Source organism: Amblyraja radiata, chromosome 34 (genome assembly GCF_010909765.2).
Source record: "Amblyraja radiata isolate CabotCenter1 chromosome 34, sAmbRad1.1.pri, whole genome shotgun sequence".
Taxonomy (NCBI): Eukaryota; Metazoa; Chordata; class Chondrichthyes; order Rajiformes; family Rajidae; genus Amblyraja; species Amblyraja radiata.
Genome location: NC_045989.1, coordinates 20,952,773 through 21,024,861, shown reverse-complemented (window position 1 = coordinate 21,024,861; position 72,089 = coordinate 20,952,773). Strand labels below are relative to the sequence as shown.

Here is a 72,089-nt window from a genome sequence, read left to right as displayed (position 1 = left end):
GAACAAACTCAAGCTCAGTGTTTAATAGCCTAATGGTTGCTGGGACGTGGCTGTTCTTGAACCAGGAGTTTGCGGTTGACAGGATCCAGTTACCTTCTTCCTGACCAAAGTTGCAAGATGTGAGTGGAGCCAGGATAGACTCAACTACAAAGGTAGACAAAAATGCTGGAGAAACTCAGCGGGTGCAGCAGCATCTATGGAGCGAAGGTGATAGGCAACGTTTATCTAAATATCCTATTTAGATAAAAGGCTTTGTGCATTCTCCCTATCTATTCCCCTCATGATTTTAATCCACAAGCTGTACTGCCTCAGTTGGTCAGTGTTATGCCTCTGCAGTGTCTGAATGCTATTGTGCCTGCTAACATTGCCTGCTAACTTTGATTGTCAGTACACTGCACTGCGGTCCAGAATTACACACTCCCCCAACTTTCCCCTGACCAAACCACACTTGCGATTTGTCTCTATCTATAATTTGTCGAATATTTATTTTTCTTTCACCTGCATATCAATGCCGCTGAAACCTGGGCTCATGATTCCCCCACATCCCCCCCCCCCCCCGAAGTTCAATCAAGGCCCATTCTTCTGCTGTCCGAATAAAACATCGAATTAAGCCGAGCAACTTTCACCTTTCACCCTGCTCGAAGTAAGCTGGGGAACTCTGACCTTTCACCTCAACTCTCTAAACCAACACACAGATAAAATAAAAATCAATAGAGTGAATCGATGCGAAAATATTTTTAGCTTCTAACTGGACGATAGGCTTTGACAAGGCCAAAGAGGCTCGGGGAAGAGGCATGCAAGATTAAAAATGGGAGAAAAGAGGTATTTTTCTTAAAGGCCACAGTTTCCACAGAAATCATATCTCAGCGTACGGTAAGGCAAGGGTACACGTGACTGACAATCTCTGCTTCGTGGCTACATCTGCACTGATCACACACCAGAAATTAAATTTTCAATTCAGATGTTGGGGAAGGACTAAAAAAATCCCAGTAAAAATCTACCCGGTAACACAAAGGAGGGATTTCAGTCCAATAAATTCGACAAATTAATAATGGATACCACAAAAATTAAGAGGGTATTCAGAAACCAACGTTACTTCTGCAAATTAATGTGAAGGAGCTAAAGAATGACTGAAAAATGATGCGCCGGCTAAAATGCTTCATATCAAATCTCTTTGCAGATGGAAATCATTTTTCAGTCAGAAAGTTCATCTCATCTCGCTTTTTTTGTAATTAACATTGGGGAAGGGCTCAATTTATTTTCGTCTCCAAGCTGTGTTGTCGTGAGTTGAAGGAATTGGCAGATGCCAGGGGGGGGGGGAGGGGGGAGGGGTGAAGGAGGCAGAGGTGAGGGTTGGCTCTGCCAAGCCCAGGGCAAGACCATGCGGCAACAGATCCAAGGAGTGGGACCTCGTCGCTAGCAAGGTGCAGCCTTGCCTAAGATTTATTAGGAAAAGCCACGGATTCAAAGCCTTCGTTAGGCCAGTGGCCACAGATCTCATCTCAAGGTGTTAGTCACCTCTGACCTTTGAGCAGACTGCAAATCTACTGTCCATCCATCTTAAAGCGGCCCTGACATTCTCTACCCATTTTACAGCCAACGAACATTTCCTATTGATTTATTGATTGCTGTCTGACTCTGGAAGGAGCTCCGAGCAGACTATATATGCTCTTGCAGTCTCCCCGCATAGATTTTTTCTCTCTCCCTTCTCTTTCATCCCAGCCGCGTTAGCAGTCTGTGGTGAGTCAGGAATTAGCCCAAACGAGGGGCCCAATTTGCTGGGAGTGAATATAACTGACCGCCAGACTCCTGATGGAAAATCATCCTCGCCGCTCCTGTTTCCTCTTAAATGCTCCCTGCCCCTCTGCTCGTCCGCAGACAGAACATAAAGCCGTTCATTTAATGAGCAAAGAAACCAAAGGATGTCCTGAATCTTTAAAGGGGGCGTAATTCTCCTTTCGATGAAATGAAACCTTTAATTTTTTTTTTAAAGACCTCGAGGGTTTAAAATTAATCTTGTGCCTTCCTCAGTAAGAAAGGGCGGAGAATGTTCTCTGCGTTAAGACAACAGCCCTGACCCCTGATAATTGGTAGACGAGACACTGCAGCTGAATGCTGTGCTGACCACTAGTCTGTTCGTCCAATGAAAGGAAAAAATGTTGCCGTGGAAATTATGATTTCAGCGTTATATTTAACTCAGGACCAGGTTTAATGCCATCAGGCTGAAGCCATCCCAGGTGTTTTTTGAAGTCAGTACTGTACAACTCCCTGACAATGTAGAAGTTTAATTTAATGCAACCCACCTCAGGTTTACCAATACTGCAAACATTACTGGCAAAACGCAATCCGTGTTTTACAATGAAAGTGGCTTCTGTAAAATGTGGGTGCTGTTTGAAAGGGCATCATTTTCAATGAATTCTGAAAGTGTCACACTGGGTATTGATCCATCAAGCCCGCTGGCCCACGTGACCAGGGCAAGCAAAGAGTTCTCCCTCTGATCCAATTTTCAGAGCTTGGAGACACCTTCACTCTCAGGCAAATGGCGTCAGTGAACAGAACAGACTTTGCCCTGCTGCCTGCTTGTCTGAGAATTAAACGACGTTAACGTCCTTTGTACAGTGAGATGCCTTTATTACAAAGAAATTTTGAGCAATTTGCTGTCATTTTCAACACAGGTTTTATGATTTTCTTTCTGCAAGGATTTGATACTGACCCCGGCGTTTTGTTCACCTTGCTTGGTATCTGCAGTTTAGTTAGCGTTTGTTTTATTCAGCCAGGACTCTTGAGATTACAAATTCCTTTTTGATTTTCCTCAGGTAGTAATGACTTCAAGGTTTTGACAGTGATGCAGTTTAGATAGTAATATGTAGTCATTAGTCTGCATCATCTGTCACCTTTGGGTGATAATTAGAAGAGGAAGGTCAATAACAATAGTGCATAACAGTAGTTTACCGAGATTTAAACAAGCTCTAATATTGTACATCTATTGATGACTCTGCTTGTGCCTCGGGCTAATGGCTTTCAACTTTTTTTCTTTGTGTAACGTTTTCCACTATTAATTCACGTTCCTATAAACATGAACATTGGCAGAAGATTTTATGATTTGCCCATTTTCCTAATGAAAAGATCAGTGTGTCTAGAAAGATTTGATGGCACCACAGCTCTCTGGCATTTTATTAAGAGGCTCTTAGCTGTTAAAGGACTGCAATGAGTTCCGTTTCTTCAATGTGAAAGTATCTCTTGAAACCGAACTGTGGCCTGTGTAAACAACCTAGGATTAATGTCATCTTATCTATTCATTCCGACTGAACATATTCAAAACTTCTTGCAATGCAGCACTGAAATTCAGGTGTAAGCCTCCATATTTGTGTTTCTTCTTCAGAGTTACAGCCACAACCATCAAAACGTAATTATTTAAACAGTCGTTCATATTGCCTCTTATTCCAGAACTCTTTCACCAATAATTTCCCATTTTAAGAGATGGTCATAAAGTCAGTCCTGTTTTGTAGGCAAAATGTTGTCAGTGCACAGGATTAATAAACATATATGTTACTTGACCAGAATATGATATAATGATGTGTAACTTAAAAAAAGTGCCAGTAGGCGTACATCACAAAGAAAATACTAATTTAGTTTAGTTTAGAGATACAGCGTAGAAACAGGCCCTTCAGCCCACCGAGTCCACACCGACCAGCAACCTCCGTACACTAGCACTATCCTACACACTAGAGGCAATCTACGATCTTACCAAAGCCAATTAACCTACAAACCTGTACGTCTTTGGAATGTGGGTGGAAACCAGGGCACCCGGAGAAAACCCACGCAGGTCACAGGGAGAACGTATAAACTCCATACAGACAGCACCCGGAGTCAGGATTGAACCCTGGTCTCTGGCGCTGTAAGGCAGCAACTCTACCACTGTGCCACTGTGCTAATTAAAGTAATATAGTGAATCCTCCCATCTAATTTGCACATTTTCTTTCTGCTGGTGAATTAATAAATCCTCTATCTGGTGAGTACAACATAAATCCTGTTGGTTTTGTGTTAAAAAGTCTGAATTTTAACTTTAAATGCAAATTTAAATGATTATTTAAACTTTACATTATTTTATCTGAATATTTTCCTTTTTTCCGTAAAGAGGGTGATATCGTCAAATGTGTTTAATTGTCATGTGAAGTGAAAACAGAATACGACATTTTGATTACGACTTGTAGCTGCATAACAGGCCAGTAAACACCATACATCATATATAACATAATAAACAAAAAATTAAATCAATTAAAAAAAACACTATATGAAACAAACTAATAATATTCAGTTCCCAGCAGCTGTAAGATTCAAATCCCAAAGTTCAATATGTAAGACATGTTCACACCTTTATTTGTCATTCATGACCCTCGAACTTTACTGACTTTGCCTTGCACAAAACGTTATTCCCTTATCATATATCTACACACTGTGGATGGCTCGATTGTAATCATGTATTGTCTTTCCGCTGACTGGTTAGCACGCGACAAAAGCTTTTCACTGTACCGAGGTACACGTGACAATAAACTAAACTGAAACTGAAACTGTTAGTCTTGATGGGGAATAAATGCACAGGATCAAGATGGCTGCCTCAAATGACCAGCTCCAGGTTTCTGTGTCTCGTTAGCTGTCCACAAAGATGCTGCTGAGATGGTGGCAGCTGGACAGAGGCAGCGGCCAAGGTCACTTAGATTGCATGACCCTTCAGGGCCAGGCTTCTGAAACCTGAACCCTTCTACAAATTAGAGGTCAAGCATTTCTGGACATTAGTTTACCTTTCAAAGCTCTGAAGCTTCCCAAGCAGTTCAGAGGATATTTTAGCCTGAATGCAGATAGAAATCGCCGACCTAATTTTGACAGTAACAAGAAAATTATTGAGAACAGTACACCAAAAGGGTTGGAAGTACAGTACATATTTCTGGATCCGGTACTTCACTTAATAGATCTCTGACCTGCACATCTAAGAAAATGGCTCACAGCAGTAATACAATATGAACTACAATAGACTATTATTATTATTAATATTGCACTGTTATCGTTTGGTTTTTTTTTCCTGAGTTTTTGTTATATTATTTATTATGTTTACATATTCTGTTGTGCTGCAGCAAGTAAGAATGTCATTGTTCTATCTGGGACATTTGACAATAAAACACTCTTGTCTCTTGACTCCTGACTTAATGATAATTCTTGGCTGCAGTTTGTGGAAGTTTAATTTTTATTGTCCCCAGCAAAGAAATCGAGAGTCATCACCAGGGGAGGCTTTGCAAAGCAATGAACCGTGGAGTTTTGCATCTTTGCCTGCGCAAGGTTAGTGTGGTGCACAAAAGAATAAAAATGAAGCATTTGCTTGAAAATGAAATTGGGTAATGGGAATCAATCGATTCAAAAATATGGATGCGTATCAATAATAATCGGGAGAGGGAGAAATGATCCTGATGCTGGTATATTTTTAGCTGCGGTTTTGGTCACTCATTCACCGGGAAGTCTTTGCAAATGAATCTGCTGCTCCTTTTCCAGCGTTTCGTGAACATTGCACTTACAAAGCACGAGATGAATCAATACAAATCGCATGTAGGCTTGGATAACAATTCCGCGCGTTTCTTTTAATGAGCATAGAATCTCGACATGCTGAATCTCGGCAATCGCCTTCAGTAGTGAACAAAGTAAGGGGGAAGAAATAATCTTTCATTTTTGTGCGTTCTGCTTTAGATATAACATCACTGCTCTGACTTTTTTTTAAATTTGTGGTTGCTTTTTGATTGATAATTATGTGCTGAAGTATCTTTAAAATGTTTCTCTGTAGTCAATTAAATAGCATTGTGAATGTAATATGTTGATCATTTTGCTGGCAGTGATTAAAGAATCTGCCCTCACTTCCCGATGTGGCAGAGGGGTTATGAATCCTACAGGGTTAAATGCAAAACTATTTATCTGGAGCTCGGCGTTTTATGAATTGATTAGTTGCCATACAGTTTGCATGTGAGGAAACTGAAGTTAGGAACAGTGAGTGTAAGGTGCATTATGTCTTGTCAGCTGCAATTTAGGTCTGATGTGTCGGGCTATTGTGCGGGAATTGTATTGATAGGAATTTTAGTTAATGGTGAAAAAGAGGCTCTTCACACATATCTCCAGTCGGTGATAGATATCGAAGTTGCCTTGCTGCTGGACCAATTAGTCGGGAAAGTAGGTGGGGGTGGATATTAATGCAGGGAGCATCCACACCTGATTACGCTAATGAAATGTCCATTGATTCCCACAGATTAATGTGGAGAGCAGCCGTTGTGGAGTGGCTAAAACTCTTCTCAGGCTGCTGCTGACGAGAGAGGCCAAGAAAAGGTGTGGATGAAATTGATAAGACTGGCTGCAGTGTCAAGGAGGTGGAGAGGAGTCCCACAGTGGTCATGGCAGTGTGCCGACTCTTTCTGTGGCACATTTTGCTGCACTAAGATCTCAAGGCAGGTTTGGCTGCCGACTAGTTTAACACAATATGAAGAGAGAATGCATAGGAAGGAACTGCGGATGCAGGCACGACAATGCTGGGGTAACTCAGCGTCTATGGAGAGAAGGATGGGTTGTCCACTTTAAACCAGCATCTGCAGTTCTTTCTTGCACAAGGAACTGTGGATGCTGGTTTAAACTGAAGATACCTCGGCAAAAGAGAGGATGATGGTGGGAAAAGTGATTTTATCATTTAGTGATGCTTTGGTCAGCAAAGTCACCAACCTAATGTTTGTGATGCAATTAGTAAGAAATGTAGTATCTCAATATCTAGCAAGGAATGCAGATGCTGGTTTACACTGAAGATAGACTCAAAATGCTTGAGTAACTCAGTGGGACAGGCAGCATCTCTGGAGAGAAGGAATGGGCGACGTTTCCGGTCTGTAGAAGGGTCTCGACCCGAAACGTCACCCATTCCTTCTCTCCAGAGATGCTGCCTGTCCCGCTGAGTTACTCCAGCATTTTGTGTCTATGTCAATATATATATTGCTACATACATTGTAACTAATTAACACTCAGATTCCTTCTTTCTTACTACGCTGCAGTATGTAATTAAACATTCCAAGGCAAGACCCTTTAGGATGTAGAGAAGAAAACTGAACATAGATAAAATCATCTGAGCCAAAACTGTAGTAGTCCACAAATATAAGATGCCAGACAGATGGAATAGGATGGTTCTATCCACCTGTGTAGTCACAGAGTGACCTCAGTCTTGGTACTTCACACAGTTACACTTGGTGACATCAATCAGGTTGATATTGAATGCTGCCAAACCTTTTACTTCTAACCGATTAATGCGAGGAAAGTTTTGTTCTGTTCAGTGCAGTTTAGTTTAGAGATACAGGACGGAAACAGGTCCGTGTGGAACAGTGATCCCCGTAGCATTATCCTACACACCAGGGACATTGTACTAAGACCATTAACCTTCAAACTTGTACGTCTTTGGAGTGTGGGAGGAAACCGGAGATCCATGGGAAAATCCGGGGAGAACATACAAACTCCGTAACTGACAGCACCCGTAGTCAGGATCGAACCCGGATCTCTAGCGCTGCAAGGCTGCAACTCTACCGCTGCACCACCATGCCACCCAAAGATTGTGCAATAACATCTGTGGATGAAGATGTATTTCAATCAAACATTCCCCGAGGAAGGCTGAAGGGATGATGTAATCTAAACGATAGGTGTATATTATTTAATGACTGTGTGGAGAATGGGTCAAATGGGCTTAAAGGATGAATCTTCATTCTATGCCTTCTCAAGTTACTTAAAACATTAGCCTTGAAGCAATGTAGTTGGATCCTGGGAATGAGTAATTACTAGGTTTGTCTGAAACACTTCTCTGCTCTTCTTACCAAGTCTATGTTGACGTGTATATTTCAGATGAATCAGTCTGAAGCAATGGGAAACCAAACATCATGTGAAGTCTCATTCGTACAATTCAGGAGTGAGCATCCCCACCAACAACTTTCATTTAGGGTGCACAGTGGTACAACTTATAGAGATGCTACCTCACAGCACCAGAGACTCCGGTTCGATCCTGACCTCGGGTGCTGTCTGTGTGGAGTTTGCACGTTCTCCAAGTGACCATGTGGGTTTCCTCCGGGTGCTCTGGTTTTTTCTCATATCCCAAAGACTTTTGTAGGTTTGTAGGTTAATTGCCCCCCTGTAAATTGCCCCAAGTGTGTAGGGAGTGGATGAGAAAGTGGGATAACATGGAACTAAGGTGATCGATGGTCAGCATGGACTTGGTAGGCTGAAGGGCCTGTTTCCATGCTGTATCTTTCATTCATTCAATCAATCAATCACTTTATATAGCAGCCGTTACACTGCAGGCATGTCACAGGAGGCTTAATGAAAAGCATGTTGGGCCATGTAAAACGTCAGAGATGATGACTAAGGTTTTAGTCAATGAGGTAGGTTTTTAGAAGACTCTCTGTAGAAATAGGCACAAAGGACAGATGGGTTCAGGGAAGGAATTCTAAAATACAAGGCCATGATTGCTCAAAGCCCGGTTGCCAAAGGTGAATCCATTTAATTTCAGATATACAGATTTATGGATCGGACAGGTTTGGAGGGATATGGGCCAAACACAGGCAGGTGCGAATTAGTGTAGCTGGGACATGTTGGCCGGTGTGGGCAAGTTGGGCCGAAGAGCCTGTTTCTATCACTCTATGACACCATGTGCACAAGGATATAGTGAGAAGCTTGCTCTATATGCTGTAACTCAATGACTCTATATTGAAGAGGCCAGATTTGCAAATCAGGGGTGTTGTAAATAACCATGTTATAGCCATGTGATGAGATTGCATGAGATTGGAAAGGATAAGGCCATAGAAGTATTTAGGTTTAGGTTTATTAGTGTCACGTATACCGAGGTACTTTGTTGTGCACGCTATCCAAACAGATTAGATAATTTTATACATAAATACAATAAAGTCAACTCAATAGATAGAGCAAATTGTATTGTATTGTATTGTATTCAAATTTATTGTCATTGTCTCAGTTAGAGACAACAAAATGAATTTCCCTTACAGGCAGTATCATAAAAATAAAAATAAATAAATAATAATAAATAATAAAACATATTAAAAATAAAATAGAATTTAAAAAAAAGCACAAACACTGAAAGTCCACGACACAACATAACACAGTGGCACCAAGGTGAGGAAGGCACCATAGTCCAGCCAGCCTCCCCTCCGTTCTTCCCAGATGTTCACTCGTGGTCGAGGCCTTCCTCGCACCCGCAGTCGCCGCCCCGGGTGGCCCGATGTTCAGGCCCTCACGCCGGGCTGGTGGAACGCCGACGCCGAACCCCGACGGTGAACATCCTCCTCCTCAGCGGCCCGGACCTCCTGATCAGCCGCCTCCCACAGCCGGAGTCCGCAGCTCCCGAGTCCGCAGCTCCCGAGTCCGCAGCTCCCAAGTCCGCAGCGGCCGAGCCGGGCGGAGTCGCAGGACCCCGCGCTGTCCATCAGCGCTGCCCGCGTTGGGAGCCCGCAAACCGCAGCTCCATGATGTCGGTGCCGCAGGTCCAGCACTTCGGGCTCCAGACGGCGATCCCCGGTAAGGCATCGCCAGCCCCGCGATGTTACAGCGCTGTCCCGCCGCTGCTGAGCAGGAAAGGCCGCGCCAATCCAGGTAGGCCGCTGGGGGGGGGGGGCGAGGACGCGACTCGAATAATAGTCGCGTCCTCACCAGGAAGCGGCTGAAGAACGGTATCCCCCGCACCGTACCCTCTTCCCCCACATAAAAACACACAAAAAACACAAAAAAACACACTTTTACATAACTAAATAAACATAAAAACAAAAAGATACCGGGCTGTAGGTGGAGGCTGCTGGCACCAGCGCCACCGGACAAGCAAAGGGGGAGATACAGAGTGCAGAATATAGTTCTCAACATTGTAGCGCATCAGTTCCATGGACAAAGTCCAATGTCCAAGAGTAGAGGTACATTACAGGACAGCACCCTAGATTCTGGAAAGACTATTCAGAAGCCTGATAACAGAGGGGAAGAAGCTACTGGTGAGCACTATCAAACTTCTGTCCCTTCTGCCGGACGGGAGCAGGAACAGGGAGCAGAAGGAATGATTGGGGTGAGACAATTCTTTGATGATGTTGGCTGCTTTTCCGAAGCAGTGTGAAGTGTATATGGAGTCAACTGTGGGAAGCCTGGACTGTGTGATGGACTGGCCTCCATTTACAACTGTCTGTAATTCCTTGGGGTCTCGGGCAGAGCTGTTCCCAAACCAAGCTGTGAAGCAACCTGGCAGGATGCTTTCTATGGTGCATCTCTAGAAGTTTGTAAGAGTTGTTGGAATCACGCCAAATGTCCTCAGTCTCCTGAGGAAGTGGAGGCGCGCTGTGCGTTCTTGGCTGTTGCACCCAAGTAGTTGGTCCATGACATCATTGATAATATTAACATCAAGGAACTTGATACTCTCAACCATTTGTACTTCGGCACCATTGATGCTGAATGGGGCATGTACTCCATCATGCTTCCCGAAGTCGATAACTAGTACCTTCATCTCGTTAGCACTGTGCAATTATTATCCTGACACCATTATTTTTACAATTTTTAAAAATTTAGGTGCAGGCACAGTTGCGCAGCAGTAGAGTTGCTGCCTTACCGTGACCTTTGCACTTCTGCCAGCCGCGGCTCAGAGGCTCACCATGCTTGCCGATTGCTGGAAGGTTGCCGGTTTTCGTCAGAATCTCTGCCGTAGTCCGAAAAGACTGCGGCATTGTTGAAGGTGACAAGTTGTGGAGGGGAAGAAATTAATCCAAGGCCGCTGATGCTCCCTCAGGAGATTGTCAAGAACCTTTGCCAAAAACCAGGAAAAACATAAAGTGCTGGAGTAACTCAGCGGGTCAGGCAGCAACCCTGGAGAGCATGGATGTCTGGAGAAGGGTCTCCGCCCGAAACGCCACCTATCCATGTTCTCCAGGGATGCTGCCTTCTCTCTATAGATACTTTACGGTGACATGTACCTAGGTACGGTGAAGTTCTTTTTGATTTTGCATACAACCGGGTAAAACCACACAGCAGACCTCACCCAGACAGTACACAAAGAGTCTGGTTCTTTGCCTGGTTCTGACAAAGTTACAAAAGTTCATCGAACGGTCTTATCTTCCCACAGCGGCGAACCAGGCATGCTGCCACATGTAGCAGAATACCCCGGTGTCATGAGTATAATTCTTGCCTTTAATATATAGCAGGTTTTATTTCTTAAAGAAGTGCCCCCTCTCGTTGTTTTAACTGTAGAGCCGAATCAAGGATTTACAACCACAAACCGTCTGAAGGGAAAAGATGGCCCTTTACTTGACCTTGGGATATGCCTTGTTATAGCAATTAAACCTCGTGACCTGAGGGCAGGGCCCTACCTAAGGTAGAGTGGCCCATTTTAAGTGAAGTAGAAAACGTCATTGTCCTTTTAAAGCGGTATACCCTCTGACTCGAGCCACACCACAGGAGATTGTTTAAGCATTCTATACGTGAAACAATGTGAGGATGATGGTGAACTATGTTGACGTTAATTGGAGCAACTTGGTTTAAAATTAACCTCGTTGTACACAAGCATGTGCATGTTTGCCCATACTCTACACTGTGTAGCCTTCTCTAATAGTCCGAAGTTGATTTAAAATGATTAGGATCAATACGAGGGCAATTACATGTTTCATATTTATTGTATTTCAAATTAAAAATAGAATTTATGTTTAAAATAAGAATCCATATTTTAAAAAGTCAATCTTAATGTACAAAAGGAGACAATTTTTATTACATTGTGGCAAATTTTAAAGGGTAGCATTAAGTGGCATGAACAACCCAGGAATAAAATGGCTTCCACCTCAACCATCTCAATGTAATATCTCTGCACTAACTGTTGTTCCATTTGTCCTTTGTCAGTCCGCTGTGGACGGCTTGATCGTATTGATGCACCATCTTTGTTTTTGACCGGATAACACGCAAATAAAAGCTTTTCACTGTACCTCGGTACACGAGACAATAAACTAAACTAAACTAATCATTGTATTCTAAATCTCAACGTTAGTGATGACTTCCCAGCTTCTGAATGTTTGCGACGGCCTCTGCCTCATTTGACCCGCACGGGGTACATAAGGAATTGCCACCAGGAAAACCAGTGAGGTTGTAATTATACAATGTGATCGAGGGGGGGGTTGTGTTTTTAATTTGATCATTTTTGTATTGTGACGGAAATGTACGGCATTTTGCAGCAACTTCGACAAATAACACCACATCTCATCGGAGTCGCATGTCCTTCATGCTCTGCCTCTCCATGTGTAATTATGAAGTGCCATTAGCTGCAGGCTGCATCCTTTTAGCAGAGCAGACTATTGCAGATGGCGAGTTTTGTCCCTGCCATTTCCTGCTCTAGCTCTGTGTTGACCATATTGACCAGAGGCTGCCCTTGGTTTAGAATTTGTCATTGATTTTTCCCTGGGTTGTGACAGGACCATAGATCCACGGCAAACGAAGAAATGCTTTCTCTGCTATGAAATGCCTTTAATTTAGGCTGGAGTAAATCAAAGTCCATCTCGAACATCTCACAGCTCATGGAACAGCGAAGGGTGACGGACGTCAGCCCAAGATCACTTGTGGAAACAACAATGAACATTTTATTCTGCTGCACAATAAACAATTTCCAGTGGATGCAAACAAAAAAAATAATCATTTTCCCCTTTCAACAAATTCGAGCCACAATCGAGGTCCCGTCCCCACCACTCCCCACACCCCCACCTCCACTCAATTAGCCTTTCTGTTTAATTGTAATGGAAGTTCTTTGGTAGTTCTTGTCAAGACAAGAGATTCTCAAGAGTCACAAACATAAAAGAGAATAGCAAAGCTAGCGTTCCTACAACACTAACATCTTTAGGAAGAAATGATAGTTTCAAAGACACTACAGGCAGTAGATTGTCATGTTTAAATTGAGACTTTGAGCCACTAATAATAATTAACTACTTTCTTAGTAAAGAAAAATCTTAAATGCCTATTTACTTGATAGTCCCCTTGGGTGTCTTTGTTTTTGAAAGGGGGGGAATCTTAGCTGCAAAATAAGCAGGCGATTCCAATCGATAGTGGCAGAGGAGGGTATTGATTACTTCAACTGCATTCTCTATTTATTAACCCCTTCGCTTCTGCAGCCGACGTATCATTACAGGTTGAAACTTCCCTGCAGACTAGACGGGGGGTTGTCCGTTTGAGCTGATGGCTTCAAAGGTAGCCTCGGTGCTTCTGCACAATGCAACCTGAACCGTTTATTTTCGCAAACATTATAGATCCAGATAAAATTGCTTGGTGGAATATGTCCACAAAAATTACAGGGTTCTGTAATAGCTTTGGCTGACATTGTGTGAAGTCTGGGAGGCAGCCATGTTGAACAGCCAGGCAAAGCCAGTGCAGGCAAATAACAAAACAAACTGCTACAGCCATCAAAATTCATTTTTAAACTGATGCCTGCCATCATTTACTCTTCTTTCAAATCAATGATTTATTTTAAAAATTATAATTGCACAAAACGCTCGGTCTGGTCAGAGTATTTTGTACAGCACAGCTCCTTGCTTTATTATTTCGTTTCTGCCTTACAGATATATCTCATAACACAATTTCAGTATTGATTTCTAAGATCCTTTAAGTCTAATAAAATTATGGTTAAATTTGATTCTTATTGATAAATCTCCAATATATCACCAAATAAAAAGATAGGGCTTGAAACCCTGTTAACTATTATGATTTTTTAATGATGTTTTAGCACTATTTTACATCTGCTACGGTCCTCGCTCTCTAATGTTGAAACTGCGTATAATTAGTGCTTACACATAAATTCATTTCTTAACTCAGGACTCTTTTTTTTGCCTGAAATAGAAAATCCTACTAACACCGAGAAAGTCTCCAATTACATTTGCCAATCATAAATCTTCACTTTGCCATCCTAGTTTGAAATAACATTCAAGATTACAGCAACTGGGTTTCATAATTGGAGCCGTTTGCCACATTTCTTTATCTTTATTATCTGTGTTATCGAAGGGTTGCTGCAGAATTTCAGATCACACCCAGAAGTAAATCTGCGGCTTTGATTATGGTTTTTAATTTTTTTGATCTCCAGTGTTTCGAGAACTCTGTGATTTTTGTGTGTCCATTCTCGGACACGCTACCTCAGCAAAACTTACAATCAGCGTATCAGCGATGAATTGAAATAGATTTTCAAAACAAGAAAAAAAAAAAGGGAACATATGCTTTTCTTTTGTCACTATAGAATGCTAAAGCAACCTAATATAAATGAGATCAGACACACTTGAGACATGACTATCCTCCCTATAACATTTTGTTAAATAAATAAATTCACCAGCAATTTTATTTAAAAAAAATAATTTGAATCAAATCATTTGATGGAGCAGAATTTTTAGCATAAATCTATTTAAACATCACTTTCTCTTTTTAGGATGCATCCTCGGAAACTAATGCTCCAAAAAGATATTCCAAAATATGGTAAACTTGCTTAAGAATTGACAAAGCCTGTGGACAATATTAAATTTACAACATACAAAAAAATACCTTGATCCGACCTATTGGGAACAGAAAGGGCACTTCCATTTTAAAGTCTGTGATTTGGCAATCCATTTCAAAAGGTAGGCGAATGTATTTTAAAGGCGGAAAAAAGTACATTTCATAACACCAGCTCTTATTATGTCACAATAACATGCCATTAAAACTGAATTTGCACCAGCACACTCATTGGCAAATGTCCCATCTGGTAACATTTCCACGTTCTCAAAGAAGGAAATCAATACTGATAATCTGTGTAGGCCTCACAGGATGTATGTTTTTCATCACAGGTTAGCCAAGATTTCTCTCTCTATCTTTGCTCTGACTGAGATTTTATGTCCTGTTTACCCACATTTAAACTCGCCCTCAAATACCGCAGAGAGATTTAAAAACTCTATCATTGCTTAATGTTAGAAATGCAATCTGTGCTGAATTGCAGGCCCTCCCCAGTCTGAAACAAAAACGTTATGCAATAGGCAAGAATCAAGCACATACAATATAACAACACAATATAATATTAAGAATACAACACACACAGAATTCTTCATAGGATTTGCGTTTATGGTTAATTTTGGAAGAACGTGAGCAAAATAAAAGTGAGATCTCGTAAAAATTCTTAGGAAATAGTAACATTTTAAAAAATTTCAATGGTTGTTGAAATATACTTGTGAGTACAATTGTTTATTGAAAACAGTGCAGAAAATAGAATATTGAAGATATTTAGTGTTGAAACGTAGCAGAGATTTTAAAGTGCCATCTTGTCCTTGAGAAAGCTTAAAGGAAGACTGCACTACCAATATTATTCACTGGGGCAGACAAGATATGTAGGAAGGAACTGCAGATGCTGGTTTACACCAAAGTTAGACACAAAATGCTGGAGTCCCTCAGCGGCTCAGGCAGCATCTCTGGAGAAAAGGAATAGGCGATGTTTCGGGTCGAGACCCTTCTTCAGACTGAGTCAGAGGAGTGGGGAGCTTTCTGTCCTGGGCCTCCTCCAATGTCAGAATGAGGCCACACGAACAAGCATTGGTAATGTTGATGTTGGTCATTCTTGATTGCCATGGTTGTCGAGGATTATGGGGAGAAGGCAGGAGAATGGGGTTGAGAGGGAAAGATAGGCCAGCCATGATTGAATGGCGGAGTAGACTTGATGGGCCAAATGGTCTCATTCTGCTCCTGTATCTTATGAACTTATGAGATGAGCAATGGGGAGAAGGCAGGAGAATGGGGTTGAGAGGGGAAAGTAGGTCAGCCATGATTGAATGGCGGAGTAGACTCGATGGGCCGATTGGCCTAATTCAGCTCATATGAGCTTATGAATTTATGAACACAGTCACACTAAACTCCTGTGTTTCATTTTTCTCTCCAGTCTTATGTTAAGATAGTAATTTCACAGCAATGCCCCTCAGTTTCATATCATACCAAAGAAGGCTTGCGTGCTATATTTTTGTAAACCTTATTGTCATGGGGGCATGGAAGTAAAGTAACGAATGCCAGCTTTATCGATTTTTAAAGAGAAGTTTTGGGAACTGGATTTCATTGGCACATATTCTATTGTACGAAGCAGGTTTGTGCATGGTGGGCTTTCTGTCCTCCACCACTGATCTGGGTTGGAAACAAATTAGTTTTATATGGTGAGCAATGTGAGTGAAAGTGTAATCTGCAGAGTTCAACATTGTTACAGAGGATACGATACGATGCGATAGAACTTTATTTATCCCAGGATGTCATAAAAACACAAAATACATACAATTAAAGTGACGAGTGGAAAGGCTTGGGGGGGGGGGGGGGGGGGGGGTGCAAAGATTGGGGAGGGGGGTGGGGATAGGAGTCAGTCTCAGTCTACCCCATGACAGAAGGGGGAGAAGTCATTCAGGTCTCCTGTGGCATTCTGCCCTGCACCTTGGTGGAACCAGTCTGTTGCTGAGGGTACTCCTCAGGTTGACCAGTGTGTCATGGAGGGGGTGAGCTGTATTGTCCAAATGATCCGCAGTTTGAGGAGCATCCTCCCCTCCAAGACCTCCTCTCCAAGACCACCTCCCATGAATCCAACTCCTTCAAAGAAAAGCCGGAAGCAAATACAATTACGACTTTTAAAAGGCACTCAGGCAGATAAATGGATAGGTGTTCAGAAGGATGTGGTCCAAATACAGGCAAGTAGGATTAGCTTAGTAAATTGGCATGGAAAAGTTGACCCGAAAGATGCTGAAGAGAGACACAAAAGGTTGTAGTAACTCAGCGGGTCAGACAGCATCGCTGGAGAAAAGGAATAGGTGACATTTCGGGTCGAGAATCTTCTTCAGACACACATCCTTTCTACATACTAATTTCTATGCTGGACAGCTCTATCACTCTATGACAGAGGTTAGTTTGTAAATATCAGGTGTGGTTCAATGATTTAGTGCTAGCTACTCGAGCAGTGTTTTTATGACATCCTGGGATAAATAAAGTTCTATCGTATCGTATCTGTGATAATACAAGTCGTAAGTGGATTATCTTATCCTATTCTATATGAATTTTATACACTTCATGGTGGTCATGGTGGCGCAGTGGTAGAGTCGCTGCCTTACAGCGAATGCAGCGCCGGAGACCCGGGTTCCATCCTGACTACGGGTTGCTGTCTGTACGGAGTTTGTACGTTCTCCCTGTGGGTTTTCTCCGAGATCTGCAGTTTCCTCCCACACTCCAAAGACATATAGGTTTGTAGGTTAATTGGCTTGGTAAATGTAAAAATTGTCCCTAGTGGGTGTAGGATAGTGCGGGGATCGCTGGTCGGCGCGGACTCGGTGGGCCGAAGGGCCTGTTTCCATGCTGTATCTCTAAACTAAGCTTCTACCAAGTCTCTCCTCAATCTTTTTCCACGCTGAATGACTATGACTCTGTGACTCTGCCAAGTATCATAGGATTTAACGCAAAATGCTGGGGTAACTCAGCGGGTCAGGCAGCATCTCTGGAGAAAAGGAATAGGTGATGTTTCTGGTCGAAGCCCGAGTCTGAAGAAGGGTCTCGACCCAAAACAGCACCTATTCCTTTTCTCCGGAGATGCTGCCTGACCCGCTGAGTTACCCCAGCATTTTCCGCCTATCTTCGGTGTAAACCAGCATCTGCAGTTCCTTCCTCCACATGAATATCATAGGTGTTGAGTTGAGCATTCCTGGCACAAAACAGAAAACTGCACAGTTATTGATTAGCTGCATCGGATAATCTTACCTTTAAATGATATCCGATTTAAATGACAAAGTATTATGCTGCTCTCGGCTTGCAGAAGTACACTAATTCTGCTCGGTAACATTCTTGATGAGCCGCAGTGTCTGATCCAGCACATTGTTTTTTACAGCTTCATCATTTTTATTAATCCCATATCAACTCACCCTCTGTATAAATCTCCATCTTGCCACTGCACCTTTTTTTTGCAGTCACAGGCACCCAATTTACTTGGCCTTCTTTAGTGGCTCCCAGCAGCTCTGAACTTGACAGGATCTCTCAATCAACATCAGTAAAACAGATAATCTGGTGATTATCACGCCGGGGCCTTGCTGTGTGTAAATGGCCTGTCACTTTTCTCACACAGCAACATTGAATTCACTTCAAAAAGTCCTTCATTGGCTGCAACGTGCCGAGGACATCAAAGGCGCTATATAAATGCAACTCCATCCATTCCCTTCTCACTATCACAGATCAGTGAAGACATTTCAATCTCTTGGTGTGCAGGGTCACAAGGTCATAGGTTATAGGAGCAGAATTAGGACATTCGGCCCATCTAAACTCAGCGGATGAGGCAGCATCTATGGAGCGAAGGAAATAGGCAACGTTTCGGGTCGAAACCCTTCTTCAGACTACTCCGCCATTGAATCATGGCTGATCTAACTTTCCCTCCTAACCCCATTCTCCTGCCTCCTAAACACCCGTATAAAATCAAGAATTTTCTATCTCTGCCTTAAAAATATCCATTGAATTGGCCTCCACAGCCCTCTGTGGCAAAGAATTCCAAAGATTCACCACTCTCTGACTAAAGAGGGTGTGTCTCTGGGATTTTCTGAGACAGAAGTGCTAGGAGAAATACAGTAAATGTGTCCACCAGCTTCAAACAAGGACACAGAGTGCTGGAGTAACTCAGCGGGTCAGGCAACATCTCTGGAGAACATGAATAGGTGGCATTTCAGGGCAGGACCTTTCTTCAGCTTCCATGGTCCAATGTAGTCCTTTATAGTCATATGTACCTAGATACAGTGGCATTCTTTGTTTTGCTAACAAATCAGGAAAATCTTACTATACACAACCACAATCATATGTAAGTCCAAGAGTGCACAGTGACAAAGTGGTAGAGTTACAGTGCCAGAGACCTGGGGTCAATCCTAACTCTGGGTGCTGTCAGTATGTAGTTTGTATGTTCTCCCTGTGACATTCCAAAGACGTGCAGGTTTGTAGGTTAATTGGCTTCTGTAAATCGTCCCTAGTGTGCAGGAGGCAGCTGGTGTACGGGTGTTCGTAAGTTATAGCAGCACAATCAGGCCATTTGGCCCATCAAGTCCACTCCGCCATTCAATCATGCCTGATCTATCTGATTGTTGGCCGGCACAGACTTGCTTGGTCATAGTGCCTGTTTCGATGCTGTTTCTCCAAACTAAACTAATTGCAACAATAGTAAATTTCACTGAAGCTACCCATGTTCTCCGGAGAGGCTGCCTGATCTACTCCTGCACTTTGTGTCTTTTTTTGTAAACCAGCATCTGCAGTTACTTTTGTCTTAAAGTTAATACAAATCTGTTTAGATTTATTATTGTCATGTGTACCGAGGTACAGTGGAAAGCTTTGCTGGGATGCTTTCCAATCAAATAAGGTTAATAGTATATATAAATATAATCAAGCCAAACTCAAGTTCAATAGTTTATTTTAGTTTCGAGATAAGGCACAGAAACAGGTCATTCGGCCAATTGAGTCCACTGCCTGCCACCTGTTTACACTAGTTCTATATATTCCTGCTTTTTCATCCACTCCCTACATACTGGGGACAATTGGCAAAACCTACAAACTCGCACGTTTTTGGGATGTGGGAGGAAACTGGAGCACCGGGAAGAATCTCACGCAGTCACTGGGAGAACCGTTAAATCGATGTCTCTGGCGCTGTGAGGCAGCGGACTGCAGAGCATCTTGGACCATACAGCTCACCCCCTCCATGACACATTGGTCAACCTGAGGAGCACCTTCAGCAACAGACTGGTTCCACCAAGAAGATGCAACACAGAACGCCACAGGAGATCCTTCTTCCCTGTGGCTATCAAACTGTACAACTCCTCCCCAGTCTTTGCACACCCCCAATCCTTTCCACTCGTCACTTTTATTTCATGCTTCAAGTATCTTGTTGTGTATTTATGACTGTTGGCAGACCAATTTCCCTCCAGGGATAAATAAAGTTCTATCGTATCGTATCTTATTGTATCGTACCAGCAGAGAGGAGTGAAATTTAATGGCAAAGGAAGGGACAAAGGTGGAAGGAGACGGTGGATGCCGTGGGGAGTAAGGGGGGGTGGGGTGGGAAAGTGGGAGAATGCGCACTGGGGTGGGATGGAAGCATGTGGACGGGAGGTGAGTGGATTCCAATAAGAAGAAGCTTCTTTAGTTTAGTTTAGAGATACAGCACAGAAACAGGCCCTTCGACCCATCGAGCCCGTGCCGACCAGCGATCCCCGCACACTAACACTATCCTACACACACTAGGGACAATTTACAATGATACCAAGTCAATTAAGCTACAAACCTGCACGTGTTTGGAGTGCGGGAGGAAACCGGAGATCCGGGAGAAAACCCACGCAGGTCACGGGGAGAATGTACATACTCCGCACAGACAGCGCCCGTAGTCAGGATCGAACCTGGGTCTCTGGCGTTGTAAGGCTGCAACTCTACCACTGCGCCACCGTGTCCCCCTAAAGTGCTGGGAGTTACAACTGGCATCGTACCAACTCTTCGCAAAGTATAAATACTTCATACGACAGATTAGTGAGAACAGTTAACTGCAGGTACTAAGGATCAACGGAACAAGAGCATGCTCAAACTGCAATCCGATTACTTAAAAACAATTACATTTCAGAATAACATAAGCCTTATGAAAAGATACATTTGCTATTCCATTCAAATTAAACCAAGCCTCATTGTGTTCCTTTAAGTACTAAGGATTACAAAAATTAAAATTAAATTATGGTCAAACCATCTCTATAATCAATAGGTGATTCCTCTCCGCCAGCCAAAAGCATTGACACAGGATTCATTGTTTGGTAGGTTGTTCAAAATATACTATGGATTTTTGTTGCAAGATGTGAGGAAGCTGACAAGGCAAATGTTTGGTCAAGTGGTCAATGGTGCCTTCATCGTGACATGTGCAAACTTTGTGCAGTCTTTTTTTTACATACGGTTCAGTAGAGTATTGCCGTTCCTAAGTACAATCTCTGATTAGCAAAGTGTACGGAAATAGTCCACTGAGACCGCATGCCTGAGGCACCAGGTATTGGGGCATCTTTCAAAGTCCAGTCCGTGCTCTGGGTCTTATGAGCGGTACCCGATCCAGGCGAGTCCCAGGCTGTTGCAGGGCCTCCAGCCATGGATGTCTCGCCCCTAGTGAGTTAATGGTGGGTGTTCTTTGAACTCCAGCAGTTTTTGGGCTGAAGATGGAAGAAGGGTCTCGACCCGAAACATCACCCAGTCCTGGGGCTTCAATAGCCAACCAACCAAAACTAAAAACATTTTGCTTTGTGCACCACACGTCTGACATCAAGGAGGGTTTGACTTGTCACCCTACTGACCATGTTTGTTCTGTAGTTGACAGGTCGAAGGTAGACCATTGTGAAGATTCATGGCCCTCAATTGCTATGTGGAATGAATCAAATTAGCCTCGCAAGGAAGCCTAGTGCGAATGAATCAAATTAGCCTCACAAGGAAGCCTAGAAGTGATGGGGAAATCTGGAACTTCTTGGCAAAGTCCCCTTTGGAGTCAATGGACTCAATTTCCCACCGATCCCTTCCATGGTATTTCATAGGGCACATTACACCCCTCGGTGACACAGCAGTAGAGTTGCTGCCTTACAGTGCCAGAGACCTGGGTTCAATCCTGACTACAGGTGCTGTCTGTACAGATTTTGCACATTCTCCCTGCGTGGGTTTTCTCCGGGTGCTCCGGTCTCCACCCACATTCTAAAGACGTCCAGGTTTGTAGGTTAATTGGGTTCCATTGCCCCTATTGTTCCTAGTGTGTAAGGTAGTGCCTGTGTACAGGTGAATGCCGGACGGCATAGACTCATTGGGCCAAAGGGCCTGTTTCCACGCTGCATCTCTAAATTACACTAAGCTAAACTAAAGAAAGAGTACTGGCACTTCTTCAGTCAGCATCTCATATTTCGCTTGGGCAGCTTACAGCCCAGTGGTATGAATATTGATTTCTCTAACTTCAAGTAACCCCTGCATTCCCTCTCACTCCGTCCCTCCCCCACCCAAGTCGCACCAGATATTTGTTCTCACCTCGCTACAGCTAACAATGGCCTGATTCCTTGATCATTGTTTTTTTTGTTGCATATCTTTCATTCATTTGTTCTATATCTCGCTACACCATCGTCTATATCTCTCATTTCCCCTTCAGTAACTTTCACTCTGAAGAAGGGTCTCGACCCGAAACGTCACCCATTCCTTCTCTCCAGAGCTGCTGTTTGTCCGGTTGTGTTACTCCAACACGTTGTGTCTATGTGCAGTGCAATGCATTGATATTGCATGTCTAGCATGCCAAATGCATGGATGCACGCATTTCACACTCCGAACATGCACCATGAAAGCTAGGAAGTCCCAATTGTATTTTGTAATTGATTTTATACTTTAATTCAATCACGTAGCACATAAATATCATGCAATACATGATTAAATTTCTAGGCAGAGAGGTTTTGCTTTGGTCAGTCAAACAAATGCTGTGGGGCAGCAGTAGAGTTGCTGCCTCACAGCGCCAGAGACCCACGTTCGATCCTGACTACGGGCGCTGTCTGTATGGAGTTTGTACGTTCTCCCCGTGACCTGCGTGGGTTTTCTCCCAGATCCACGGTTTCCTCCCACACTCCAAAGATGTGCAGGTTTGTAGGTTAATTGGCTTGGTGTAAATGTAAAATTGTCCCTAGTGTGTGTAGGATAGTGTAAGTGTGCGGGGATCGCTGGTCGGTGCAGACTCCCTACACTAGAATAAACTAAAAAAAATGAGAACTCTTTCGAATTATAAATCAAGGATATGTTTTTCATGTTTACAATATTTTCCTTTTAACTCATGAATGGATTTTCCTGTATTAGAGGAACTATTGATTTTATTGGCATGATCAGTACACATATACCACACCTGTGTATAACATCTCAAAATAGCAATGTATATAATATGCCTTTCCATAACTGGTTATATCTAAAATCCTATGCACACCCTATGTCCCTTGTACTTCTGATCTAATTAATTCCTCGTTCATAGCTGCAGTGACGGTACCATTTTAATTTCAGATTTTGCTCTCTTACGCTTGAAGTTAATTAAATCTCCATCCCAGAGAAATGACATATTTTAAGGCTACTCGTTCAAAGGATACAAGGTGTGATTTAAGATATGTACAATGCTTATCTTGGTCTCTGCAATTCCTGTTTCACTTTGATAATATTTTTGATTTTGAAGGAAGGACTTATGTGTGATAAGGGACCGAGCGATTTTTCTTCATTACATGTGTCAGGAACCAAATCGTGCCGAGGTAGAAATTTATAGAATGATAGTGTATAAGCTGACAGTAATTCTAACAAAGCACAGTGCATTCCTCGAACAAAGAGCAAATTCACTAAACCTGAAATGATTTAAATCTGTGCCAAATTTAAGAGAACAACACATTCCGGTAGGCGGCGCGACTCTCGTCAGCTGCGGCCTCTGCAGTCCGTCTGCGTTTTTATTATTTTATGTCTATGTTTTTATGTAGTTTTTTGTTATTTTTGTTGGGGTATGTGTGTGGGGGGGTGGGGGTGGTGTGGGGGGGTTGGGGGTAACTTTTAAATCTCTCCCTGCACGGGAGACCCGACCTTTTCTTTGTCGGGTCTCCGTTGTCGTTGGGGCTGCAACGAGGAGCGGCCTCCAACAGGAAGACCGGGGGCTCTGGTGCCGACTACTCACCTCACCGTCGCGGAGCTGGCCGAGTCCAGAGCGGGTGGAGCTGTGGTGGACGCTGCTGCGACCCGACCCCCGGAGATTCGGTGGCTGCAACTGCGGGTTTGGCGGACAGTGACACCGGGAGCCCGCGGGTCCCTGGAGGGAGACCGCTTTTCGGGGCTTCCGCAGCGGCGACTTCTCCCGCCCGAGTTGCGGGGTTGAAGAGCTCCTGGAGCGGGGCCTATATCACCGCCCCGCGCGGCTTGGAATGGCTGCGGGCTGCGAGCGCACGCCGGGGGCTCTAACACCAAGACCCGGTGTGCGACCTTGCATCACCCGGCGTGGCTTTAATGGCCACGGGACAATTCGCCATCGCCCGCCGGGGGCTTTGACTTTGACTCTGACATCGGTGGGGAGAGTGCAGTGGAGAGAGAAGTTTTTTTGGCCTTCCATCACAGCAATGTGATGGATGTTTATGTAAATTATGTTGTGTCTTGGGTCTATTTGTTTGTAATGTATGGCTGCAGAAACGGCATTTCGTTTGGACCTCAAGGGGTCCAAATGACAATAAATTGAATTGTATTGTATTGTATTGTAAGTGATAATACTACTTCTTTAATCGGTAGTAAAGAAAGCAAACTCAGTGCTAGCATTTATTTCAAGAGGGCTTGTATACCAGAACAGGGATGTAATGTTGAGGCTCTATAAGGTGCTGGTAAGGCCGCATTTGGAATATTGTGAGCAATTTTGGGCACCGTATCTGAGGAAGGATGTGGTGGCTCTGGAGAGGCTCCAGAGGAGGTTTACAAGAATGATTCCAGGAATGAGTAGGCTAACCTATGATGAGTGTTTGACAACACTAGAACTGTACTCGCTGGAGTTTAGAAGAATGAGGGAGGATCTCATTGAAACATACTTAATAGTGAAAGGCTTGCATAGAGTGGATATGGAGAGGATGTTTCCACTAGTGAGGGAGTCTAGGACTATAGCCTCATAATTAAAGGACGTTCTTTAAGGAAGGAGATGAGGAGAAATTTCTTTAGTCAGAGGGTGGTGAATCTGCGGAATTCTTTGACACAGAAGGCTGTGGAGGCCGTCAATGGATATTTTTTAAGCAGAGATAGGTAGATTCTTGATTATTACAGGTGTCAGAGGTTATGGGGAGAAGGCAGAAGAATGGGATCGGGAGGGAAAGATAGATCAGCCATGATTGAATGGCGGAGTAGACTTGATGAGCCAAATGCCCTAATTCTACTCCTATTCCTTATGACCTTATGACTTTATGACTATCAAACCATCCTCAAATATACATTCAATTAATTTGGTGTACCTTGACTTGGGGAGTGTGGTTAGGCTCTGTGTATTTCATCCTTGTGGCATGGGTTTGGTGTGGAGTTGAGTTTAGTTTATTGTCACGTGTAATGAGGTACAGTGAAAAGCTCTTGTTGATTGCTGGCCAGACGGTGAAAAGACAATACATGATGACAATCAAGCTGTCCACAGTGTACAGATACATGATAAAGGAATAACGTTTAGTACAAGATAAAGCCTGTAAAGTCCAATCAAAGATAGTCCGAGGGTCTCCAATTAGTTAGATATTCGTTCAGTACAGCTCTCTAGTTGTGCTAGGATGGTTCAGTTGCCTGATAACAGCTGGGCACAAACTGTCCCTGAATCTGAAGGTTTGGAATGAGTTTCTAGCCTTAGTTCTCAAAAACTAATATATATGAACATTCTTCAACCCTGCATTAAATCTATTCATGGAGACACAAGAGACTGCAGATGTTGGCATTCTTGAACAAACTAAGAAGTGTTGGTGGAGGGTACACAAAAATGCTGGAGAAGCTCAGCGGGTGCAGCAGCATCTATGGAGCGAAGGAAATAGGCAGCGTTTCAGGCCGAAACCCTTCTTCAGAAGTGTTGGTGGAACTCAGCGGATCAGGCAACATCTTTGAAGGGATTGGGCAGACAAAGTTTCTGGTCAGGCCAAACAACCTACAAACGCACACGTTCTTGTGAAGTATTATTATATTTCTTCCTGCTATTCTCCCTTTCTTCGCTCTGTTCTTCCTCTCAACCTTTTCCCTTCTTTTACTCTCATTCATGTGATTTACCATGGTATATCAAAGATATGCTTTACCGTGGTATTTCTTGCTTGTAAATTCAAGATATAATTTCCCAGTCTGGACTAGGGTCTGAACAAAAAAAGGAATTTCACTACAGTACACAATTCACAACAAAGAACCATCGAACCATTCCTTAGTGTTCATTTTGTGGGAATATCACCTCTTGTAGCATCTCTGCGAAGCTGCCAGCTATCCTTGCTTGGAAATACATTGCTGGTCAGCCATAAAAGACCATTGTACTGGCGGCCTGGCGATATTGTCGGTGCCCTCCACCGCTCCGTACCGCTACAGGCCATGTCCGATCCGCACGCTCGGCCTCTCGGAGCAGCATCCGTTCCAATCCAGCCCCAGGCTGCTGCATGGCCTCCAGCGGCACACTCCACCAACACAAGCAGAGTGGCCAGGAAGTTGTGAATAACTCAACAACTCATCAGTAAAATAGCACCAAGAACATGGCATTCATTTGATCTCGACCGGAAACGTCACCCAGTCCTTTCCTCCAGAGATGCTGACTGACCCCGCTGAGTTATTCCAGTATTTTGCAGTTCCTCGCCACGCATTTCGTCTGCTCCACTGCGAAGTTTCCTCAAGGTAAGCCTACTTTGAAGAAATTCTCCTCCTCTCTTCGATGAGTGTTATGTAACACCCTTTCTCACTTTTATTTGCCCTATGTACCTTCTATATCTATCGTTTCCCTCTCCCCTGACTCTCAGTCCAAAGAAGGGTCTCACCCCGAAACCTCACCTATTCCTTCTCTCCAGAGATGCTGCCTGACCCGCTGAGTTACTCCAGCTATTTATGCCTGTTTTTTTAGCATTGCTTTAGACAACTCCTCCAAAGGTTGCCAAAGGTACACAAAAATGCTGGAGAAACTCAGCGGGTGCAGCAGCATCTATGGAGCGAAGGAAATAGGCAACGTTTCGGCACGAAACTGTTCTTCAGACAGTTTCGGCACGAAACGTTGCCTATTTCCTTCGCTCCATGGATGCTGCTGCACCTGCTGAGTTTCTCCAGCATTTTTGTGTACCTTCGATTTTCCAGCATCTGCAGTTCCTTCTTAAACAATCCTCCAAAGGTGGGCTGCTCCGACTAAGAGGTCATGAGTGATTTACCGCTCCGCGTGCAATTTTGATCCCATACAGTCCTTGTTTTGAAGGTGACACAAACCCCATGCATAAACAACCAACTACATTTTCCCAGCAACTGAATGTGACCCTTATTTTCCCATTGTGTGAGCATCACAGTGTTATATGAACTAATTCATTCCATTGTTAAACTTCGATGTGGCTGTGGAGAGATAAAATAGATAATTGAATAAGATGTATCACTAAGCAGATAACATTCATCCCACTGCATTCTGTAGCTGTCAATGCAAAAATAACCAGTGTGATTGGAGCTCTGATACCATACTTGGGCTGCACAGTTGATTTCAGTTTTTTGTTGCAATGGCTATATATATTTCTGCTAATCTTTCGAACTAAACCGGGATGATTCTTCTAGCTCCAACCTGTCAACTTACTTCAAAGCAGCCATATCTGCATCATCGAACAGATGAGAATTGCGTACGTAATTCCAACTGAGATATTGCCACTGGTGACGTTAGACTAGGGACATTTTCTCTGCAATATAAATGAACTGCAGATGCTGGCTTGTACCAAGGATAGACACAAAGTGATGAATAAATGAATACTTTATTTTCACACGTGACAAATCACAGTGAAATGTTACACGTGTTTAATATCTTCACTGAGTCTATTAAGCTGTACTTACGGGCGGCGGTAGTGTTGCTGCCTCACAGCGCCAGAGACCCGTGTTCAATCCCGACTACAGGTGCTGTCTGTACGGAGTTTGTACATTCTCCCTGTGACCTGCGAGGGTTTTCTCCGAGATCTCTAGTTTCCTCCCACTCTCTGATGGCATAGAGGTTTGTAGGCTAATTGGCTTGGTATAATTGCAAATTGTGCCCAGTGTGCGTAGGATAACGTTAGTGTGCGGGGATCGCTGGTCGGCGCGGACTTGGGGCCTGTTTCCACGCTGTATCTCCAAACTAAACTGAACTAAACTGAATTAAAACCTTCGAAAGAGATCTTCTGTAATTGAGACGAGGGGGGGGGGGGGGTGTAGTTACTCAAGGCCATGAATAGTTGTTGCTTAATGGAACTGGGCATTCTGAGAAACACACATTAAAAAGGAGGGCATGAAAATAAACACACTGACCACCTCAGCGTGACAGACAGGGAATGAATCCATCCTTTGGGGAGCTTGTACAGAGAGACTTCCTGTCTGTAGCGACAATCTATGGTGACACGCTCAACAGAATATTCATTATTCAATTTTGGACCCATGTTCGAAAGTCACCTGTCTATAAAAACCTCCTGACGTCAGTCCCAGTGGTGGTCATTATAGATAGCTTCAGCTGTTCTGTCAGCTCACGATCAATTTGCCCGACCACAAGAGTGTGATCACGTATTGACTCCCTGCAGCCGCGGTAAAGGCCAGAAACTCCTCTTCAGAAGATGGCCAAACACCCTTCCAGTCCATATACCGACAATGAGCTTTGCACACCCGCGTCTAACTGGAACAATGATCAAACGCTTCCTTGCGTCATTATCTGTTAGAGGTTGTTTTGTGTAGGAAGGAACGGCAGATGCTGGTTTACACCGAAGATTGACACAAAAAGCTGGAGTAACTAAGCGGGCCAGGCAGCATCTCTGGAGAGAAGGGAATGGGTGACGTTTCGGGTCGAGATCCTTCTTTCGTTGTATTGTGGCCATCAAAAGCATATTGGTTGGAAATGCCACCAAACAGCTAAGATAAAAATGAATAACTTACAATTAATTATGTGTAGAAGCAACACTTGCATCACGAATGTGTCAAACAATGACCAGCTCCTAAAAGAATTGAACCATCAAACCATTATCATGACAAGTGGGCTCACCATCACTGCCCTGCAATCTCAACTGGACCAGACCCCGATGTACTTTGGTTACAAGAGCAGCTTAGATTCTGGTATCCTGCAGCAATTGACTCGAATCCTGACTCCCCAAAGCCTTTCCACCGTCTTCATAGTTAAAGAGTGCGTTGGAACACTCACCACTTACCTGGATGAGTGTAGCTCCAACGACACTCACCACAGAGTCTAGAAGGATGAGAGGGTGGGTGGGGGGGGGGCTCATTGAAGCTTACAAAATAGTGAAAGTCCTGGATAGAGTGAATGTGGAGAGGATGTTTCCACTAGTGGGTGAGTCTAGGGCCAGAGGGCACAGCCTCAGAATAAAAGGATGTACCTTTAGAAAGGAGATGAGAGGGGATTTCTTTAGTCAGAGGGTGGTGAATGTGGGGAATTCATTGCCACAAACAGCGTGGAGGCCAAGTCATTGGGTAGCTTTAAGGCAACGAATGATAGTAAAGGTGTCAAGGGATCTGTGGAGAGCAGGAGAATGGGGTTGAGAGGGAGAGATAGATCAGCCATGAGATTGAATGATGGAGTAGACCCTATGGGTGGAGTAGACGTGAATGGGCTAATCCTGCTCCTATGACATGAACAACCCAGGACAAAAAAGGATATGTAGTGCTGGAGGAACTCAGCAGGTCAGGCAGCATCTCTGAACAACATGGAGAGGTGATGTTTTGCATTGGGACCCTTCCTCAGACTGAGGAAGTAAAGGTCTGATGAAGAGTCTGGACCCAAAACACCTCTCCATGTTCTCCAGAGATGCTGCCTGACCCGCTGAGTTACTCCAGCACTTTTGTCCTTTTTTTTGTGAACCAGTATCTGCAATGCCTTGTTTCTCCTAATCTGAGGAAAGACATTCTTGCCATAGAGGGAGTACAGAGAAGGTTCACCAGACTGATTCCTGGGATGGCAGGACTTTCATACGAAGAAAGACTGGATAGACTCGGCTTGTACACGCTAGAATTTAGAAGATTGAGGGGGAATCGTATAGAAACTTACAAAATTCTTAAGGGGTTGGACAGGCTAGATGCAGGAAGATTATTCCCGATGTTGGGGAAGTCCAGAACTAGGGGTCACAGTTTAAGGATAAGAGGGAAGTCTTTTAGGACCGAGATGAGAAAATCATTTTTTACACAGAGTGGTGAATCTGTGGAATTCTCTGCCACAGAAGGTAGTTGAGGCCAGTTCATTGGCTATATTTAAGAGGGAGTTAGATATGGCCCTTGTGGCTAAAGAGATCTGGGGGTATGGAGAGAAGGCAGGGATGGGATACTGAGTTGGATGATCAGCCATGATCATATCGAATGGCGGTGCAGGCTCGAAGGGCCGAATGGCCTACTCCTGCACCTATTTTCTATGTTTCTATGTTTCCACAATCCAGGGCACAATGGTCCCCTGCAGTTGGTACCCCGATGGCCACCTGCAGCACACTGGGGGTGCAGTAGGTACCACTACAAATGCAATGTGTCTACTCATTCTGTTTCCCATGACAACACCTCTAAACCCATGGGCACCACCACCAAGTGGAAGGGCAGCAGACGGACGGGAGCACTGCCACCTGCAGGTTCCCCTCTGAATCACATGCCATCCTGACTTGGAAAGGCGGTGCTTTCATCATTGTTAGGAACAATTTATGGAACTACCTATCCTAAAGAACCGTGAGAAACGCCAGAATCCCCCGGTTCCCGGAAAAGGGCATCACTGGTTCACAGAGTGGTGAAGAATGCTTTTGCCTTTCTCCAGGGCCTCTATTGCCACTCACTGTGTCAAAGGACCAAAAAACCATAACAGGGATGTAATGTTGAGGCTCTACAAGGAGCAGACCAGGCCGCTTTTGGAGTATTGTGAGCAATTTCTGAGGAAAGATGTGCTGGATCTGGAGGGGGTCCAGAAGAAGTTTACGATAATGACCCAAGGAATGATTGAGTTAACATAAGACGAGCGTTTGATGGCACTGGGCCTCTGCTTGCTGGAGTTTAGAAGTATGAGGGGGGACCTCATTGAAACTTACCGAATAATGAAAGGCTTGGATAGAGTGGATGTGGAGAGGATGTTTCCACTCATGGGAGAGTCGAGGACCAGAGGGCACAGCCTCAGAATTAAAGGACGTTCCTTTAGGAAGGAGATGGGGAGGAATTTCTTTAGTCAGAGGGTGGTGAATCTGTGGAATTCATTACTACCCGAGTCAATGGATATGTTTAAGGCAGAGATAGATAGATTCTTGATTAGTACGGGTGTCAGGGGTTGTGGGAAGAAGGCTGGAGAAGGGGGTGAGGAGGGACAGATAGATCAGGCCTGATAGGCTAAATGGCCTAATTCTACTCCTATCGCGCAGAAACAGGCCCTTCGGCCCACAGTGTCCACACCGACCAGCGATCCCCGCACATTAACACTATCCTACAATCACTGCGGACAACTTACATTTACACCAAGCCAATTAACCTTCAAACCTGTACGTCTCTGGAGGGTGGGAGGAAACCAAAGATCTCGGGGAAAACCCACACGGTCACGGGGAGAACGTGCAAACTCCGTATAGACAGCATCCATAGTCTGGATTGAACCCGGGTCTCTGCCGCTGCCAGCACTGTGAGGCAGCAACTGTACCGCTGCGCCACCATGCCGCCTATTGGTTCATGCACTCGTTGAGAAATTCGACATATTCGCCAGCCTAATAATAATAATAATGGATGGGATTTATATAGCGCCTTTCTAATACTCAAGGCGCTTTACATCGAATTATTCATTCACTCCTCAGTCACACTCGGTGGTGGTAAGCTACTTCTGTAGCCACAGCTGCCCTGGGGCAGACTGACGGAAGCGTGGCTGCCAATCTGCGCCTATGGCCCCTCCCACCACCACCAATCACTCACACACATTCACACACATTCCCACACAGGCAAAGGTGGGTGAAGTGTCTTGCCCTAGGATACAACGACAGTATGCACTCCAAGCGGGATTCGAACCGGCTACCTTCTGGTTGCCAGCCGAACACTTAGCCCATTGTGCCATCTGCCTACAACCTCTGCACTCTCGATTACGCATTCCAACAAGCCGGTATTTACACAGATTAAACAGGTCAAGTCCTACCCCATCTTGCAAGTAACCGAAGCACTGAATTATCCACCCATTGAGCCATATTATCATTTATGGATAATTACCTCAGTGAGCATTCTGAAGATAGTCAATAGCTTTTACATAGGATTTATTAATTTTCACAGAAGATTTTCCTGTGCAAATTAATAAATCACACGTAAAAACCATTGACTACCCACAGTGCTTGCAAAAATAACCTTCACGTCACAATAACAAAGCCTTTGTTACAATTCAGTTCCAAGTCTTCTCCAACGAGTTTAGTTTAGTTAAACTTAGAGACACAGCGTGGAAACAGGCCCTTCGGCCCACTGGGTCCGTGTGATCCCCGTAAACTAACACTATCCTACACACTAGGGACAATTTACAATTATACCAAGCCAATTCACCTACAGACCTGTATGTCTTTGGAGTGTTGGAGGAAACCCGAAGCTCCCAGAGAAAACCCACGCAGGTCATGGGGAGAACGTACAAACTCCGTACAGACAGCACCCGTAGCCAGGATCGAACCGTGTTCTCTGGCGCTGTGAGGCAGCAGCTCTAAAGCTGCGCCCGTGTCGCCCAGTGACATAACTATTGCAGTCTCTGGATCAGTAGCAGTTGCAGTTAGCTACTACTGAGCTCTGGATCTGAATCTCTGGATTTACTTGTTCTAAGTTACATATAAGTCCCACCTCTTGGTCCGGTCACTTCCACAAATCGTAACCTTCAATGATACTTTACTGTGACATGTACCTCGGTACAGAGAAATGCTTTTGTTTTGTATACAACCTGGTAATATCATATAGGAACCTCACCCAGACAACACACAAGTGCCCGCCACGTTTTGCCATTAAAAAAGTTCACCAGACACAGGCCCGCCTACAGCCTGCCACCACACTCCCCACACCACCCCCCAATTCCCCCCCACTCCATTCCCCACCCCACATTCACCACCAGGTCCCACTATGTTTTCTGCTCCCCCCTTCCCCCCCCCCAAACCACATCCCCCTTCACTCTCGGTGACCCACCTCCCCCCCCCCCCCCCCCACCCCCCCCAACCACCTTGGCTTCTTAACCGCACCTAATAGCATCATAAAACTATTTTCAATAACTTTCCACCTGAGTTTAAAAACAATATTCTTTATCCTGTACGGATTTAATTGCGGGCCAGCAGCGATGAACTTGTTCACTGGGGGGAATATTGTGTGTGTGTGTGTGTGTGTGTGTGTGTGTGTGTGTGTGTGTGTGTGTGTGTGTGTGTGTGTGTGTGTGTGTGTGTGTGTGTGTGTGTGTGCGTGTGTGTGTGTGTGTGTGTGTGTGTGTGTGTGTGTGTGTGTGCGTGTGTGTGTGTGTGTTTTGTTGTTGCATATGGGATTCGTTGTGTAGAGTATCCATCAGGTGAATTGCTGTCCCTGGACTGCTCCAAGGCCGTGGTGATTTGACTTTGTACAATAGGGTCACTGAACAGAAGGTCAGGCAGCTGTGTATTTCCATTTCAAAGATGCTATCAAAGGACCAAGAGGCAGTTGATTCAGAAGCCACGGCAAACAAGATTTCACTCCCTCCCCCCCCACCTTACCAATTATTTATGATTTTAAAATATATATATATATATATATATATACATAATAAAATGGTTTGTGTCCCAACATCGGACATATGGGAGAAGGATTTTGGTTGTAAAGGTGGAAGGAGCATTGAGTAATGAGGAGCGATTTGGTGAACAGTTATGGGCACAGAGGCAACAGCCCAATAAATCATTCCTGAGCCTCTCCACTTCAACACAAGACAATTAAAGAAGGTAGCTCCCTTATTACAAATTATTTTTTTTTATCACTTTTCAAACGACAGGCCTCAGCTACTGCAAACACTTTGCATTACCATGTACCTGTTCACACTCCGCAAACCCCGTGAAGGTTTGCTTTGATTTAACTTCCGCTACGTAATGTTCCAAGATGATCTTAAATTTCAGCACCTCCTGTAGTCAGCAATTCTCTTAAAGCATGTCATTGATTTTTTTAATGTGTCATTGTGATTTATAAATGAAAGAATACTTCTTGCCATAAAGGCTCGTCCGACCATATTTATTAAAATCTCCACACAGTTTTGATTCAAAAATATATTTCCTCGTGCATGTTTACCCATTCAGCTAAATGCTACTGCTCTCCGCTCAAAACGTCACCTATTCCTTTCCTCCAGAGATGCTGCCTGACCCGTTGAGTTACTCCAGCTTTTTGTGTCTATCTGCGGTTTAAACCTCTTAGATTTCCTTCACTCTGCCACTGGTCTGCTTTGATCTGTCCATTTCACACCTCACATGCTCTTTGTACCCTTCCATATCTCTAGTCTCCCTCTCCCCTGACTCTGTCTGAAGAAGGGACTCAACCCGAAACGTCACCCATTCCTTCTCTCCAGAGATGCTGCCTGTCCCGCTGAGTTACTCCAGCATTTTGTGTCTACCTTATGTGTCACAGTGTGGGATTCTGCCTGTGATCCACCTTAAGGCGACTGATTACATTAAATACTCAGCATTGCTGTAAGTGAGTCCATGGCTTTTCCTTAATATACAAAGGCACACCTGTCATCTGTAATTCTAATATCACAATGGAATTCATTTCAGTTCATAGATTTTTAATTTGATAAATATAAAACAATAATTTAAATAAAGGTGACGTACAAATGAGCAAACGCATTTCCCTCTCCTCAGTGTTAATGCATTTGTAGATTCACTTGCTGGCTGTGTGACGATAGGAATATGTAGATACAACATTTGTCCCTTTAGTTTTGCTGTCGGAAACCAGATAAGCAATTCTATTACTCACCATTCATCATTCAACTGATCAATAACATATTGGGTCAGAATACCTGGAGGAATTTTCTTTTTTGCGTTACCAGTAAACTGTGGCTAGTGGGCCTTAACATGGCATCTTAGGAAGTGGAGGGTGTTGTGTTTCAGAAATCATTGCATTAGAGTCATTGTTCTTTATTAAAACTGGGGCAGGTTCAAACTCAGGCACACATAAAGTAAGGTGACAGAGGAGTAGATAGAGTCATAGAGTCATACAGCATGGAAACTGGCCCTACGGCCCACTTATCCATGCTGACCAACATGCCCCATCTACACTAGTCCCACCTGCCTGCGCTTGACCCATAACCCTCTAAACCTGTCCTATCCATGCACCTGTCTAAATGCCTCTTAAACATTGCGATAGTCCCTGCCTCAACTACCTGCTCCGGCAGCTCGTTCCAAACAACCACCACCCTTTGTGTAAAAAAAGTCACCCCTCAGGTTCCTATTAAATCTTTAACTGGTACAAAAAAGCCTAATGTACTTGCAGCTCCACAATCATAGATTTATTTAAGCTGTAGTTAGTTTGGTTTAGTTTAGTTTTGTTTAGTGTCATAGAGTCATAGAGTGATACAGCGTGGAAACAGCCCCTAACTTGCCCACACCGGCCAACATGTCCTAGCTACACAAGTCCCATCTGCCCACATTTGGCCCATATCCCTCCAAAACTGTCCTATCCATAGTTTGGATATATTATACCCATAATTTAGTCGTCTAGTTTAGTTTAGTTTAGTTTAGTTTAGTTGCGAGATACAGCATGGATACAAGCCTTTAAGTCTATCGAGTTCACACCCGACCAGTGATCCTCCATTCATTTTAGCTCTATTCTATCCCACTTTCTCATCCGTTCCCAACACACTAGGAGCAATTTACAGTGGCCAATTGACCTACAAACCCGCACATCTCTGGGATGTGGGAGGAAACTGGAGCAGCTGGAGGAACCCATGAGGTTACAGGGAGAAGATGCAAATTACCCATATCTTACCTATATTCTTACCCAATCTCACCCATATTCTGTTACGTTTTTTTGTTGATCAAATTTAATGAAATTGTTCAATTGTTGATTTGTTTTTAATGCAGATTTTAGGATATCACAATCTGGCTTTTCTGCCTGAATGTAGAGTTCACGAATCTTTAATATCTGTGGTGATCATTCCTGGTCATCAAAACAATTGGACAAGTTTTGTGAATGAGGAGAACCTCGAGACTCCCACAAAGTTTCCCAATACAAAACAACGCTGCAATATCGGGAATTTGTGCAATGTTTCCGCTTTAGACCATAAATCTGTAAATCCAGGTAGAAAAAATTAATAAAGAGGAAAATGGTGTGCAGGGAACATAATAAAATAATAAACATTCCTGCAGCATAACTCTACGAAACAATGATAGAGAATACTGTCATAATCACAGCCTGATTGTATCATTGCCAAAGTTGTCTCTGAAATCTTTCTTATAATGTTTTGGTCTACAACCTATTCATGAAACCTTGCAAAAAAATGCATTGACCTTTACTCAAATCTTATAAATATTTTACAAATCTTATAAGTATTGATGTTTATTCAATTGAAATATTACTCCTGTTCACCCAAAGGCTTTTATAACGAGCCGCTGTCGGTATAACTGCTTCACTGGTAGCTTGTTAACACTGGAATATTCAGAATCTTAATGGCCAGTTCCATGCATTTACCTGCAAGAATTGAATGTAATAGGTGGTGACAAATCAAAGTACCCTCACAAAATCAAATCAGGTAATGATCACAAAATCAAATCAGGTAAGAATATACTCTGATAATTACTTCCGAAATGTCAGGTTGCAAATTAATCGGCTTATGGAAGTAATCAACAGTGCGAGTATTCTTTTAGAAATAAGTATCTATTACTCAAAAGTGTTTAATTTTCATATGTACCGACCATGAGATTCTTCCTTGCTGCAGCTTAGCAGGCCCACAAATGCAATAACGCACTGATGATATGAAGGTATCCCACGCCAGGGGGCCACATGAGTGGCACGGGTGGGGGACAGTTTTGTGGAATTTGAAAAACTGTATTGAACAATTTGTATAGCCTCCGAAAATGTCGGATGAATTCTTTGCACGGTTCACGCATAGTATATATTGATTACTTGAATAAAGTCTATTTTGAAATTTTAATATATATGTATATATATATATAACAACCAAAAATGTAATAAATGAACAACTAATGCTAGGGAACTATAATAAGCTGCCTTCCCCCACAGTGGGAACCATTGTGGGGTTGATGTTTTTATGTTTTTATGTTTACTGTTAAATTCTTTGATGTTGTGTCTTATCTTTATTTGTGTGCTGCAATGGCAAGTCAAATTTCACTCCACCAATTGGTGTACGTGATAATAAATGTCCTTTGTATCCTTGTACATTGCAGATCAAAAATCCATAGTACAACCAAAGACACAGTCCACAGAAGATCACACTTGCTGAGGTTAGTATTGTGCAGCGTTCCAGAGCCTGATGGTTGCTAGGGAAAAGCTGTTCTTGAACCTGGAGGTCACGGTTTTCAGGCTCTCGTACCTTCTTGCTGATGGTAAGAGCAAATTTAGAACCAGGGTGATGTGGGTCCTTGATGATGCTGGCTACAATGGTCTTCACCAGTCAGAGTATTGAGTAGAAAAGTTGGGAGTTCATGTTGCAGTTACATAAGGCGTTGGTGAGGCTACATTTCGGGTATTGTGTTCAGTTTTGGGCACCATGTTATAGGAAAGATGTTGTCAAGCTGGAAAGGGTGCAGATAAGATTCATGAGGATTGTTGCCAGGATTCGAGGGTCTGAGCTAAAGGGAGAGGTTGAGGTGGCTAGGACTCTATTCCTTGGAGTACAGGAGGATGAGGGGTGATCTTATGGAGGTGTACAAAATCATGAGAGGCATAGATTAGGTAAATGCACAGCTTTTGCCCAGAGTAGGGGAATCGAAAACCAGAGGACATATATTTAAGGTGAGTGGGGGATAGATTTACTAGGAACCTGAGGGGTAGCTTTTTTACATAAAGGGTGGTGGGTGTATGGAGCGAGCTGCCTGGAGGAGATACTTGAGGCAGGGACTATCACAACATTTAAGAAATGTTTAGACAGGTACATGGAGGTACATGGATATGATAGGATTAGAGAGATTTGGCCCAAACACAGGCAGGTGGGACTAATATAGGTTGGTTGGTTGGTTGGCATGGGCAAGTTGGGCCGTAGGACCTGTTTCCATGCTGTATGTCTCCATGTCTCTATCTACTCCTCTGTCATCTTAGATTATGTGTGGCTGAGTTTCAACCTCCCACTGTTTTAATAAAGAATAATAACTCTAACGCAATGATTTCTGAAACATAACACCCTCCACTTCTTAAAATGCCATGTTAAGGCCCATGTTAGTCGGCTTGGGCAAAAGTTGGGATGAAGGGCCTGTTTCCACTCTGTGACTCTGTGTGACTAAATGGAAAGATTTACTGATGTTGACAGAGAAAGAGCTGAATTAACAGCAGTTGATACCTTCATTAACCCTGGTTACTGCAACTTCAAACAACCTGGGAGTCTGTGGATTTCAGCTGGTGGATTTAGCTAAATTCAAGTATTTCTTGGGGCTAATCCTATTACCAATGGGATGAGCATTCACTAGTTTAAAAGGTATATCAGAGATGTCAAACTTAGCCTTGGTTGTTTTTATTGATGGCCTGACTCCACTCCATCCCAATTGAGCCTTTGACTGTAAGCAAGAGGAGAGTGTTTGAATTTTTATATTTTTTGTGTGTTTCAAATGATGCAAAATGCATAAAGGACAAAATAGTTTAAAATTCCACACAAAGTTGTGCAGTACAAAATGGAAAAATTGAGCATTTTGTGCTGAATCTGTTCCCAGATCTACCTGCAGATTTGAATTTGCTGCACCTTGAGCCTTCATTTTAAACCATTAATTGAGAAATAAATCAGTTTCTATGACATCGAGAGCCTCGGGTCATCATTGTTAGTACCACAGTGACAAGCAAAATGGCTGCAGTCTGTAACAGAATATGTCCAAATATTAAGTGCAATGAAATGGTTTATAACATATGAAGACAAGTTTGCGCAAACGCAGTATCAACAGAGGATGTAAGTTATTGCTGACAAGCCCGAGGAAGCAAATGTAATTGTATATGTTGCACTTGCTATTTTTGCCAGCGAAATCCATAGGCCAACATGAATGGGCACACATTATTAATAACATGCACTCGGAAACAAACTTGATAAATCATCTTTGAAAGCTTTGAATGTCGGTGCACACACATTAAACAGAAACATGAGAAGAAACACACTTATAGCACTTGCAGTGGATCTCGGCACTCATTTTTGGTCTTACTTTACTAGATTAGTGTTATGAAGAATTGGCATTGTGGTTAACAGTGTATCAGAAGTCTAAGAGATGGCTGAGAATTCAGCGTGCATTGGGAATTGCTGCCATCAGAACAAGGCTGGCTGATGGATTCTCAGCTTTGATATCCATCCAATATCTTCACACATTATGCTTCATCATATGAATGTAAATAAATAGAAATTGTGTTACATAAAATATTGTATGTGTGTGTGCGTATGTGTATGTGTGTGTGTGTATGTGTGTGTGCGTATGTGTGTGTGTGTGTGTGTGTGTGTGTGTGTGTGTTTGTGTGTGTATGTGTGTGCATGTGAGCGTGTGTGAGTGTGTGTGTATGTGCGTGTGTGTGAATATGTGTGTGCGTGTGAGTGTATGTGCGTGCGTGTGTACGTGCATGTGTGAGAGTGTGTGTAGGTGTGTGCATATATGTGTGTTTGTGTGTGTGTGTGTGTGTGTGCATATACTTTTCTGCAGAATCATCTCTGCCTTAACATAATAAGTCGTAATACGAGAATTTTGCCTGGGTTTCAACAACTAAGTTACAGAGATAGGTTGAATAAGTTAGGTCTTTATTCTCTGGAGCGCAGAAGGTTAAGGGGGGACTTGATAGAGGTCTTTAAAATGATGAGAGGGATAGACAGAGTTGATGTGATCAAGCTTTTCCCTTTGAGAATAGGGAAGATTCAAACAAGAGGACATGACTTCAGAATTAAGGGACAGAAGTTTAGGGGTAACATGAGGGGGAACTTCTTTACTCAGAGTGGTAGCGGTGTGGAATGAGCTTCCAGTGGAAGTGGTGGCGGCAGGTTCGTTGGTATCATTTAAAAATAAATTGGATAGGCATATGGATGAGAAGGGAATGGAGGGTTATGGTATGAGTACATGCAGGTGGGACTAAGGGAAAAAAGTTGTTCGGCGCGGACTTGTAGGGCCGAGATGGCCTGTTTCCGTGCTGTAATTGTTATATGGTTATATGGTTAATACTTACCAATTCATTTTGTGAGTTATACTGGATAGCTACATTCATGAAGAGGAAGGGAATGTTTATAGACACATATCCATGAAAGCGACTTTTTAAACAGTCATAGAGTGATAACAGGCCCTTTGGCCCAATTTGCCCACACCGGCCAACATGTCCCAGCTACACTAGTCCCACCTGCCTGCGTTTGGTTCATATCCTTCCAAACCTGTCCTATCCATATACCTGTCTAACTGTTTCTTAAGAACCAGGGGCCACAGTTTAAGAATAAGGAGTAAGCCATTTAGAACGGAGATGAGGAAACACTTTTTCTCTCAGAGAGTGGTGAGTCTGTGGAATTCTCTGCCTCAGAGGGCAGTTGAGGCAGATTCTCTGGATGCTTTCAAGAAAGAGCTAGATAGGGCTCTTAAAAATAGCGGAGTCAGGGGATATGGGAAGAAGGCAGGAACGGGATACTGATTGGGGATGATCAGCCATGATCACATTGAAAGGCGGTGCTGGCTCGAAGGGCCGAATGGCCTACTCCTGCACCTATTGTCTATTGTCTATTGAAACTTCATTAATCTGCAGTTAGATGAGAGAGCCAGGAGAATCTTTCATTCCAAATAACATTTATCCTATTTTGTACTTCGAACGAATATATAATCTTGATATAATTATTATGTAAGGTTGGCGTCGCTTGCCTGGCATTTAACCCCAGGGAATATGATTAGGTGTAACTACAAAATAAGATCAAAATCTCCCCAGCTTCCTTGACCTCACCCCTAATTAGTAACTGAAAATTCCCCATAATGATAATTTAAGTAGAACACCATTAAAGCTAAGAGCATTTTATGTTTCTTAATGAAAACTCTCTTGTGTAGATATGATTCTAATTTTTTTTGCCATAACATTATATAACAATGTGATTCACATTCATGATTAGACCCAGTTGAAGGAATCTTTAAAAACAATCTTTCGCAAAGAGCTGAAATATTCTTTTCACCTTTAGCCTTTTAATAGAAAGTTAACTGAGCTATTTACACCTGCATTAACAGTTAGATACTGCTGTGCAGAATCTCCCTGGTATTCATGGCTTCACTAACTCATGATCCTGGGCAAAGGGGCCTGCTTTCTAATATATGTGTATGTCTGAAGTTATATAACCAATCTGAAGAAGAGTCTTGATCAGAAACGTCACCGATTCCTTTCCTCCATAGATGCTGCTTGACCTGCTGAGTTAATCCAGCAGTTTGTGTCCATCTCCAGCTTTGTAACTCACGTCTGTCTCTCGGTCTTACTTTAATATAAACAGAACATTATCTCAACCCTACTGGGTAATGGTACAGTTTCTGAGAGGTTGCGCAATCAGAGGGGAGGCTCAGCTCGTCGCTGCCTCACCTCTCATCTTTCCCTGTATTTGCAGCAGAGCTGCGCAAATTTGGCGATTTTGACTATAAAAAATTATTAGATTCATATAGAAATGACATTTATAACACAGTGGAAACATCTTTCTATTTATTTTATTTTATTATTATTTTTATTTACTTTTCTTAACAGCTATTTTCATTGGGAGTATGACAGGTGAGGCTCTGCCTCTCCTGCCTCCCCTGACCGCACGTCCCTGGGCATAATTCAGCGGGACCGGCAGCATCTCTGGAGAGGAGAGATGGGTGACGTTCAGTCTGAAGAATGGTCTCCACCCGAAACGTCAACCATACCTTATCTCCAATGATGCTGCCTGTCCCGCTGAGTTACTCCAGCATTTTATGTCTATTTAGGTCCAGGAAGTCATTCGTTTCTAGGGCAATGCCAATAAAGTTTGGTCAATAAATGCTGTCGAAATCTGAAAAAAAGAGGTTGAGAATGGTTAAGAAACTGGGTCTTAGTGAGAGGTTTCAGAGAAAACTATTATTTCCATGAACCGTTCACACTGCACCAGTAACGGAGTGCAGGACGTATTGTTAGTTCTTAGCATCTGCTTTGCTTTATATGCTGGGGCGTTTTAATCCAAATGACTGCAATTTGAAATATAGTCTACTCCTGATAATTCTAAACTCCCGGTGCCCTAAAAAGTGAATTATTCAGTAACTTGAATGAAGTGGTATAAATAACGCAGGAAGCCAGCAAAGCAGTGCGTTAAAAATGAATTATCAGATAATTCAAACTAAGTGACTTTGAATTAAACATTCATAGTATTATTCAACCGGAGTGATGAAAGTTCGTATTAGCTCAATAACTAACAGTGAAATGATCTTGTCTTTGGAGCTGCGAAGGACCGTGTACTTTATTCGAGTAGGAGTGGGAAGAAAGACGGTGAAAATTAAAGTGTGTAGTCATATCTTCCAGCCTTTGGCTCTTTCCGCTCTTATCTCACAGCCCGGCGTACATATGATGCACTGCATCTAGCCTTAGTGCGAGATTTAATAAACGCTTACTTTGCTAAAGTTAAAAATTGTTTAATTATCAATTATTAATGAGAACTTGAGATGGGACAAACGCGGATTTGATTTTTTTTTCTCCCTGTGGTTATTAAGAACAGTTTATTCCAATAAAATTGGATCTAAGTGCAATCATTTGTGTCATTTGGCCCAATGTCAATATGAGGATTCATTCTCGAGTAATGATGGGTAATCAGAAGCCGTCACTTCTGACTCCAGTTATGCCCCGCTATCAACTTCATTTCACTCCCTCCAGCGGATTGTAATGCTGTCCAGATCTAAATGCAAAGGTGCTTAAACCGAACCCGCATTATCATCCTAACAATCCCGAGAATTGGATGTGAGGGGATATTGAATCAGGATGGATTTTGTGACACTGAGACTAGTGAGACCTTCCACGTGACCTGAAGTAATTTCTGCTGATTTTTCAATATCTTCAGAAGCTATTAAATTGAATAATATCCTACGAATTTCCGAAGGCCAGCTGTATTTTAGAATATTAATAACTATATGGCTCAGTACTCGAGGAGAGGGCTTTGATCGCATGTCATTAAGAAGATGTCCACTTCCTTATAGATGCAGATAGCAAATGATGGCTGAAAGGCAAAAAAAATAATCGTGGCGAATGAATGTGGAAACTGAATGGTTTTCTCGACAACAACGCAACCTTAATAAAAGTGGCCGATTTTCAAAGCAGGGCGATGCAGATTGAGAGGTTCAAGAAGGAAGTGCAGGTGCTGGAAAATCGAAGGTGGGCAAAAGTGCTGGAGAAACTCAGCGGGTCAGACAGCATCTATGGAGCGAAGGAAATAGGCAACGTTTCGGCCCGAAACGTCGCCTATTTCCTTCGCTCCATAGATGCTGCCTCACCCGCTGAGTTTCTCCAGCACTTTTGTTTAATTTTAGGGTTGGGCTTTAGACCGAAGATCGACACAACATTTTGGAGTAACTCAGCGGGTCAGACAGCATCTCCCGAGAAAAGGTATGGGTGACGTTTCGGGTCATTGTTAATTTGTTCTATATCTCTCTATATCACCATATATGCCTCTCGTCTTCCATTCCCCTTGACTTGGTCTGAAGAAGGGTCTCGACCCGAAACATCACCCATTCCTTCTCTCCAGAGATGCTGCCTGTCCCGCTGAGTTACGCCAGCATTTTTGTGTGTCTATCATTCGGTTTAAACCAGCATCTACAGTTCCTTCCTACACGTGTTTTATTTCAAAGTAGTTCGTTTATAACCCGATTTAATGAGGTCGCTGGTTAAATGTTTGTGGCTGTTCAATTATCACAGCGAAAGCTCAGTTTATTTTTGGTGTTTTTGTATGAAATCTTCAACAAACTCGTTGGGGGTGTGTAATCCTGCAGCGTCTGATGCCGAGAGAGATTGTTTGACTAACAGAACACACAACGCCACGATAAACATCACCTAATGACGACACATGCACGGTGCAAAGTTTGTGGGAATCCTCCCCACTTTGTCCGGTTGCCAAACACTTTAATTTCCCTTTCCCACTCCCACACTGACCTTTCTGTCCTAGGCCTCCTCCATTGTCAGAGCGAGGATACCGGCAAATTGGAGGAACAGCATCTCATATTTCACTTGGGCAGCTTACAACCCCAGTGGTATGAATATTGATTTCTCTAACTTCAAGTAACCCCTTGTATTCCCCCTCTATCTCCATCCCTCCCCCACCCAAGTCGCACCAGCTTCTTGTTCTCACCCAGCAAACAACTACCAATGGCCTGTTTCCTTTATCATCGTTACTTTTTTGCATATCTTTCATTCATTTGTTCTATATATCTCTCTACATCATCGTCTATATCTCCCGTTTCCCTTTCCCCTGACTCTAGCCTGAAGAAGGGTCTCGACACGAAACATGTTTAGAAACATAGAAACATAGAAAATAGGTGCAGGGGTAGGCCATTCGGCCCTTCGAGCCTGCACCGCCATTCAATATGATCATGGCTGATCATCCAACTCAGTATCCTGTACCTGCCTTCTCTCCATACCCTCTGATCCCTTTAGCCACAAGGGCCACATCGAACTCCCACTTAAATATAACCAATGAACTGGCCTCCACTACCTTCTGTGGCAGAGAATTCCAGAGATTCACCACTCTCTGTGTTTAAGAAGGAACTGCAGATGCTGGAAAATCGAAGGTACACAAAAATGCTGGAGAAACTCAGCGGGTGCAGACTGCATCCATAGATGTTGCTGCGCCCGCTGAGTGTCTCCAGCATTTTTGTGTACCTTCGACACGAAACGTTACCGTTTCCTTCTCTCCAGAGATGCTGACTGACCCTCTGAGTTACTCCAGCATTTTATGTCTATATTGTGTTTATATCTAAGTGTTGCTTGATTTCACGATGAGACGCGTAACACCTGAGGATGCAATCGTGTGGATTCCGATTATGGTGACGGACATTTTTTTTCGCTTACTGACAAATCAGCTGAAACACTTTCAAATCGGTTTAATTAATTTGAAATGATCCAGCCTTTCGGTTTTCCCAAACATTAAACATTGAAACCTCCAACTAAGCTCTGAACTACATAGACTTGGGGGACATTATTTTTATATTTGCACTATTATTGGGGGGGGGGGGGGGGGGGGTCATATACTGTACTTAACTTTTTTTGGTGCTTATTGTATTGTTTACAGTACTAGGGGCTCTAGGGGCTAGTGGAGTCAAGGGATATGGGGAGAAGGCAAGGCACTGGTTATTGATTGGGGACGATCAGCCATGATCACAATGAATGGCGGTGCTGGCTCGAAGGGCCGAATGGCCTCCTCCTGCACCTATTTTCTAGATGGACACAAAAAGCTGGAGTAACTCAGTGGGTCATGCAGCATCTCTGGAGAGAAGGAACAGGCGTTTACCTATATGTTCCACTCCCGCAAATAAGAATTTAATCGAAGATAGACAACAACAACAAAAGGCTGGAGTAACTCAGCGAGTTAGTCTGAAGAAGGGTTTCGACCCGAATCGACACCTATTCCTTTTCTCCAGAAATCTCCATGATGCTGCCGGACCCACTGAGTTACTCCAGCTTTTTGTGTCTATTTTCGGTTTACACCATCATGGTTCCTTCCTACACATTAGAATGTAATCGTCCCGTTTGAGGATATGTGACAATAAAACACTCTTGACATGATTCTCGTATCCCCGTTTAGAAGAATCGCTTCCATGTATCATAAATGGAGGGATGAGAATACGTTGCTCCAAACTACAGCACAATTAATCTATCTTTAAACGTGGCATTAAAAGAAAGATCCAAATGCTGTAATCTGTTGTTTGCTGAAAGTGTGTGTGTGTGATGTGCAAGAACAAAGTGTTACAATGGGTTTAAATCAAGGCCGGGTGTCGTGTTCCCGGGGGACTCGATGCAGGCTTTACATAGGCAAATGCTCTGACCTGCCCAGCCCCGGCGAAGTGCCAGGCGTTTAACATTTGAACTTTAGTCGCCTTTCTCCGCCAGCTTTAGGGTTTGTCCTGGGGTCGCTGGCCCCGCTGGTTACAGATCAGCTGCCCCAAAACGTTAATTGAATGACAGATGGCCGGCCTAAGTCATAAGCTGCAAGTGAACCAAGTCAACATGCCGGCCGCGAAAAGGCAAGGCAAGTCACCTCTAACGCCAACACATCATCCAAACATATCGCCCTGGTCTCGCACACATAGCTGTTTGGTTTCGAACGTATTTAAACTGCGCTATTGCTGATAGAAGAATGGATTGTGTAAGGCTACTAAGATGTGCTGGCTGCTTCGCTGCACCGATTATCTTAGCAAAAAGACAGACGCGTGCTTGGCAGTATGTCGGCTCTGTGTTCCCTGCGTGGATAGGTCAGTTGTCAATAAAGAGGTTAAACCCGTGGCCCCTGCTCTCGGACAAGGACGATGCAAGCAGCGCTCTGCGGGGGCTCCATCCACATTGTACACGTTAGCCGCCCAAGCGACTGCAGCCGGTGCCATAGAGAAACACTGACATCTCCTCAAATTGTAAATGCAAAAATGGTAAACGCGATCACAGTTTTAGTTTAGTCTATTGCCACGTGTGGCGAGGTACAGTGAAAAGCCTTTGTTGCCTGCTCCAACCAGCCAGTGGGAAGAGAATACCGCTGTTATTTGATCAGTCCAACCTCTTTAATAAAAACACAAAACAAAAATAGTGACAAATGCACAATGTAAAAATGTGTAAAGAGACATTGTATTTCAATCATTCAATTGTGAAATCATGTGTTATTTCAAAAGAGGTGTTTATGGAGAACTATTGCTAAAATGCACAATAGGTTTTTTTTTTTGCTTTCTGCATCAGATGCTTTTTTCAATCGAAAACTTTCTGTTTAAAAACGAATTGGTGACTCCGGGTGCGTTTGCAACGGAAGGCCCGCCGGGTGGTTAATTTACAAGTCTGTGCGGTTCTAGGGGCGATTGGGAAAGGCAGGTCCGATATTAATGACCGGGGATTCTGCTCAGAAGTGTTTTTTTACATTAAAATATAATCAATGAATTATCCCTTTTGATAACAAACATTGTGTAGGCCGGTCTTTTATTCTATTGTTGATCTTTGAGCCCACACCAGATTTACACACCCATATCACTTAGATGAGTGGGGTGGCGGGGGGGGGGGGGGGGGGGGGGAGTTAAGGAAAATTCAAATCGCCGTTCCTGGTTTAGAGCATGGGTTGTCGCCTGAGCGAGCGCCTCGCCTCTGACAACAACCCGCACGGCCTCCAATATTGCATTCGGATCTTTATTTGATTTCTGGTCATGTAGGGAGAGGAGTCAACAGAGGCCAAATTCAGCCTATGGCAGAAGGCACGGGCTGCAGGTTACGGCTATCAGAGCCGTATCTGTCCAGGTTTGAGGTGGTGCAGCGTTGGGCCAGGTACAGAGGCAACGGCGTACATGATAAGCCAGAAACCGCAGCAACACTATTTCTCCCCCCTCACCCATTGTGTTCATTTACTGCACATATTGATCGGTCAGAGCGGTGCAGGGACTCTGAAATGGAGCTGGCGTTCAAAAACGCCCTGTAGAAAATGCAAGCGCTTGTTCCACGGCACCTAACCCTCATTACACATTACACCTGCAGAATGATAATTGCCTTAAAGGGGTAATCTGGCCTTCAGGGGGGTGGGGGCAGAGTCGTGTTGCAAATTCTGTGTGTTTTTTTAATTAACAAGGAATTTAAAAGCCTATTTGACTGGGTGGATATTTCTCGGCTAATCCGGGAACAGCTGACATCAGCTTCCGTTAGTCAACTCCAACAGATCGAACCTTTCGATTGTAACTGGAACGATTTGCATACTGATTCCTTTTCATAGGCACCGAGGTACATAACAGAGCAGAGCTATTCGAATGCAAGTGGCATTACGAGGATATACTGGCCCCAAAACAGGCTCTTCACCCCACGGCCAAGGATTAAGGCTGGACTCTGATTTTTTTTTTTCTCTTCTTAATTTTGTTCCATTTTCTTGATTTTTTTTTTTCGGCGATGGCTTCGAAAGCCAGAAGGGCGAGAGATAGGATGGGACGGCGGGAGGTGGGGAGAGAGGGCAAGGGGACGCCTGGTCCTTCCCTCAAAGTGCAGAGGACTGGCCGGAGAGGTGTTGTGATTAGCCGGCCGCGGGCATCGAAAAGGCGACACCCGGACAAGCTGAGAAAGTTTATTGTTAGCAACCATCCCGCACCCGAACCCTCTACTCCCTTCTGCGCCTCCCCCTCCCCCTTCTCCGACCAAGAGAAGGACCTTGGAAGAGCGGCCCGTCTTCCCATTCAAATTATGCAGATCTGTTTTCCTTGGACCATGTCCGATATTTGACTCTTGCAGGATGGGGTTTTTTTTTAAAAAGGTGCAACATGCCCCGAAACGGCTGCAAATGTGTTATTAAACGTGGATTTCGGTAAGTATATGTCAAGTCAGCATTGCAGGAATTCAAGAGGTGGTGGGTGGGGGGGCGATTGCCATTCGCCATCGGCTGGGTTCCCACTTGTGTGTGTGGCACCCCGCCGCGTTTACAAAGGGGGCAACCGCCCGCCCCTCCGGCTGGGCCGGGCTGTGGGGTGTGTGTGGCGTGGACGCTGAGAGAGACACAGAGAGTATTGCTGCATCACGCTGGTGTTAGGGCGAAAGAACGGCGCATTTCAACCCTTGTGCATAGAAGTCAACATCCGGGCTGGATTGGTGTTGGGGGGGAGGAGGGGAGGGGGGTGCGATGGGAGAGAGGTGGGGAGGGGGAGATGGGAGAGGGGGGGGAGAAAGAAGAGAAGCTGAGAACATGTTTTGATATGATCTGAGTATGGATGGAATTAGAAAGGAACGGTGATAGCAAGGGGGGGGGGCGACGTTTGGAATTATTTTAATGCAAGCTGTCAACTAAAATGTTAAACCCTATTTGTGTATGAGCCGGAGATAAAGTATGAACTGGGGATGGGGGGGGGGGGGGGGGGGGGGGGTTATAACTGAGGAGAGCAGGATTAGTGGAGAAGCGGCCGGTTGATGGCAGCCCCCGTACACGAGGCATTAGGCAATATGCTTGCTTGACATGATATCAGGAGAAGGTAGACAATAATGCTGGAGAAACTCAGCGGGTGCAGCAGCATCTATGGAGCGAAGTGAAGAAGGGTTTCGGCACGAAACGTTGCCTATTTCCTTCGCTCCATAGATGCTGTTGCATCCGCTGAGTTTCTCCAGCATTTTTGTGCACCCTCGATGTTCCAGCATCTGCACAGTTCCTTCCTAAAAACATGATATCAGGAGATATAATTCATCAACTCTGCTCCCAGCTTCCAAGAAGTACAGAAACAGGCAAACTTGCAAACTTTTTTTGAATGGTTTAAAAACAGGAAGTGACGTGCCAGATGTCAGCTTATAATATTTCATATCTACTTCAGATATGGGCCCGCATACAAATCATAATGTAGTTGCTGAAAGATGCCGTGTGACGATTTGCTGCCCTACATAACGTACAGCGCCCGTAATGTCTCGTTCATGTTACATGATCGTTTCATCACCATAATTTAATTAAAGCGAAAATACCTCAATCATGTGTTAACGGTTTAATAGTATATATATATATTATTTTTTTAATGTACACATTTTGAGGTACGTTTCTTTCAACCAAGATGAGAAAACCAACTGAAGGATTTCCTCGTGTAAACTTGAACAAGCCAGACAAGAGACTATTGTGTTCAATTGCGTCGGAAGGGAACTGCAGATGCTGGTTTAAACCGACGATAGACACAAACAAGCTGGAGTAACTCAGCGGGTCAGGCAGCACCTCTGGAGAGGAGGAATGGGTGACGTTTCTGATCGAGACACTTCTTCAGACCCGCTGAGTTACTCCAGCTTTTTGTGTCTGCTACGTACACTTATCTGCTGCAAAACACTTATTAAGGCGGGTGGAACACACAGAGCGATAACTTCACACACACTGATGGCACATCCTAAAATTGCACGCACGGTTTGCATAGCGCTGGGTTGCTGTATGCCCCCCGTTTCTTAGCTGGTGGATGTTAAAATATAGGGTTGTAAAAGTGTGCGAATGAACCCACAATCAGATGCAATCGGTATCCCAATGTGGATCTGCCATATTATAATTTCAAAGTATGTTTTGCAGTGATTCAGCAGTTATATATAAAGCAGGGAATATCAACGCGGTTTATATTCATTTTTTTTTTCATTTTTAAGATATATTTGTTATTGAAACAGAGTACATAAAGATTTCGTCACCAACCCTTTGGGGTTACACGAAGTGCACCCATGATCTGAATGGTGAACTCGCGTTTTAAACGAGCGTTTCGATGTTGCTTTAGAAGTAGGTTCTTATGATAACCGCAGCGGGTGCAGCAGCATCTATGGAGCGAAGTGAAGAAGGGTTTCGGGACGAAACGTTGCTTATTTCCTTCGCTCCATAGATGCTGATGCACCCGCTGGGTGTCTCCAGCATTTTTGTCTACCTTCGATTTTCCAGCATCTGCAGTTCCTTCTTAAAAACTTATGATAACTTATTTATTCCTTATTCAAGAACCGGCGATGCTGTGTTTTAGTTCATAACAGTGTTAAGTTTGATATTGAACGCTGGCTGTGTGTGTGTGTGTGTGTGTGTGTGTGTGTGTGTGTGTGTGTGTGTGTGTGTGTGTGTGTGTGTGTGTGTGTGTGTGTGTGTGTGTGTGTGTGTGTGTGTGTGTGTGTGTGTGTGTGTGTGTGTGTGTGTGTTGCAATCGTCTATGAACTAAACATTTTGTAATCTGCATTGTTCAACTGTTTTTCAGGCATGTGTCTCAAACATGTTAGTGTATATTCCTCTTTAGAGTGTGTTATATTCGCTTTCTTTTATAGTATCGGTGTATATATAGTATAGTTACAGCGTTAAAATTGTGGGTTAAAATGCGAAGCAGGCCCCTGATCGATATTGCAGTGTTAAAGATAACAGCATCATCGATGGCAAGTTTCGATTATTCCAAATTTCACTACCGCTTAATTAATAAGTGACTAGTGGATGTGATAGGCGTACGATTTTATTCACAACTGGTTTTTCCTGTATCAAATGTAGCGCCGACTGAATACACAACTCGTCTCGATTCAAATGCATGCTTCAGATTAAGTTGCAAAATGATCTTCTGATTGCTAGTTGTGCAGTTGTTGATGGTGTTACTCCGAGTTCTGGACCCAAGTTGACAAGGGTGGTGACGGCCCATAAGGTAGACCTCTCCCCTATAGCCGGTGCGGGTGAAATGGGAGATCCTTGCATTAGTTGAGAGAGAGGTACTTACTCAACGATGAAGTAGCCTAGCACCAAATGAGAGGACATATGATATTTTCAAAACAAACAATGATAACGAAGCCACTTTAATGGAAATATGGTTTATTACGATACAAATTACACTGCACAAATAGATAAAATGAATACCCAGTAAGTTAGTGGTGAATAAACCATTTAAAATATAATTGAATGGCTTTGAGCAACAGCGTGAGACGCTCAACTGCTCAGTCCCATTTATTGATTGAGGAGTCGTGTTTTCGATTTTTGTTCTCGCGGCACATTCTTCACTACATCGGTGTGGTATACCCGCAAAGAGGCTCACGTTGATAATTGCAAATTGATTGAGGTTCTTTGAAATGCTATCCTGTTTTAAGCGCGCACGGAGTTTCATAGAGGAGCGTTGATGAAGTAGCGCAATAATAACTAACCAACAGTCACAGCCACGTTGTGTTTATGTTTGCAACAAGGCCGTTGGAATTAACACAATCGCCTTCTTGTGAAACATACAATTTAACATATACTTATGACGGCTTGGTTTACGGAAGAACAATGTGTTCCTGCTTATGAATGGGATACCAGTTAACGCTCTTCAGAAAAGTAACCCTTCAGTTGCCGCTGTTGTTAGTAGTAGGCCCTCTAATTGCCACGGGATAATGCTCATTGACTTACCGACCTTTGTGTTTTAATGGGCGGAGTGTAGGGTAGGTGGGCTAATTGGGGGAACAGCGCGGCACACTCTCGCTCCATGCTTTTCAACCCACTCGCCATTCATGAATCTGTATTATTATGTCCGATGTTTCAGGTTGAACGACTCTTTCCTGGATTTATTTAATTGATCAATGCTCGGGTCCCTCTCTCGTTGACATATCTGCTTTGTGCATCTTAAACATTGACAATTGCTTAACTGCGAGTGTAGATGAGTCCTTGTGTTGGATATTACAGCATGGCTGTTTCCGTTTTGTTCGTGTTGCCATTTAAGGCGAGGACTTGTTCGTGCTGTTGCCTTACAACCGTGTTGGTAAACTAACGCAGACCCTCGATCAACGCCAACGCGGCCCCGAATTAATTAGCCGGGTCTGTTCTGCCAACTACTATAAAACTGTAGAATTTGTATTTCATTCTGGGACTCAACAACAGGAAACAAAATGTCACATCCGGAGAGTTACCGGGAAGAAAAGTTTTCCAGGCAAATTTCCTCTCGATTTCACGCCCAGCTAGTAGACTTCTGCCCCTTTTATAGACATCTTGGACCGTAGTTTTGTAATGGTGAATTAGTACTTACTTTGCATTCCATTTTTGATCGCTTCTTTTAGAAGTATTGTTTTTTTTAATGCGGCCTTAAATGATTCAACTGCTATTTATGGAGGTGTGATCTGTTACATTGTGCTCGTGTCGACAACCGGGCTGTTGATGAAGTCCATCGGATGAAAGGACACATAACCCCACTCCCTTTGAAATGTACTGAGTGGGAAGAATGGTCCCGCCCAGCCTGTCCACTCGCTCCATAGATGCTGCCCGACCCGCTGAGTTTATCCGCCACTTCCTGAAATGGATTTGCTCAACATAATTTAATTACAGAAACTTGAATACTGAGGGGTGAATCAATCTAGGATGGGCATTTGATATTTGGAGGTTTTGTACAAGAATTAGCAGGTGCTAGTCTTGCACCGTGTAACATTTTCCTGAGCAATATCATTGAAAGTGCCGTAGTAAAGCGGAACAGACGTGTACATTTCCAATTAGTCATGGAGTCATACAGCGCGGGGAACAGGCCCTTCGGCCCAATTTGTACATGCAGACCAGCATTTATTGCTGAAGTGGTCCAATTTGCCTGCCTTTGACGCAAATCCCTTCCTGTTTGGATTCCTGGTTATTTGGACGTTTAAATATAAATTTTCTTTTCGCGATTATTTAAATACTTTCCCCGTCACTATTACTTTTATCGTTTCCTTTCAGTTTCTGCAACAACAAAAAATTGCACCAATTTAAACCTTCAACAATTATTATCCCAGCCAAGGAATTTCTCGCGTTCCATAAAACGCGTTGGCTGTTGATAGCCAAGTATTTATTTATTTGCATTTTTGCAAGTAAAGTAAACTATAGTTATCCAGTAACACATTTCCCACCTATATCAGCACGGAGCCAGCCCCGAATTCACCCATTGCTAAGGGAGGAGGTCATTTAAAATACATTGCATTAAACACTGGATAAACTCCGTGTATGTGGACCTGATACATCAAACACAGTGAAACTGAATAACCGTTTTGTTCTCACAAAGTTTGACTCATTCAGCCAACGTTGGTGCATCACAACAGTAATTGATATTCTCCAGCTCAGTTTTACTGCGGAATGTCAAAATAAGGGGGAAGACGAATTGTTGAGATATTTTTAAATGTAAATTCCACACTTTAATAACCCTAGTAGATTTGATCGTCGCCCTGCTTAACTGAATGTCTTGCTTTTAGATTAAATCAATTAGTTTTCTGAAAATGATAAACACCTTTGAAGAAGAGACTCGACCCCAAACGTCACCTGTTCCTTCGCTCCATAGATGCTGCCTCACCCGCTGAGTTTCTCCAGCATTTTTGACTACCTTCGATTTTTCCAGCATCTGCAGTTCTTTCGTAAACACCTTTTCATTGCCTCTTTCGTTTTAAATCCGCCCCGTGAAACACTTCTTGCAATTGCACCACAATGGATTAAAGATCCTGCCGAAATATTTTGGAACGACTGAGGTGAAATTATTTGTAACTTCACTTCTTACATTTACCCTTTTCCCATGCATTGGTGCTTCTTTCGAAAAATTGAGCGCTGTCGTTTCACAATGTAAACGTTAAAACTTAGAGGCAATCACAACACAAATCAAAAGTTGCATTGAATTGAAAATAGTTTTCGATTATGAAGAACACCACCATGTAATTTTAGAAAACAATACAACGTGAATATTACCGGTTGCTGTATTGTTTACAAATAAATATTCGCCAAATTAAGGGTGTTCAAGAATAATAAATAGCTATTTCTCCTTTAGTCCCGTTTTCTATCTCCTCTTTTTCTCTCTCTATTTTCTCTCTTTTCTTCTTTCCCTCACCTCACTGTTCGATATCACGCACTTCTCCATTTCTCTACTATTCGCTTTCTTTTCTTCCATTTACTGAATAAAAAATAATAAAAAATAAAAAATAAATATATATATATATATATATATATTCGCCAAATACAATGAGCGTAATTGATCTTCGTTTTTTCTGTTTTTTAAAAAAGGATTTGACTTTGACCGAATCTATAAAGTGTGTTATCGACAATTTATTTCCAAAATAAAAAAATGAACACAAGTCAGATGACTTTAACGGCACAAAATGAAAGGCGATATAAAATGTGGATTACAAAATGGTGTTTAAAATTAAACTTTACTGATGACTTTTAATAACATGGTAAGTGTCGTCATATTCTGCAGGCAATAAGGTTTGGTTTAACTGTATAATGTGAAAAGACCAGGAAAGAATAATATTAGATTATTACTCCCTTTTTGTGGCCAATCTCGGATTAATGTCATATATGTATTTCAGTAAAGTAAAACGAACATACGTCTGATTGTTTAGGTGAACCACAACCCAAATAACAATTTTAGGTTGATGTTAAAATAAAATTTAAAATTACAAAGAGAATGGAGCCATTTTGCAAAGGTTTTGCTTAGATTTCTATGCCGAGAGTTTTCACTTGCAATTCTCGTTGAATTAGTCGTTATTCTAACAACTTTCAGCGCGACTGCTGCAGAGAGACGGCCATTTGCCAGTTTTAATCCCGTTGATTGTGGCCTTACATTCTTATTTATTTTTACAGGACGAAATAATTTGCATGCCAGCTATCAATAACGCTGTCATTTGTAGGCTTCCAATTGGCGAATTTCACATTATTGATCCTCGAAGCTGTTAATATCTGACATGCAAGGCATGGGGTAATTTTTGCATTATAGAAGGCTGTAATAATTCGAAATCATATTTAAAACCTCGCAGACTCCCCATTCCAACTTAAAATGACCAAAGGCGCCTAATTAATAATTTGAAACACGAAGAGACATTAGGGTGTAAATATTTAATGGGAACAACCCGCTTGCTTAGCAAATAGTTCATAAAATGTGAAACAAGGGGAGATAATGTACGCGCTATAACTTCTGTGGAGATGAAGCCTGCATTAATGGTGTTTGGGAACCATTACCGGGGCCGTGAATAACTAAGTTACCTGGACAATTGCACCATGTATTCTTCTAACACTTATGTCTTGCAGCATGTATTCTGCTAATACTTAGGTGCTAATCCTTATTATGTAATACTTACAAGTGGAATGCGAACAATGCATTTTCGTACTGCCCTCTGTTTGTTTTGTAATCTATCTCCTTTATTGTTGGTACAATAGTAGAACGTTTCACAACTCAGTGAACAAACTGTGGCAATAATACACTAAAGTGTGTGTGTTCACTCAAATTGCTCGCTCACTATCGTATCGCCAACGCCATCCCGCCTCTCGGGGTAATTAAAACATGTCAATTCCACTGACCATGATTTTTGTCAACAGGTTTTTATATGGTTTTTTTTCTCGTGAAATAGAACGACGCGGAAATGAAGGGAGAGCACTTGCTATTTGTGAAAAACATAATCTCAAACAAAATTTAATTCAGAAATTTAACAAATCTCATATCAACCTTTACAGCCCGGTTTTACGAAATTGATTAAATATAGAATAACATCGCAATTTAAAATTAAATACAAAATATTTTGAAAGTTCCAGCAAAAAAGTGTATTTCAATTTTGACCACATTAAAACGGCAGATATTTGTTATATTTTTACAACAGAAAGGGGTATAATAATTGCTGTTTGTGTAAATGTGTAGGAAGGAACTGCAGATGCTGTCATTGATTTAAATCGAATTTCCCACAGAATTGAGAACGTCGTGTATCTCAACTCACGGCTATGTTTCATTTCACGTTAATAACATGGGTATTTATTCAAATTAATCGCCGCCAAATTATTCGCCACGTGCTTTTTGTTCTAATCCTATTCTGCTGCCGCTGCCGCTGCTTTCAGTGCCCGGAATTGTCATCAGCTCACGACCATTTTACATTTTAATTCAGTCACAAAACATATGCGACAAACTCGCGTTCTAACACGAATGAGATTTGCTTGAGTGAGTCCCAACAAAAGTCTAATTTTCCCCTTACAAGCCGCAGAGATGTGAGTGTGAATGAAAATATCGACCAGTATGAGAATATGGGCAGATGCAGTTTTCCACTGAGCACCGTCCTATGTTTGGCTACGAGGCGAACGTGGGCGAGTGTTCATTAAAACTACTTGTACCGCCGTCGGTATAATGAAGTTTAGAGGCTGAGCTGTGTAAATCTAAATAAAGTCAATGAGTGTTTGTGTTATGAAGATGTCACTTCCAACGCGATCACAAATCTACACTGGGGTTTCTGCACCACGTCGTAACAATGGCCAATTTCAAGATCCCTGCGTAACTTCAAAATGCATCGTTTTTACACAATTAACTGAAATCTAAATATTTCCACATGTAATATGTTTACATCGGGCAGCAGGGCTGTGTGTTTGTGGACTGACGAGTCTTTAAAAAAAAACAGGACATAAGTTCATTGTGCTTTCAAGAAAATATTGTGCTTTCAAGAGAATAACACACGTTAGAAATACGGTGTGAAACGGTAGCTTCAAAAACTTTCATAGATTCGCCATTGTAGCTAATTATCTCCCTGCTAACTTTAGTCGCTCCTATTTCCCTTCCCTCGTTCTTATTCAATCTTGTTTGTTGAGAGATCGGTAATAGAGAGAGAAAAATGTCAATACGTAACAAAATTGCATTTTGCGTTTATCAGAGAGTTTTTTTTAAGAGCATGGTGACTGTGGAAGTGGCAGATGTTAAGGTGCAACTGCATTGTCTGATTTGCCTTTTTTGCAATATCACGCTTTCTTTTCCTCTAACATCCAACGGGTATTCCTTGTGTTTTCTGGACTGACAGATGTCTGTTTTCTTGTGGCCAAGTAGGTTCCAAGAAGCTCAACAGGCGAAAGTACAAAAAAAAAGAGTCCGGTTAATCTGCTGAAGCAGCAGCTGTTGGCTTTTGGAGTCTTGAAGCGCCACCTTTGACACGTCCCTTTTCAATCAAGGCAGACCAGCAGCAACTGACCACTACAGGCACCATAAAAGAAGGACGAGAAGACGCCTGATCAAGATGCTGCCACATTTACCCATAACAGACCTTTCAACGTTTTGTTAGATTAGCTGATGCCGGCCTCTATCTTTTTTTAAATTTCAAATGTGTGTGGATTTTCACCCCCTCTCAGCCACCACCTCCCTCCCTCCCCGGCCCCAACAAACACACAAACACTGACCAAATGATTCAGGACCATTAATACTCACACATACACAGAACAGCTTTATTTTAAGAATGGTCCGTGAACAATATGGGTTTTTAGTCTGAAGAAGGGTCTCGACCCGAAACGTCACCCATCCCTTCTCTCCAGAGATGCTGCCTGTCCCGCTGAGTTACTCCAGTATTGTTGTGTCTATAATATGGGTTTATATTAACGTTTTCTTCCAATCCAATGTCACACAATTTTCCATCATATATATTTGTTCTCTGATTTAACCTCCAACTGGTTCGTAGCAGTTAAATTGTTATTCAATTTTTAGAAATTAAATTAAATTCCTGAAGCAGGCAGGTCCAAAATAAACCTATCCGCGGTGATGTCTTCACATAAGCGAATTAATTTAGGAATCTAATATTTCCATAATATCCTATTGACAGCATTATATAAATGTCCGTCCGACCAACTATTTGTCCAACCTAATTCATCGCATTGACCAGGATTCCGCTGAATTAACACAATCGATAATCAGAATATAAGTTATTAATTGATAACATTACTGATGAACATTGGAATCTCGACAATAGCTTGACATGTAATGGTTCCCCTTAATAGTGATTGTTTCATTGTTGCCAAAGATATATTGCAAATAACTGCTGGACACTAGTGCTGTTTAACGCTTATGCTAAGATAATGGCTTAATGATATAACTGCTGTAATGTATCCATCTTAATGCTAAGTGGAGCTTGATTAAACCGATAATAGTGAGCTCGCTGCTGCACTGGTCTGTCTTAAATTCTTTTCATCTGTTTCCTATTGATGTTGTTTGGCTAATTGCATTTTGTCGTTCCATTATTGCTATCATTGTAATTTCATTTAAGGCCGCATCTAAGACTCTTGCTCATACCTACATATATGTGCACTAATATTAGAACATATATAGATATCAGAATTCATGTGTGTGTGTGTGTGTGTGTGTGTGTGTGTGTGTGTGTGTGTGTGTGTGTGTGTGTGTGTGTGTGTGTGTGTGAAATCTGAATGAATATCAATGAATTATAAAATTAGTACACACACACACATGAGAATATATATATGATATTATTGATACACATATATGAATCCTGATAGATATATATACAAAATCTGATAATATATACATATGAAATATGATATATGAATTTATATATATATAAATATGCGTATATGTATATGAATTTTGATACGTTTGATACATTTGCTCCGTTTATATTCATCATTCAATTCTTCCCCATCCAATCAATTTGACCAATTTCATGTGGACCTGTACGGATTCAGTCAAATATCATGATCCATTATGTCATAATTCCGTGCCTCCCGTGGTCCGCCTGCGAGAACAGGGCCACATTTCCCAAACACTTGTTTGCCCTCATCCGTTATTGTTAATCGGGGAACAATAGGCACATCTGTCCCGCTTTTTTGCTTCGCACCTTAGCATCAGAACCAGCGCCTAAAATAGGAACCGTGTCATGTGGCGACCCCTTTACAGAAATCAAATCCTTTGTCTTCCTAAACACATTGCGGCACTTGTGCGTTTTTTTTTTAATTGTTCCTCCGCCAAACGTTAACGTTAAGTTTGAAGTGGTGAACTGGGCGTTGGGAGTGAACTATTACCGACCTAAAAATAGATTGGTGGCTTGGAATTTCTCTCTCTCGCCCGTTTAATTTGTTTGCCAATTTCGCTGCACTGTGGTCGTCAGAAGTGACTTGTGTAGTTAATTAATTCTACATCATCACCTTTTGCTGGCCTATCCAAGCTCAGTTTATTGATCAAACATATATTATACAAATTTAGCTAAACATGTTGCAGCCAGTTTAGGTCTGCATTTTTACTCCCGGCTCATTTTGTCGGCATTTGCAGCCGGCATGCTCAAGCCTGTTCCTCGCTGGCGTGAGACGGGGACACTGGGGAATGGGATGAGGTTTTTTTTTTAATTCTTTTTTTGCGTGTTATTATTTTTAAATAAAGCACCATGCAGAGGAGAGAGACGCCTGGGTCCGATTTACATCAGCAATGGAACAGTACAATTGAGCTAATATTTCTCCCCTCAAAGGGACAAACGGCAACAAAGACTGAATCCAGTGAGATGTTATTCCGGTTGCAAGCATGGAATTAACGGTGGCGGATCCGAGAAGCGAGACAGTTTGGACCGTTCAACAACGTGCGGTGTGATATCCTTGCTCAAATATCTCGGCTTGCCTTGACATTCTGGGATCAGTGGTAATGATACGATCTGCAGGATGCATCTATTGTGTAAATAAGGCGCGCTGGAAACAATAAAATAAAAATGCATTGAATAAAAAGGAATATATATTTATTTTTTAAACGCCTTTTGTGCGTGTTAGATGGAGATCTCGCTGTTGATTGCAATGTGGAGAGGGAGGAAGGGGGCGGGAGAGCAGTGCTATTTGGAGCTTGGAGCTGGTTTGGACGGGAGGCTGTGATTTCATTTAATTGCCTCCTCCTCTCTCGCTGGTTCTGTGTGTGTTTTTGTATTGACACGGGGATCCCGGAAGCGGGAGATGGTCTTCAATTGGTCTCCGAGCGTCGGGGAGGGCTTGCAGTGGAGTGCGCAGAATGTGAGTGCGCACCGCTAATAGCTGAAGGCAGGAGAGAGAGTGGTTGGGGAGAGGCGGTGGGGGTGGCCGTGGTCGGAGAGGGGATGTAGTTGGAGGGAGGGAGGGAGGGAGGGAGGGTGGGGGAGGGTTGCAGCGGCGGCAGCGGCAGCTAGGGAGGGAGGGGGCGGAGGAGAGAGGGAGAGGGGAGGGGGGGGGGGGGGAAAGACAAGCGAAGTGTGGACCAAACACACACAGTGAAGACATGGCTACAGAGGCGGCGAGGGAGCGGAGCGGGCTGGCACCGCGGCTACGGGACATCTAAGCAGAAAATTTAACCAAAAAAAAAATAATATAATAATATTAGAATCGGTGGGAGGTGAGCAAAGCAGGAGAGAGGAAAAAAAAAACAGGAAAGTGGAGGGGGTAAAAAAAGTATTGGGGTTGGCGGGGGGAACAATAGGGCGAATACGGGAAAATAAATGAATGAATGAATGGAAATGCAAAGGGCAAGTGCGCTTTTTGATGTGGAGATCTCACAGAGAAAGGACAGATAGATGTCTGGTGTAAAACGGTGCGTGAATCATGAATGCACAGCTGACGCTGGAGAGCCTGGGCGATCTACACGGAGTACATCATGAGGTGGTGCAGCCAGGAGACTTGCTGAGCAGCCCCGGCCCCCACGGCCGCCCGATCGCCCACCACAGTCTGCCGGTGCACGCCCGCTCCATGGTGTCCAGCATGGCGTCTATGCTGGACGGTGGCGGGGATTACCACCGGCCCCCGGACCACGGCTTGGCCGCCCCTCTGCACCCCACCATGACCATGGCTTGCGAGACGGTGCCCGGCATGAGCGGCACCTACACCACCCTCACCCCGCTCCAGCCGCTGCCTCCCATCTCCACCGTGTCCGACAAGTTCTCCCACCATCACCACCACCACCACCACCACCACCAGCGCCTGGCGGGCAACGTGAGCGGCAGCTTCACCCTGATGAGGGACGACCGCGGCTTGTCCACCATGAACAACCTCTACAGCCACTACCACCACAAGGAGATGAGCGGCATCGGCCAGAGCCTGTCGCCGCTGTCCGGTTCCCCGCTGACCAACGGCCTCGGCTCCATCCACAACCCCCAGCACGGTCTGTCGCCCTACGGCCACCCGGCTCCCATGGCCACTGACAAGATGCTGACCGCCAACGGCTTCGATGGACACCCCGGCATGCTGGGCAGGGCCGAGCAGCACCTGAGCCGCGGTCTCAGCCCCCAGTCAGTGGGCATGGTGTCCATCAACGGGCTGCACCACCACCCCCACATCCACCCACACGTTCAGGGACACGGGCCGGTCAGAAGCGAGCAGCCGCCCCCCTCATCCAACGGGTCGCAGCAGGCGGGCGGCGGCGGCGGAGGAGGAGGCGGTGGTGGAGGTGGTGGGGGCGACGGGGGAGGGGGTGGGGGAGGTGGAAACGGAGGGCCGAACCAGTTGGAGGAAATCAACACCAAGGAGATCGCGCAGAGGATAACCACCGAGCTGAAGCGATACAGCATCCCGCAAGCCATCTTCGCGCAGCGGGTGCTGTGCCGCTCCCAGGGCACCCTGTCCGACCTACTGAGGAACCCGAAGCCCTGGAGCAAGCTCAAGTCGGGCCGGGAGACCTTCAGGCGCATGTGGAAGTGGCTGCAAGAACCAGAGTTCCAGCGAATGTCGGCCTTGCGCTTGGCAGGTAAGCAGTGGTCTGTCTCCTTGTTCCCGTCCCCCACACGGTACATACTCCTCAATCCCAACCCACACTCGCACCCGGTCTCACACACTCATCTGGGCTGCTTATTGTTAACATATGATCGTGGCTACAGCGGCGATCTAACATTGCCCCCACTCTCCCTCTCCCTCTCTCTGTCTGTCTCTCTGTCTGTCTGTCTCTCCCCCCCTCTCTCTCTCTCTCTCTCTCTCTCCCTCTCTCTGTGTCTGTCTATCTGTCTGTCTCTCCCTCTCTCTGACTGTCTATCTCTCTGTCTGTCTGTCTGTCTCTCTCTCTCTCTCCACCTCTCGCTCTCTCTCTCTCTCTCTCTCTCACTCTGTCTCTCTCTCTCTCTCTCTCTCTGTGTCGGTCTGTCTGCCTCTCCCTCTCTCTCTCTCCCTCCCTCTCTCTCTCTTTCTCTCTCTCTCTCTCTCCCTCTCCCTCTCTCTGTTCCCCGATGTCTGGTACCCAATGATAAACACTGCACCGCTGTAGAATGGACAGGCGTCATTTAAAGATGCCACTATATTTTGGGGGTCTCGGCCACTCTCGATGCTAGCCCATGAGCCAAATTCCATTGACAGTAAACCTCTCGCTTTGTAGTCACAGTGTGACGATACACCGGGCTCCAGGGGACACAGGGATCCAAATATTCTTCGAAAAACGCCCTTGAAAATAAACTACTACCGATCGCAGCACGTTCTGGATTGAGAGTGAAACCAAGCTTGACATGAACTGGCGATATTTTCAGCCCCGTAATTTTATTGACCGTTAGATTTATTGCCCGTCGGTTTGCGGAATTAAAGGCGGGTTGTTACTTTGGCTAACTTTTGGATTGTGTGGTAGCTAGCGGGAGAAGGTCTGGGTATGTCCTCTCGGTGTGGCCCTGCGTGAGGCTTTGTTAATTAACTGATAGGTCTCTATTAATTTTTCCCAAGAGAAGGGGAGGCAGTCAATGTGGGCAGAGTCAGGGCCAGTGATCCGTTGCACACTGACTCTGCCGTTGCACTCGCGGGCAATATTAATCTAGTTCTAACTGCACAAAGAGAGGCTGCATTTTCTCCTGTATTTCTTCAAAGCAGCACCTTTATATAAAGCGAGCAAGGAACTAATGCAATGAATCTCTCCACATTCCATCTGTAAAAATATGTATGGGGGACTTTAATGTTGGGTTTAAAGCGAATTGCAGCACATTAGGAAGCAGGTTGATCAACGTGAGGTTTCGCCTGAAAATATATTCTATTTTGAGGGGAAGTATTACTCCAGCCTCGTCAAAATGGGCAATAATTTGGTGAATGAAACCCAGCGATGATTTGAATCATTTCTGCATTAAATCAAAACGATGGGATGAATCCTTTGAATAATTCCTTTACAATGTATCTTGGTCACAGTAGTTTAAAAAAAACAGTGTAGATGTATTTAAGTGATATATCTATCCCTGGTTCTTTGTGCTCAGTAATTTAAACACAACCCCTATTGCAGGCAGCGAGTGCATGCGTGCGCCCGAGTAAATAAGTGGCGGAGAAATCTCCATCGAACGATTGATTGCATTCGCGTTGTTCGATTTTTAGTCGCTGCCTTGAGTGTATTTTTACGACAATTTTGTCGACCTCAGTGTACATTTATTTGTATGGATCGATACTGGAAACAACCACTTGAATTAGAAAACGTTGTGCAGTCTTATGGGTGATATCGGAAGCAGAGGCTGCCAAAGCGGCTCGCCTGATATTGGGCTAGTCCGCCCTCCCATTCCAACACAAAATAGCCACGCACTGATTTGGATTGCTAATCAACTCTTCAACCACAATGGTTCTCGTTAGTGGATTAATATGCATTTATTTCAGTTATTTCGCCCTGGCCTCCGAAAGATATTACCGAGTTAGTTGCCATGACAGTTACATTGCGATTTTGTTGTTGTTGTCCATTAAGTAATACATGTTTAAGTGGAGCCGTTATATTTACAGCTACTAAACATAACAACCTGATAGAAAGCTATCCAAACGTGTCCTAACCTGTGATCTATTATTCAGTCAATTCATTTATTATTTATCCTTTCACACTGAACAACTGAGATCCCGGTTTACACACAAATTAAAAGAGGTGTCTGCCTGCCCGAGTGAAATGTACAGCCGCCCCTCTGCACAAGCAAGTCCAATTCCTAAAATGTGCTTCCCTGATATCAATAATCGCCACGACATTCCACCAGGACAATTACATCCGATTTCAGACGATTTGAAAATGTGTCATTAACTTAAATGCCGCCCATCCTGAGTTGTTGGTCTTTGGGAGAATTAACAGTCTTTGAAGCTGATGGTGAGAGGGGGTGGGGTGGGGGGGGAGGGGGGATCAGTTGGCTCCTGTTCAGGTAGATACCTTCTTTGATCCCACCAACCCGGACCTGAGATGCTTCCAGTGTCCTTGCTTTCTTTACGACACTTTTTAAGACAAATAATTAAAAATAGTATTTTGGTGTAGAAGCCGAAACTATAACATTGACTAGGTGTGATGTGTTATTCATCCACCTCCCTCGTTGTTTCCTCGAGTTAGCCTTCCTGTTCTTGACTCTTCCTGCGAATTCCTGAGGGGTTTCTGGTACCGAGATTACATTGAACCTGCCGCAAACAGTCTCACAATTGGTAGTTACATATATTGGGGTCTTGACACCCTCTGTACTATTTCAAATGCAAGCAGAAGATACTAATTGTAAGGCTGACATTCTCAACACCCCCGTTTCTTCGTTCCTTGCCGCCTATATTCCAGATGTAACTGTTTCAATGCGCGTTTGCTTTAATAAAAGCCGCTGCTTATATTTATATTTTAATCACATTTGGATTATTGTATTTTTAAGGGGTTAATTAACACCTGGCTTCAGCTTTAGATGGAGAAATTAAATAAAACTTGAACGGGCTGTCATTGATAATTTAGAAAACGTTAATACTCGGACTGTTGTGACTGGAATAATTTCAAATATCAATTTTCGGATGTTAGACATAGTATTTGGTGGTGGTGGGGGTGGGGGGGGGAGAGACTACACGAAGCTTCCTTTGGTGGTCTGGGAAGGGTGATGGGTTTCGGGGAGATTGGCTTGAAAAGGTACCCACAGTAGACACTGACTGACACATGTTGTCAGTAGCTGCTGACAGACGCATGAACACCAGTAGCAATTAACTCCACAGCACACAGTGTACTTATTCTCAAAATGCATTCCCTTTCCCCCCACTGTACCAAAAGGCAGATTTAAATCTCCATACAATGCCTTGTAGATTAAATACAGAGACCAGGAATCTCTTACAGAAATGCAATTGTCGAAAATGGGATTATTAACCTGGCAATTGTGTTCATTTGAATAATAAGAATGTAAAACTGTGTAAGGAGGTAAATGACAATTAGTTTCAAAGTTTGTTTTTAAATATTCAAAATCCTAGATGAGTTCGTTCAAAAACACTATTAGCAGCGGAAGTGCTTTTTTTTTAACATTACGTAGGAATGAGTTAATTCGATTCAAATGAGGACCGTTTCACACCGCCCACTAGTTGCGCTTCAAAAGGCAAATTAGGTGACCATTGATATTTATTTCCCCAGTGACTGTTGATGTTTTGCCCCCAGATATAATTGGGGATGTCGGGGTCTACAGGTGGAGTGAGGACAGGCTCTGAAACCAATGGAAATCTCTCGTCATTTTACTATCAAGAACTGTAGCCAAATTTTATAAACAGCCCTACATATGTAAATATAGGCTTTAAAATCGGTATTTTGTGAATCTATTAGCAAGACAGTTCTTTGGTTGCGACCTATACAACAGAGAGGCACACGGAACCACGGGTTTGAGGGTGCGGTCAGTTAAAATTAAATTTGTAAATAGTTCTCATTTTTGAAAACAGTCATCCTTTTCTCCCTGTCATTACTATAGTCAAGTGTCAGTATTCGCATTGTCTTGGCGTGAGGTTCCCTCCAAAGTAGTTGGTTCCAAACAGGCACAAAAGAGTTGGTGCAAAATATGACTGGTGTCATTTCCAGCAGCTAACGCGTTTTGGGGGGCAAAATATTCTCTTGTGCCATGTATGTAGATCAGAGACTGTGTCTCAGGGGTTGTCAGAACAATATTATACCATATCAATGTGTGGGTTATTCACTACACTTCGCCACAGTCGGCGCCTCGGCGGTGGCACCGTTTTGCAAATGGTCATCGATAATATTTGAGATGAATTATTTTTATTTGCATCTGGGCCCCAATTAATCGCTGAAATATCGTGACGGGGGGAAATGTCACCGCCGTACTTTTTAAATGTTATACTTAAATTGTGAAACAATCACTTTGCTGCGAATGATTTATTTGGGGTGTGTTTTATGTGTTTTATGTCGCGTTGCTTGGAAACCAGAAATTGTTAATTATTTCGGCTGAATCTTCTAACAAGGGCTTGATATGTTACAAGAATTATGGCACGTGCTCTCCAGAAAAAAAGGTCTCGTGATTAATTATATAATTAAAATTCTGACCTAGAAGTCCCCTTCTGTGGAAGTGGACAGGGTTTTTTTTGTTTGAGACGAAATTGTGGAGTGTGGCATGGTTCTTTGTGTCTTCGGAAGAACTTCACTTGGGTGGAAGCGTTAGAGTTCACATGATGTGAAAACATTAGTCTCAACTGTTTGCCCGCTGTTTGCTTGTTTGCATTGCGATGATAAGAATGGTGATACCGGTTATGGAATATTTCAGGCTAAATGCATGGACTATGGGAAAGTTTTGCACCTGTGACATTTCCTGACGTTGCTTGACAGTGTCCTTGTAAACCCATTGATTTATAACGGCCTAATATCCAACCACATTTGCTTTCTGTTAATATTTGCCTAAAGTGAAGGAATCTACCAACACTAAAACATAGAGTCACTGATATTCGGACAAGTAACACTATGGCATATTTAAGGATGTTAATGATGTTTGTTTTTTTTTTAATATGGCGCCGTTTTCGAAATATTTAGCCTTCAACCGTGTCCTAAGAATGCTGGAGTTTAGTGGAAGTTTAGCCCCATTGTCTTCAGTGTTAAAACATATTACACACACAGAATGAGGAGGGAGGAACTGCAGATGTCACCTGTTCTTTTTCTCCAGAGATGCTGCCTGCCCCGCCGAGTTACTCCACCTTTTTGTGTGTATCTTCGGTTACACACACAGAATTTCAGCAAGTGTGGGGACTTTGGTATCATTGCAACCAAACGCACTGTCAAACTGGCGGTTTTGGATCAGTATTACATATTGTTGGTTCGTTCGGTGTCTGTGCAACAATTTCACCTCGATTAAGTTGGGTAAATAATTAAAAGCGCAATTGATAGCCTATTTTTTTTTTTTTTGAAACTGCGGAGATGACGACAGTGTGTAATTAATAGTTGAACGATGAAGTTTAAAGTGTTATCTGCCTATATCTAATTTGAGTGAAGTGATTGATTTAGGTCAAATGACGTGTGTGTGTGTGTGTGTGTAAGGCAATTAAAGGGAGATTGCGGAAGACTGAGAACCTGACGCAGCTTTTTCAGCGGGGGCTACTTTTAATTTTCCCAATTATCATTCTAGACACCTTGCTACTTGTTGTGGCCGGTCACACTCAGTGGAAACATCCATGACAATTATGTTGATCGGTTTATTCGCAAATTAGTTGTGAGAGGGGGCAACGAAATAACAAAAGAAATCTCCCATCGCTACCACACGGTGGGTTTTCAATTTAGTTCAGATATTGGGTGTAAACGCGAGTGTTCTTGCGGGTTAGAATTGCATGTGTGTTTGTGTAAATAGAAACACTAATAATTTTTTTACACCCTAAATTTTATTTTTTTTCTATAGAAGGTGTGTTATATACTTAACATTTTTTTTAAAAGGGAGGGAAATGCGGTTTTTGTCCTCGGTGTTAAATATTTGTGTAAAGAGTTTAAAATCTACCCCCCGTCCGCCAACGTGATAACATGGTAAACATCTTCAAACACGTGTTCACACTAATCAGGATCTTTAAAGAGCTTCAGAAGGAACTGTGCAGATACTGGAAAATCGAAGGTACACAAAAATGCTGGAGAAACTCAGCGGGTGCAGCAGCATCTATGGAGCGAAGGAAATAGGCAACGTTTCGTCCCGAAACGTTGCCTATTTCCTTCGCTCCATAGATGCTGCTGCACCCGCTGAGTTTCTCCAGCATTTTTGTCTATCTTTAAAGAGCTAATGAGTTCCCTTCCAAAGGACCAAGGCGCCACCTCCTGCTCGTATCTCCAGCTACAGCTCCTGACGTCAGGGGCTGAGTATATATTTATGGCTGTAAACAGCCACGTTTGTAGCAGTAATTTAGCACAAGAAGCCATTACAAGACTGTTGGCTGGAGGCAGCAGTCTGGGAGAATTGGGCCGACGCATAATTATGGATGACTCGACGGATCTCTAATTATCCGGTGATTTCATCGGAGTTTGTTTATGTCCAATTTACAACCGGCTGGGATTAAATACAATTTGGGTGATCCTATTGTGAAACAATGTGGTGGCAATAGAGATTAATTGGATTACTGCTGACTGCGGATTGTAATCCCACGGATTGGTTTAATTTTACAACCTGAGATTGGGTTTTTTTTTTAGAGAAGGATTGGAATTCTTCCTTTTGATGGCGCCGGCGTTTCTCGGGCAAAACCCCTTTGTGGAGTTTCCTTTCAGCACCGGGGACAGCTCCACTGCCTCGATCTTCCCACTTCCATCACGCCAAATATTGCTCTTTGAATGTTTGCATCCCATTTTAAACGACGACCTTAAGTTGCAGTTTTTAAAATCGATACTCTCATCTTCTCCTTGGTTATTTACATGATAAATGGCACCTGACAACTCTCTCTTTATCTCGGGCTGCTAGTTATGTAGCTCCCCGCGTGGAGTGGGTCTTTTTACCTCCCGAGATGAGGCTGTTGACCTCTGCTGAAGCATAGTTCATTGGACAGCCACAGCTCAGTCGCGTCTCACTCGCTGACAACTGAAAGCTTTTAATTAAGCAATGCGGATTTTAAAGGGGGGGAAAAAGACCCAACCCATCCAAAGCGATAGAGAATTAGTTCTTCGTGCAAGGGTACAGAGGTAGAAATCGAAGGAAGTTTTCATCAAAATGCCTCCGCAGTGTGACTGAGAAAACTGATTATTGGGAGATTTGAATGTTTCCAAAATATTGCTTTTGCTGCATTATGTTTATGAAAATGATTTAAGATGAAGGCAAATGGCACCGTTTATAGAAACTACAACATAACATTTCATTTGGGTCAGTGATTATTGGTCCTCTTTTTTAACGCATCCATCTCAATTCGCAGAAAGCAACTATTTATCGAGCCCATCTAGAATTGGTCTAATATGTAGTTCATTTTCAGAGTAGTCACGGGAGTGGAATTCTGTTCTACCGCGCCATCTATTGATCTGTAGTTGAATTTTCATGTCGTTGTCTAAAGGAATCTTATTCTGTGTGCGCATACTGTCATCGCCTCTGTCCAGTTGCGTTGTGTCACAGCGCAACAACAGCGACAACAACAACAACAAATCTAAGTCTATCCACACCCTCAAATCAAATTCCGGCGTCCGTTTGTTTTTTACACATTAAGGGAGCCAGATTGGGAGACAAAATGAGGTCAGGTGCAGGGCACCCACAACCTGGCAGCTGTACTCGAGAGAGTTGGGCGAGTTCCTGGATAGGGAGAGAACGGAAGAAATGGACGCGGACTTGGAGTCAGATGGTTCTGGACAAGGTAACATAGAAAATACCCGCAGAGTTAACGATCAGAATGAGTTGGTTGGCCAATGTTTAGCAAAAAATAAATGTTCATCCCCATATTTGATGTATGTTGATTTGAATATTGAATGTATGTCGATTTCGGCACAGATATGTTTTAAAGATAATTTAAACGCTGTTCCTGAGACCACCTTTATAACGGTGCCTTCCGTGTGGCCAATATTATCAATCTCACACAACTGATTACAATTAGGTTGTGGACACAAAGAACTGCAGATGCTGAAACCCTGAGCAATACACAAACTGTTGGAGTAACTCAACGGGAGATAGGCACAAAAAGCTGGAGTAACTCGGCGGGACAGGCAGCATCTATGGAGAGAAGGAATCAGTGACCTTTCGGGTCGAGACCCGTCTCCAGACCTCCAACGTGTCTGGCGAGAAGGGTCCCATCGACTGTCAATTCCCTTCACAGATGCTGCCTGACCTGCTGAGTTTCTCAAGCAATTCGTATTTCTCATTTAAGTTGTTGCCAGTAATCAGCCAGAAATGGACAAATTGTCCTCTGTGAATGAAATCTCTAATCGTTAAATGACTAATTGGAAAAAGTAAGAAAGACTGGTCCAAAATATGCACATCTAGATGTGATCCGAATAATAGAAACATATCAAATTATAAAAGGACTGGACAAGCTGGATGCAGGAAAAATGTTCCCAATGTGGGGCGAGTCCAGAACCAGGGGCCACAGTCTTAGAATAAAGGGGAGGTCATTTAAGACTGAGGTGAGAAAAAAACCTTTTCACCCAGAGAGTTGTGAATTTATGGAATTCCCTGCCACAGAGGGCAGTGGAGGCCAAGTCACTGGATGGATTTAAGAGAGAGTTAGATAGAGCTCTTGAGGCTAGTGGAGTCAAGGGATATGGGGAGAAGGCAGGCACGGGTTATTGATTGGGGATGATCAGCCATGATCACAATGAATGGCGGTGCTGGCTCGAAGGGCCGAATGGCCTCCTCCTGCACCTATTTTCTATGTTTCTATGTTCCTATGTAATGCACTATATGTGGTCCATATAATGCAAATCTAAAGTGGTCCATTTAATGCACTAGATGTGGTCCATATAATGCAACTCCCGACGTGGTCCATATAATGGAACATGATATGTCTTTACATCGTTTCTCGCCTTGCCTGCTATTTTTCTCCGGGTGTCGATTAATATTGATGGCTTTGTCTTGCAGCGTGCAAAAGAAAAGAGCAGGAGCATGTGAAGGAGAGAGGCGCCGCACCCAAGAAGCCTCGGCTGGTCTTCACGGATGTTCAGCGCAGAACTCTCCACGCAATATTCAAAGAAAACAAGCGTCCGTCCAAAGAATTGCAAATCACCATTTCCCAACAGCTGGGGTTGGAGCTGAGCACCGTCAGCAATTTCTTTATGAACGCGCGTCGGAGGAGTTTGGATAAATGGCAGGACGATGGCAGCTCCAACTCAGTCAACTCATCTTCCTCATCAAGCACTTGTACCAAAGCATGAAGGAGAACCCCCCCGGACTAAACCTCGGTGGAATAGCTTTAAAATAAACGACCAGGACCTCCAGGAAGCAGGTTTAATTAATGAACTCAGACAGTATCATATTTATATACCCAACGAAACCAAAGACTTAATTAACCTGCATTAAAGCCTCCGTTCTACAACACTTTATTAAGACTTTTTGCAAAAAAAAAGGAATGGGGCCGCTGGCTGTACATGTTCACCATTCAGCGTCGTTCAGTGTGCGTGGCTGTAAATGTCGTTGGGAACATCAGACATCACTTCACAAACAATGACTCATTTCATCTCCTCGGGATATCCCACCTTGTAGAAATGCCAGTGTACGTGCCAGTGGCCAGAGACTTTGCAACGGGGCTGGTCTTCGGGTTGTGCTCAGGCGCGGCCCCTGACGAATTCGTGGAGTCGTTCTGTGTGTACCTTTTGGAATGTGGTAGGACTCGAGCCTTTTTGCGGGTTGAAGGCAAAGGGCTCCGATTCCGCGCACAGTTCACCAACGCTCCGACAACTGTTCCGTCACCTTATCACTACTCCATTCTCTTTGTATCGCAGGCAGAGGAAATGCGACAGCTGATGACCAAAAAAAAAAATCATTCTACACCACCCCAACCCCAGTATTTTAGATGAAAAGTACGTTTGGATAACAAAGAACGGGATAAATGACAGGGAGATTTCGCCAGAAGCACAAATATTAGTTGAACTGGGAGTTCCCACATCCACCACGACCAGTTTCAGATCTCTATCCAAATAGATTTTGCACGCCAAATTAATGATATGGCAATTTATTTATGATCATTTGCTTTATATGTTACAGACGTTAACCAATAATGGTAGAATCAATTAGGAATCATT

The 72,089-nt window shown here is 43.4% G+C and overlaps 1 protein-coding gene and 1 long non-coding RNA gene across 2 annotated transcripts; both read left to right on the top strand.

Annotated features, from left to right (window-relative positions):
* The first annotated feature begins 47,720 nt into the window (after positions 1–47,720).
* Positions 47,721–58,409, top strand: LOC116991534. Its single transcript, XR_004416815.1, has 3 exons — positions 47,721–48,400; positions 54,524–54,693; positions 57,312–58,409. It is a non-coding gene; the product is annotated as an uncharacterized LOC116991534 (long non-coding RNA).
* A 2,058-nt stretch (positions 58,410–60,467) lies between these two features.
* Positions 60,468–71,868, top strand: onecut1 (one cut homeobox 1). Its single transcript, XM_033050107.1, has 3 exons — positions 60,468–61,643; positions 61,677–61,952; positions 70,930–71,868. The coding sequence occupies exons 1-3, from the start codon at positions 60,815–60,817 to the stop codon at positions 71,220–71,222; spliced, it is 1,398 nt and encodes a 465-aa protein (XP_032905998.1). The 5' UTR covers positions 60,468–60,814; the 3' UTR covers positions 71,223–71,868.
* Positions 71,869–72,089: the final 221 nt, after the last annotated feature.

Bases quoted from the DNA above. Each gene is read 5' to 3' on its own strand.
- onecut1 (XM_033050107.1), top strand. From the start codon at position 60,815: ATGAATGCACAGCTGACGCTGGAGAGCCTGGGCGATCTACACGGAGTA. The intron at 61,644-61,676 runs GCGGTGGTGGAG...GCGACGGGGGAG, and splicing joins CGGCGGCGGCGGAGGAGGAG to GGGGTGGGGGAGGTGGAAAC. The intron at 61,953-70,929 runs GTAAGCAGTGGT...TTTGTCTTGCAG, and splicing joins GTCGGCCTTGCGCTTGGCAG to CGTGCAAAAGAAAAGAGCAG.